Source organism: Pseudonaja textilis, chromosome 8, assembly GCF_049901715.1.
Source record: "Pseudonaja textilis isolate UNSWEBS1 chromosome 8, rPseTex1.2, whole genome shotgun sequence".
In the NCBI taxonomy this organism is placed as follows: Eukaryota; Metazoa; Chordata; class Lepidosauria; order Squamata; family Elapidae; genus Pseudonaja; species Pseudonaja textilis.
This window is the reverse complement of record NC_141997.1, coordinates 39,635,647-39,707,735: the sequence shown is the minus strand read 5'-3', so window position 1 is coordinate 39,707,735 and position 72,089 is coordinate 39,635,647. Positions and strand designations below refer to the sequence as shown.

Sequence of the window (72,089 nt, the reverse complement as noted above, 5' to 3'; positions counted from 1 at the left end):
TCCATTGGTTAACTGATCTCACCATGGGGAAATTTCTCCTTAGTTCTAGGTTGCTTCTCTCCTTGATTAGATTTCAACCATTGTTTCTTGTCTTGACTTTTGGTGCTTTGGAAAATAGTGTCCCGTCCCGTCCCCCCCATCCCCTGTCTTTGTGGGAGTCCCTACAAAGATGAGGGGGTCAAGCTATTTTCCAATAGTTTGTAAATCTCCCACGGAGCAGTTAGTGAAGGGGGATTTGGTGATAGTGGAGAAACCATTGCTTATAAAATTTCTTTCTTTGTTGGCACAGATCTGTCAGGTACAAAGGTAAGCCATTTGCAAAGCTGACCCCTGAAATAGTTTCAATAAAGTTGTGTTAATACTCTTTTGTGTTGTATTTGTCTCTTTCCTGGGAAGAATGCAAAACGATTTGTAATCAGATTCTTCACATCTGCTCAAACTTACCTACCCCCCCCCAAAAAAAAAAATTGGAAGGGGGAGTGAGGACCTCACAATCTGTCAGAAACAGCATAAGTGTATGAAATAATTGCACTCTGAAACTTTTGCAAAACTTTTACTGAAGTACATTTTCCTGGTTTCTGTATTTGGCTGCATGCTTAAGAAACTGGATGGCAGAATATTTTAATTTGTATGGTTGGATGTTCTTAAGAGCTATTCCTGGAAATGCTTTTAGATCTTGAAAGTAGCTTTGTTTGTTCACTGATGAAAAATCCAAGGACCCAAACATGTGTTTCTACCAGTCCAAATAAAATGTTATCAAAGCTGCAAGGAAGATTTTCAGTTCTTTAGATTTTTTTTTTAGAGGGGCAAAATAAATGGCAGAGGATTTATTATTTGGCATGTTAGCTACAGTAAACCATATTATAAAGATTGCATTTTGTTACTTGCTGCAGATGGGAGAAAAAAAGCAGATCTATGATGGTTATTTTGATGTACTTCAAACTGCATACTTTCCCATAACTTACAAGGACTTCGATATTTTGTAATGATTGTTGTTGCTGTGTTGTAATCAATGGATGAGACAAATAAATATTGATTGGCTGAATTCTGGTTCACGTGTTATTCTTCCCAGCAATAGGAGATGACAGATGGAAGTACATAAAGCAACACCTAATGTGTTTGGTTTTTAAAAAAAATCCCTTTCAAATTTATGACTCTGTATGCCAGATCACTTAGAAAAAAAAGATAGGTCAAAAAGAAAGAATATATATGTATATATGTATATATGCATATATGTATATATGCATATATGTATATATATATATATATATATATATATATATATATATATATATATATATATATATATATATATATATATATATATATATATATATATTTGGTTATTTGGGTTTTCTCCCGCGTGAAGATTGGAAGTATCTAGGCAACGTTTCAATGAAGTCTCATTCATCATCTTCAGGCTTGTGTCTTCAGCTCTGTGCTTCTCAGAGTGATGTGAGCTTGCAGCTGCTTCTTCCTTTTAACAGTTAAATGTATATGTATATATATATATATATATATGTATGTATGTATGTATGTATATATATATATATATATATATATATATACACACACACACACACACACATATATATATATATATATTATCATTCTTAAGTTTTGCAGGTATTTATATGCATGGTATTCAGCTTTGTTCGGATATTTTCCCATGTCATTATAGTTGTGCTTTTAAAGTTGTAGCAACGTTTTGGCAGAATCTCATCTGCCATCATCAGGCTTCTGTATAGTGTTCATCTGTGAGTCAGACTTTCACAGCCGTTTCTGTTTTAAATTTGGTGCTAGCCTATTGCTGTGCCAGAATGGTTTTTTCTTCATCCTGATTGGTTGGGAGTCTTAGTCTGTGTTTATTGGTCTTGGAGTTTGCTGTGATCTGCTTGATTGGTGTTTCTAATATCTTCTGTCTGTTCTGTAGCTTTTTTTTTTAACTTGATTGGCTGGCAACATTGTGTTTCCTGTATTGGAGGCTTTTAGTGCAGCCTGGCTCCGAGTAAACGCATGGCTATTGTTTAACTATCATCTAGCCAATGCCACCCACAAACGCAAACTATGGCTAAGATATATCGATGACACATTTGTGATTTGGCCCCATGGAAAAGAAAACCTAAACAATTTCCTAACACACCTAAACAGCAAACACCCCAAAATCAAATTCACAAATGGAAATGGAAACAAACAACCATTCCTAGATGTACTAATCTACAAAAAAACAGATGGCACACTAAGACACACCATATACCAGAAGAAAACAGACACAAACTGCTACCTGAACGCCCAATCCCACCACCACCCAGCACAGATAAACTCCGTGGCCAAAACACTATTTGCCAGAACCAAACGCCTGGCAGACAAAACACACATAAAGACTGAACTATGCACCCTGACTAAAGTACTGACAGCCAACAGCTTCCACAAAAGCAAAATCAGTGACCTAATCCCCAAAAACACACTGAGACATAATGGAGACCTAGAAAATGAACAGACCTATGGAACAGCTGTCCTGCCCTACATAAGAGGTACTACAGACAAAATCAGTAAGATACTACACAGGCATCACATCAAGACTGCCTTCAAAACAAACAGAAAAATAGCAGCCATCCTAAGAAACTCCAAAGATAAAATTGACCTGGAAAACCAAGGCATATATGAAGTCCCCTGTGCATCATGCCCTGCCACATACATTGGACAGACCAATAGAAGAATAAGTACCCGCCTGGATGAACACAAAAATGCGGTAAAAAAGCTGGAACACACTTCCTCACGAGTCCAACACATGAAAGCAAGAGGTCATAGCATCAACTTCAGTGGCATCAAAACCCTAGCCACTCTAGAAAACCCCAGCTACAGAATTATCAGAGAAGCCATAGAGATTGAAAAAAGACCTGAAAGCATGAATAGAAGAGATGACTCCACCAGACTGTCAATTATCTGGAAGCCTGCACTCACAAACAAAAGAAATACCCACACCACAAGCAAGGCAAACACCTGGGCACAAACAGACCCTCCCGATACCTCCAGCTCAAACACTCCCCAACCAGGCACCCAGATCAAACCTAGCTTCCTAATAAATGATAGCCATCCATTTATTCGGAGCCAAGCTGCACTAAAAGCCTCCAATACAGGAAACACAATGTTGCCAGCCAATCAAGACAAAAAAAAAGCTACAAAACAGACAGGAGATATTATAAACACCAATCAAGCAGAACACAGCAAACTCCAAGACCAATAAACACAGACTAAGACTCCCAACCAATCAGGATGAAGAAAAAACCATTCTGGCACAGCAGTAGGCTAGCAACAAATTTAAAACAGAAATGGCTGTAAAAGTCTGACTCACAGACGAACACTATACAGAAGCCTGATGATGGCAGATGAGATTCTGCCGAAACGTTGCTACAACTTTAAAAGCACAACTATAATGACGTGGGAAAATACCCGAACAAAGCTGAATACCATACATGTAAGTACCTGCGAAAACTTAAGAATATATATAGGTATATGTATAGGTATAGGTATATATGTTTTATTTATAATTTTCCTTTAACAACCCTACATATTTTGTGGACAGTGTATTGACTGGGTCAGTATACTTTTTACACAATGCTAACAATAATAATACAATTAAATATTCATAATCCTTGTCTTCCAAGGATTTGTCACTCAGGAAAAAAAATAGGTCAAAAAAGGAGAATCTATCTCAATACTCTTGTTGATGCAGTCTTACAATTTTTAAGTTCTATACCACCTGGAAACATGGCTCTGGATTGTTTTGTTGAAGGGTAAAATTTTGGTTTGACAATGCAATTCTAAAGTTTACTCAAAATTAATTCTCACGAGAAGCCCTATATGAATCCTCTGTGCAAAACTATTCCAAATTCAGTTCTGGTATTTTAAGTATCATTGAAAACAAAAAAACCTAAACAAACAAACAAACAAAAACAACCAGCTGGAGAAGAGATTGGAAAAATGCTATTTGTTGATAATAAAATAATTTAAATTATTGGTTTAATTCCATGTAAGATGGGCTCCTATGCTGCTATTGAGGAAAATACTGAGGTTGTATTATGGGCTCTATGGTGTTCAGATTTGTTTGACTGTTTTAATCAGTGACTTGGATGAGGGAAGAAATTTTATCTTAGGTGATCTGGTGATAATGATTTCAAAAAATTCAGAGAAACCAGCCATTGGAGCAAGACTGTCTCAGTCCAAAACTTCACCATGACTCATGAATTACGATGACTTTATTATCACATTGTAATGAACAAGGACATACATTCAGTTTTGCAGCTACTAAGATTGTCGGCTGAGCAGGTACAAAGATATCCAGGGAAATGATTGAAGTCTGGGAAATGGGCCCCTTGTCAGTCAACAGGAGGGCTGATTTACCACCAACTGAGCAGGTACTTAGGAGCTGAGGGCTTGGCAGCACGAGGAAATAACAGCCAATTGCTGGCCATCAACACACCAATATCAACCAATAGGAAGGCGCCACATAAATACCATGCATAGAATAATCCAAAGCACGTATTTGGGTTAGAGCTGCAGTGGTGCAGTGGTTAGTACTGCAGGCTACTTCTGCTGACTGCCAGCCGCCTGTAATTTGGCAGTTCGAATCCCACCAGGCTCAAGGTTGACTCAGACTTCCATCCTTCCAAGGTGGGTAAAATGACGATCCAGATTGTTGGGGGCATATATGCTGACTCTGTAAACCGCTTGGAGAGGCCTATAAAAGCACTGTGAAGTGGTATATAAGCCTAAGTGCTATTGCTAACGCTATATTCCAGAAGAGAGAAGTTCTCTGCGGATGGACTCCAGTGCAAGTCCAAAAGCTCAGAAACTCTCTTAACCAACCCAAGTTGAATCTTGCAACATATATTTGCCTTCGTTCATTGTTGTATGTTGGCTACAGTGTCCTATATGCAATAATTCTTGTACCACCTGTACGCTGGTGCTACAAAGAAAGAAAACAGTTTAAAATAAATAAATAAAAGAAATCTGAACCATTTCTGCCACAGCCACTAAATCTTTGTGCAAGGATCGGCTAAATATCAAGCACGTTTGAGATTGTAAATTCATAATTATTTAATTTTCTTTCTTCTTGGCCAGAGGGCTACATTTCATGCTTTAGTCATGTGCTGGAACTGCCATTCGAAAAAGGCATAAGAGTCAGAGGCAAGAATGATGGACCTGGGACAAAACCTACGTTTGATTTAGGAAATGTGAACCCCTGAGAACCCTGTTCTGCTCTAGAGTCTAGACAATGGTCAAAGTGCAATATTGCAGGCAAACTCTGCCCACAGATTGGAGTTTGATCCTCCCAGGCTCAAGGTCTTATTTTTTATATGAGAATCATTTCAACAGTTGCCTGCGTTTTGGTCTCCTTCTACGTATCAGTGACAAAGGAGACTCCAACGGAGAATGCGTGATGATAGGCCAAGGCTTAGTTTCGTCTTGGGTAACACTGGGTAAGTCTGATTTTGTTTCCTGATTCCAGATGGAGATCAAAAGAGTCCAGGAAAGTAATGTTGTGACTGTATTTTATTGTTAAAAGTGGAGAAAAGAAAGAATACATTTTCCGTCTTGGTTTTATAGATCAATCTAATCAGATAGACTGCAGAATACACATTACAGAATAATGAAAGTTGGAAGAGACTTTTGGAGGCCTTCTAATCCAAACCCCCATTCAAGCAGGAGACTAGTCTATACCATTGCACAGAAATGGCTGTCCACTTTTTTCTTAAAAGTGATGAAGCACCCAGAACTTCTGAAAGCAAGTTGTTCCCACTGATTAATTGTTCTCACTGTCTGGAAATTCCTCCTTAGTTCCAGGTTGTTCCTCTCCTTGATTAGTTTCCATCCATTGCTTCACGTTTTGCCTTCTGGTTAATATTATTATTACCTTTATTGTCAGAGTACAACATGTGTACAAAGAGATTGGCTGAGCGTTCCTTCAGGCACCCACCCACACATACACACACGCACACAACTCACAGCGAGGACAGAAGTCCCTAACCCAAAACCCAATCTTATTACCCTATGTGACCTTGTTGCACAACGCGCAGGCCCCACAAGTCTGCCATCCTATGTTGACATGAAGTTATTTTCCATTCAGAAGTCTGACAGCCCACAGGTAGAAACTGTTCTTCAGCCTGTTGGTGTGGCCAGCTCTGCTTCTATATCTCCAACCGATGGTAGGAGAGTGAAGAAGTGCTGACCAGGGTGTGAGTCATCCCTGAGAATTTTCCTCACTCTTCTAAGGCAGTGAGTCCTAGTGAGGTCATAGCCCACGATGTTTTGTGCTGTGCTCACCACCCTCTATAATGTCTTTCTATACGCGGCTGTCAAGCCAGCATACCACACCATAATGCAATATATGAGGATGCTTTCTATTGTGGACTGGTAAGAGGATGTCGTCAGTCATTGTTCTACTTTATTCTTTCGCAAATCCCTAAGGAAATGCAGTCTCTGTTGGGCCTTTCTGGTCACCTGTTGATTTTCCAGGTGAGATCTTCGCTGAGGTAGACTCCCAGGAATTTAAAAGAGGAAACTCTCTCCACACAGCCCCCCTTGATGTAAAGTGGGGCAGGTTCCTCTCCTTCCAGAAGTCTAATATCATCTCCTTTGTCTTGCTGATGTTTAAGTGCAGGTTGTTTTCTAGGCACCATGAGGATAATTTTTGAACTTCTCTGTATGCTGTTTCATCTCCACCTGTAATGAGAGTCAATATGGCAATATCATCTGCAAACTTGGTGTTTTGGGGAATAGGTTGACTCCCTCTCTTCTTTGGGGCAGCCCCTAAATATTGAAACACTGCTATCCTGTCACCCCTAGTCCTCCTTTTCACTAGACATAACCCAATTTCTCCAACCATTCTTCATATGTTTTAGTCTCCAGGCCCTAAACCTTCTTAGTTGCTCTTCTCTACCCTCTTTCCAAAGTCTCAACACCTTGTTTGTCACGTCATCTTGAGTCTATCCCTCTGTTAATGCAACCCAGGACGGTGTTGGCTTTTTTGGCTGCCACCGCTGGCTCATATTTAACTCAGTGTCTCCTATGACACCAAGATCTGTCATGCCCCTGGTGGAGACTTACTCTGAAAGAGAAGAGAAACAGCCGACAGGGAGTGGAAGTGTGGCTCTGGAGGTTGTGGAGGAGGCTGGGGAAGGGCAGAGGCTAGCTGAGCAGTCAGAGGAGGACCCAGGCCCATCTCCTATCCATCCTAGGGAACACAGGGAGAAGAGGATCAGGGAGAAATGTAGTCTACTCAGGAGGAGAGGGCCTTGATCCTCTTCATGGGCTGCAGCTGTGACAACTGAATAAGAGTATGGACCTGCGTGTGGGCGAACACTGGGAACAAAGCATGGAAATAGCTCTAGTTTATAGTTCCTCTCTGAGGTTGCCATCCTTCCCAGTGTGTGTTATCTGTGGACACCCTCCAGCCCTTATCTTGCCTGGTTTGTGTTGCTTTTTTCCTTCTTCGTGTAACTGTTTGTGTGGGAGTTTTTTGTCTTCCGTCAAAGATATTCGGAAGCAAAGCGGAGGAATAAAAGGAGCTTCACCTGTTTTCTGTGACTGTATTTGTTTTGTATCCCACCCCGCGTCATCACAAAGATCCCTCTCACACACAGCTACTGCGTTTGAGCTAGGCTTTACCTAATTTGTCCTTGTATATTTGGCTTTATCATAAATCAGCTGCATTTATTAATACCTTATAATCAGTACTTGTACATTTGGTTTTATATAAACTATGGCTTAATAGACGCCAGTTGTTTTGGAGTGCAGCTTTAATCATCCTAAAACATAAGCCGTACTGGTTAAGACTTCTGGAGTTGTGATCAAAACATTTGGGGGGCACCCCTAGGTTGTCTTTCCCTTGCCCTACCCTGTTAGGATGATTAAGTGCAATCACTCCCAGTAGGCAGGTAGAATTGCCTGCAGTTTGAGTTGGCTAGATTCAAAGTACGGCAATGCAGATTTTCGGATTCCCCGAAGTAGAAAAGCAGACACATTTCTATCATGTAGCCAAGGCAGCCTTGCTTTTGTAGTCTTTCGATACACATTGAGTTTTGTGTGTGCAACCCTCCTGCTATTAAATATTTAAACAATGAGCCACGGAGATGAACCTGAGGCGTGTGATGTGCCCTTGAGTTGCTCATGAAAGAGGAAGAGCTGCATCCAAAGAAGATATGTTAATACCGCAACTTCTGTTTATCTAACCTTTTGCCAACCCGGGTGACAAGGTCGTGTTTATCCAGAGAGATGTATTTACTACCAAGCTGCTGTTTGAAAACAAAGCACAGCATACAATACAGCTTTGCATGCAATACCATGCAAAGCTGGGAAAATCTCTACCTGAATTGCTGGTAACTGGTAGTCAGGTAGTGGATATGCCAGTGGTGGCAACTCTTTTTGGCCTCCTGTGCCGAAAATTGCGCATGCGCTCACCCATGCACCAGCACCCAGAAGGCAATGTGTGTCCCCCCCCACCCGCTCATGCATGCCCCTCCCCACCCCCTTACCTGCACTGTGCATGCATGTGGCTCCTAGCTGATTTTCAGGCCTTTTTCGGCCTCCCAGACACTCGAGGGAAGCCCCTGCAGGCTTTGGAGGCTGAAAAATGAGCCCATTTCATCACTTCTGGTATTTCCGGAAATACAGGAAGTGATGAAACGGGCCTGTTTTTTGGCCTCCAAAGGCTGCAGTAGCTTCCCTTGAGCCTCTGGGAGGCCAAAAAAGGCCCCCAAATGAGCTGGGAGGCATGCACATGCACAGTAAGGTAAGTTTGCCTGGGGCTTGTGTGCCCACACAAATGGCTCTGCGTGTCACCTGTGGCACGCGTGCCATAGGTTCCCCATCATGGAGCTATGCTGTACAATAAGGTAAGATAACTTTATTGTCATACTGGCTCATGTTAAAAATGAAATTGTGTTCTCTGCTCTCAAGTGTACATATACCCAAACACACACATAGCACATGTTACATGCATACACAAATATATACCTGCACACATACAGATACATATGTATATTAGAGGTGGTATTCAGCAGATTCCGACCAGTTCTGGAGAATCAGTAGCAGAAATTTTGAGTTCGGAGAACCGGTAGTGGAAATTTTGAGTAGTTCGGAGAACTGGCAAATACCTCCTCTGACTGGCCCTGCCCCCATCTATTCTCTGCCTCCCAAGTCCAAGCTGATTGGCTGGGACTTTGTTGCCCTGTACAGGAGAACGGAGTTGGAAAGCAGGTTAGTGGGGTGGGGAGACAATGGGGATTTTACAATAGGCTTCCCCTGCCACACCCACCAAGCCATGCCCACAGAACCGGTAGTAAAAGAATTTAAATCCCACCACTGCTTCCAGCTCTGTTATTCTGTTAATATAAAACTCAAATCATTTTTTTGTATAAACTTCCATTCCTGTCAAGTTACTGCCCTGTAAACATGTGCAGAATGGGGCTTACATTTCCTGTTCGAAATGCCCCAGGAAAGTGAATTTTTCAACGCATTCTATCTAGCACAGGGGTGTCAAACTGGATTTCTTCGAGGGCCGGATCAGCATTGTAGTTCTCCTCCATGGGTTGGCAGGGGGGAGGGGGAAAGACAGGATGGACGCCTCCTGCAGCACCCCTGCTGGCCAAAATGGAGCACGTGTTGCAGCCCCCCCACTCCATTTTGGCTGCCAGAAGCTGGCTATTTTCAGGTCCAGATTTAAGCACCCCGCATGCTGGATCCGGGCTGCGGGCCTTGAGTTGACACCCCTGATCTAGCAGTACTCTTAATACTACTTATTGAAGCTTAAAGGTGCACTGCATTTCCTCCATGGCACAATATATTAACAGACCTTTTTTGTTTACTTCAATGAGACAAATAAACTGACAACATATGGCCGGTTTTGGTATTTCAATGGTAGAATCTGGGCACGTCTCACCATACATGATTTTAGGGTTTCTCAGCAACTGGCAGGTGCCACTTCAGATCTAAGCCATCATGTTGTTTGCTTGGTTTGGCTCAATGTGCTCAGCCAGACCAGCTGCTGTGATTTGAAAAAACATGGTTTATTGTACCTCATGCGAACAATTGGCTTCTGTAAATGCCACTACTGTCAGACTAGGTAAAACTGGGCTAGCGGTTGAAAAAAGGTTCTACGTTTTATTTGTTCCAGCACAAAATTTTCTGCTCAGAGTAGCAACGGTTCACCTCACCTGAAGTCAGAAAAAATATTTTCTGTTTTGGCACTTAAATAGGTCTGTTTTGAATTAGCCATAACAACGCATGCTTGCACGTAACTAAATAAGGCATTCCTCCAAACATATTGAATAAAATGCAAACTTTCAGTTTTAAACCTGAGCTATAGGTGAAGCCCTACCTATGATGCATTATATTTGTTCTTGTGTCATTCCACTTTGCCTCAATTTCCTATACCAGTGGTCACCAACCGGTGGTCCACGAGAAAATTTTGGTGGTCCGCAATGTCCCCCCCCCCCAAGCAATTAAACCAGGCTGTGTGGGAACACAAGACTGCCCCACCCACATGGCCTGCCCACCTGTTGGCCCCCACCCTTCGGCCGAGCACAAACCTTACCTTGAGCAGAGCAAGTGAGCTGGAACTGGAAGGTAAGACCAACGGTGGGGGAAGGAAATCCGCCCCAGGGTGGCTTGCTGACGTTGGTGGGAAAGTCGGTCCCATATTCCAGAGCTGCAGGAGTCACAGGACTGGCTCTTTGGCAATCTCAGAGCCGCTCCTCCAGTCCATGGCAGGCTGGTGCACCCAGGTGGAGGAGCAGCTGCTCTGGGATGACCAAAGGGCCAGTCCTGTGAGTACTGCAGCTCTGGAATATGGGACCGACTTTCCCACCAATGTCAGCAAGCCACCGTCAGTCAAAATTCATATTAATGGTTTCGCGGGATTTAAAATTATGAGTTTGGTAGTCCCTGAGGTCCAAAGGTTTGGTGGCCCCTGTCCTACACGATATTTAAGAATAAAACTGTCCCATTTTGGTAAACAAAGCCAAGATAGAAACTAAATCGGATTTAATGGAATTGACTTCGTAATCAATGGATTTAAATAGGATTACCTTCATTTACCATCACCTGGCAGAATTGGGCTGATCTTGAAAAAGCTAAATAGGGTGTCAGGTCTGCCATCTTCAGCTTCTTCGCTTTGCTGGCACCTTCCCATAAAACACAGGAGAGGGGAGAAGGAATTTAGGATAGTAAAGTTCAGGCATGGGAATGGGAAGACAAACGGTGGGAGGGGAGACACGTTGACAAGAACCAGGGGGGCCAAACTGGAATAAGCCAGCCACCAAGGACACCTGGCTTGGGAACAGAATGCAAAATTACATCCGAGAGATGCCAAGCATCAAAGAGGTTCCTAAAACACCAATTGGACCCAGAAGGACTGGTCATGGGAAGAGGGCCAGCGAAAGGGGAAGAAGTATAACCTTTCTGTAGGAACACTCAGATCTAGCTTCACTTTTGCTGCAACCACTTAACTTTAGTAAAAGAACCTATCACTTCAATCAAATGAAGTTGAGAGTCTTTCCTAGAGATCTAGGTTGGGGCAGCTCTGACACAGGGTGAGTCCTTGGATTCAATTAGATTGGCAGAAAGACCATCATTAAAGGCATCAACAAACCTCTTTTAAAAAAAAAAAGATTTCTACAAATGAACAAACATCAAGTAATCATCAGAAGCAGAACGAAATTAAAGGGCTAGCTCATCTATTTTTTTAGTCAATCAAACTAAAAATTACAATTTTGTATCAAGTTTCAGGAGGTGCTTGAATCACATGCAATCCTTACAGCGTTAATTGTGTAAGATTTTGGGATATAAAGACGATCCAAAAACGTGAAATTTAACTGCTGTTCATTATTGTAGCACAAATAATATATGTAATCACGGAGTGTTCATATGCAGATTGAATACCTGTGGATTTTGCTGTGCAAGTCAGTTGACTTTCTACATGGGCAAGGCCTCATAATTAATATTATGCAGTGAAAATGACCAAAGATTCAGTTGGAATGCCAGAATTGCTAGTAAGGCACATTATCTTCTTGGAAGATAAATGCCATATAAATAAAACTGAAGGCTAATTGGTAACCCAAATGATTGCTTATTCAAGGGCAATTCGTTCCGATCTTATTCTCCAGTATACAATATAAGCATTAACTGATTTGATGCTGAACTCGTAAAAGCTTCAATTACTCCACTTCAAGTGGAACTTTCCTTTTAATAACTAGGAAGCATACATTAAACTCCTAACATTGTGACACTTCCTTCAACATCCTAAAGTAAACAGCATCGATATATTATGCTTCTTTGCAAACCTGATGATCAAATCAAAATTCAGAGGTATCCATGACTTCTCTGATAACTTCCTTAACTGATAAAAGTTGCACTCCTAATAAGGAATTTTATAGCCCCTTTATTAAGCCATAAACAAAGATTTTGATCTGTGTTAATAGTATACTAAGCCTGTTAATCTTGAAACCGTCACATTATCTGATTATTATTGGAATCAAAAGCTTAAGAAATTGAGACTTTTTTCATTAGTCATGGTTACCTCTGAATTTTGATTTGGTCATCAGATTTGCAAAGAAACAACGTATTGATACTTTTTTTTTTTACTTTTGGATGGGTCAAACCTCATCTTTTAAGTAGAAAACTATCAATTTTTCATATAAAAATGGCTTTTTATTGAAACACCTTACAATTGAATAAACAAAGGTTTATCGTAAAGATCCTTGCTTCTTTTCTGGTTAGTTTCTAGAAAGTCTGTTCCCTTCCATTTTTTCAGCCACTTAATATTATAGATAGTGATTAGAAAGGTTATGCCAGTTAGGTGTCTCAATTTAGCTAGTATGCCATTATTTCTTATGCGCAAGAATATGAGAAGGGAAAACTAGTATATGACCTATTTCACAGAGATAATGGATTTGACAAGTAACTGCATTAGCCTATTGCAACAAGTATAGCAGTTTGCAATTATAGGGAGGATGGAATAAGATCATCCTACATTTAGGATTTGGAGTTTTCTTTAAAATCCATTCTGATAATCCACTTTCCCTTAAATCCTATAGTTGTTGAATGCAATTTTTCCTTTGGCTGCTTCCATTCTCAAGTTGGGAAGGTCTTTCTGATGACGTTAACAACACTGCAAAATTATGTGCTTTGCTCCACCAGGTATAGAAAGGAAGTCCCTTATTCGGTCACAAACAAAGCCCTGATTTACACTGATGGGAGTGTGGGAAAGGCAACACAGGATAAAGAAGTGAAAAGAACCCTGTATGTTATTAAAAAAAAAAAAAACAGCTGCTAGCTTGGAAGATATTCTGTTTTCTCTAAAGTGACTTCCTCAAAAACCCAGCCTCGGTGTTTAACCACCTTCAATTGAAGTTTCCTTCACTTCAGTGCATCATGGTGCACTGTTTACATATCTGGCTTCTTTGTTCTTTCATAAAGATCCTTTCTATCCTTTCTGGAATCTCCTTTTCAATCTCAGCTTTTGACCAAATTGAATACTTTAAACCTTAAGGTTATACCAACATCTACCAACATAATTGCATCATGGCTGCCGGGATGTTCAGGCAGACTATCTGGGTGCTCTGCTTTTTTGTTTACGTCCCCGTTGAGTTTAAGAGATGCTTTGGCACTTCTGAACATCTCCAGCTAGGCATGTCCTTCTGGTGTCAGCACGTAAGATCGTATTTATTCTGTGAGGATGCATTCTATATAATAACTCTGTTCATTCTCGGTTGCCATATAAATAAAACGGAAGGCCAGTTGGTAACCCACTTTTGCTATTCCATGTACATTGTTGCTATTCCATGTGTATTTGCTATGGGTCTAATTAAGTCTATGCACCCTTAATCTGATACGGTTAATACTCTTTTCCAGGTTTGCCAATAAAAGACCCATAACTTTATGGCACCCCATGATGTCATTTCCAATGTTTCATTTTCCTATCCGACAAAGAATTTGCCGATTTACACAAAGAAATCAATTTCCACTAAAAACAACGTAGTTTTGATTTTAGGGCACTAATGTATGTTCACTTTCAGTAAAAGCATTACCCTTCTTCCCAAACATCTCATCTCTTGTCAAAAGGTCTCTCAACTTCTCGTAGATCCAGCACTGAGAAGAATTTGCTACACTTGTAAATCTTGAGCTGCAGACATGTAAAATATCCAAGGTTTTGTACAGCGTAGCTCAAGAATTCCCACACCTATTTGGATGAAGTCTTACTTTGCCTGTTAATTTTGTTCTAGTTTATTGAAATTTTTTTTAAAAGGTGTCAGGGTAATGATTCTAAGAGCTGACCATCTGCTATGATGATGTCATGCTGGGAATGAATCAGCAAGGTTTTGGGGCTAATATCCAAGGGTGGGATTCAGATTTTTTAACAACCAGCCTGTGGACGTGACTAAGTGTGCATGACCATGCGACTGGGTGGGCGTGGCTTCTTCTTTTTTTGCAGCCCTCCCCCCATTTTTGGACCTCCTGGGCTTCAGGAAAGGCAAGGGAGTGTTGCAAACAGCTAATTGTCAGGAGTGGGGAAAAAGAAATACGAAAAAGAAATAAGGGGTGACTGGACAGGGGAAGAATCTAGTCAGCGATGTCAGGCATGCGCGATGTCAGGCATGCACAGTATGGACTGATTGGGAGGGGAGGGGCAGGCAGAGAGGGGAGGGGCCAGCCAGGGGCACAATTTGCCAGTTCTCTGAACTGCGCAGAATCCTAACAACCGGTTCTATAGAACTGGTCCGAACTGGTGGAATCCCATCCCTGCTAATATCACTTTAAGAGCCTGTAATAAGAAGAGGCCTTGTTGGGGCATATCTCTCTCGGTTTGTGCTTCAGTGCTGTAATTGCTGCTTGCTGCTTGTTTTGAAGTCTGAACTAAACTACGTGTATGTATATATTCTTTGTAGAAAACCACTATTTAAATGCAAACTTCTGTTTACTGTATTTGCTCCTGGGTCGTCTCACATAGCCACACTGTGCACATACTGTGACAAAAAATATAGAGCCATTTGTGTTTATATAATGCCTGATGGTGGAATTTCCTGATAAAATGATCCAAATCTGGACTGGTCCCATGCAGATTCTGATCCATTTATTGTTTGAAATTATAGATAATACCGGCATATAGTTACATATATCCAGAATGTCAGTTAATACGCAGCTGTATCAACTACACTCGTATTATCCTACTTTGACAAAAAGGTCTGCACGCTCCTATCAGGAAACAAACTAATGAAAATTCAGAAAGGATTTCTAATTATACAAGTCCACAATCCTTTCTGCATTAATTGAATACTCGAAGCCACTTCAAATGGTTACGGTGCTCGTGACTTTTTTTTTTTATTCACTCCACATAGAAAAATCATGCAGTATTAATGTAAAACAGTACAGTATTCATGTAAAATGCACATTCGGTAAACAAGCCATTAGCATACCAACCTATTTTTTTTTTTGATGAACTACACAGACACAAACCACATATTCTTGTACAACAATGGACCACTGAGGGTGGGAGGGGTGAGGGGAGTGATCGGGTGGAGTAGGGAGAGGAGAGAATTAAAAGCAGTGTTTAACCGAATTTTCTTTTTAAAAAAACAAAAAACCTCTGGATTTTCCAAATGAAGCAAACTGACATTTCCCCAAACTAAAGACTTGTCAAATGAAAAAAAATGTTAACAGCTACACATTAAAAGCTATAATTCAGCACAGAGATAGACTGACTCATGCAGCTAAGGAAGAGGCAAACATTTTTTTTAAATTCTCAGAGCTGGGTTTTATACGAAGCCAGGCTAGGTAATTGTTGCCATCAATGTTGTCTAAGGAAAGCAGCTACACAGCTGTCCCGGAGGTGCCTTACCTAGAGAAAAGACTGGTTTCAATGCTGAACCATTTTGAAGATCTGTCACACTCAGTAACTGGACATATAAAGAGCAGTGGACTTCATATAACCTAAATTTAAAAAAATAACCCAAGATATCAAAACTTGAAGAACATCAAGGGATGCACGTTCTGAAGAACTCTCAATGGATAGCTCTACATTTGGGACACAGAGAGAATAGTCAAGCTCCATCACTCAGCATTTCAACTATTGGACAGACTGAGATCAAAGGAGGCCCGGTGAAGACTCTCCTGTAGAGATAAGGTGGAGAGTGAGAATGTGAACATTTTCCACGTTGGGCACTATATATATATATATTTATATATTTGCTTAAAAAAACAAAATAGAAGACATAACAAATCAGTTCTTGGTGGTTTTTGATGGACTTGCACTAGACAGGCTGCTCTGAATTTTCCTTTTGGCCGATGAATGGATGCTTTTCGCTTTTCTGTCGGGTATGAACGATGATGACCAAGGAGACTGGAGTTGATTATGGAGGTTTTGGAGCTCAGGAGCCACCTTAAATAGAGAGGAGCCGAGTTTATTCTCGTCAAAAGGTCCTTGAGAGCCGCTAAAGAGAAAACTTGGAGAAAGCTCCCTCTGGAACAAGAAGCTCTGAGGTTTTACTTCGCTCGTTTCAGAAGTCCGGACTGCAAAGAGCGGGAAAGGCTCCGTGGTGTCTAGCGACGATGGAGAAAGGATGGAAAAAGTTGCATATTTCCACTCACTGCTCTCTTCCGAATGCTCCCTGCTGAGAGGACTCTTTAGCGAACGTGGCTCTTTCCTTTCCTTTTCGTTCTTACCATTTTCATTTGAGTGGTCAGGACCCTGGGTCGCCTTGCAAGAATTATCCAAGTCGGAAGAGGATCTGGAGGTGTAATAGGGGCTCTTGCTGTTGTCCGACTCGGACATCATGGAATCCAGTTCGGAGATCTTATCAAGGTAAGCCGCGTCCATGGACGCCTCGCTAGACGTCCTGGTGCGATTCATTTCTGATGAGCGAATGGAGTGCAGTTTTTTCAGCACACCCGGATTGTGGCTCTTTTCGCTCAATTTCGGCAAAGACTCAGCTGAGTCGCTGGTGGCCGTGTTAGGCTCTGAGCCTTCGAAGTCCAAGTTCTCGCCATAACGCGGCTGGCACGTGTTCCAAAAGTCTGGTTTGTCCGAAGAGAAACAACCTTCCTTAGGTTCGCTGCTCTCGCAACTGCTTACACTGTGCTCCGGGGAATCTTTGTTGCAGTCGTCAGAGGCCTCTCCAAAATCCTCAAATTCCAATTTCCTTAGGAAGGTGGATGGCTCACTCTGGCTTTCCTCTTTCGCAGCCGAGTCTTCCTTATTGTTGGGAGTGTTTAACTGCAAGCAACTGAGAGACAACGGAGTGCACGGATCCGGAAGATCGTAGAGTTCTTCTTTATAGGGTGCACAGTCCTCAATTTTATCCCAGGCTGGCTCTGAACAAGTGTCCATGTCAGAGCTGCCAACGTCCAAAAGACCCTCTTGAGAGCTTCGAAAAACATCTCTTCCAGCAGGCTCTGGAGTGACTGGATCATCTGAACAAGCCTGGCTAGCTGAATTTAAGCAGACATCATTGCTGCTCCCTAAAAGTCCTGCGGGCTCCTCGAGATCGGCTGGGGTATGACTAGTGCATAAACAGGTCGGATCGATGGGTTCTGGGGTGCTCTGGGCAGCCTTGCTGGGGGGACTTTCACAGTCTTTATCCTCCATGGAGACAGCAGTTACATTTTCCAGGCTTGTGGGTTTCCTCTGGTCCCATTCCCGCTTCATCTGTGCAATCTGGGACTCCAAGTCTTCTACGTAGGCGTCACTTCTCTCCAATGCCTTCTTAAGACGGTTTGTTTCCTGCTCACATTGCTCCAGCCTGGTCTGTAGGGCTGCCACGGTAAACCTCCCTAACCTGTAAACAAGCAAGCAAACAAACAAATAAATAAGCGGCAACAATCCGACAAAAATTACAGGAAGGATGCAACATGGACAAGACGTACTATTGTCAATACAATTTCCTAGAGGTAGCATCAAAAGAACGGGGTAGATCAGGGCCCCCCAACTCCTGGTCCATGAACCGCTATGGTTCATGGCATGCTGAAAGCTGGGCCACACTCAAATGAAGGAAAAATAAATACATGAGAAAAGGCAAGAACACTCTTCCTACAGTACACAAAGCTCGGGAACATTTTCTCAGGGTGTGTTTTACGCTTCTGATTTGCAGATGTGACAGGAGACCTGATAATAGGCAGCCCTCAGTCACTGAAGCTCACTCTGTGACTTTGGGCCAATTTTTTTCTTTCCACCCAACTTCATCCAAATCACAGGGTTAGACCGGGGATCCCCGACCCCCTGGTTTGGGGACTGGTACCCCCTGTGGCATGCCAGGAACCGGGCCATGCAAACAAGCAAAGCCCCCATCCACAGGATGCAGGCAGCACACAAAGCCATGCCCCTTCCAGTCTGCGGAAAAACCTCTCTTCACAAAACCCTGGTGCCTGAAAGGTTGGGTACTGCTGGGGTAGATAATCTAGAGAACACACTATAGATCAAACTCAATTTCAATGAGGGCCACAGGATTGTGTTTGACCTCGGGGGGATGGGTGCACCTGGCCAGCTTGACGTCACTTGTGTTGGGGGCCCTCCTGAGTTGTTTTTGCTGGTAGAAGCACCATGGACTGGTCCTTCATTGTTTCCAAGGTGGCGGGTCAGGTCTAAACACTGCGCAGGCCGCCTCCAGCCTGCAGGCCTTGGCATGCCTGCTATAAATGTTCCTCGACTTACAACAGTTCATTCAGTCACCGTCTGAAGCTACAACGGCACTGACAAAAGTAACTTTGGACCATTTTTCAGTTATGACTTTGGCAGTATCGCTATGGTCACATGATTTACATTCAGAGGCTTAACAACTGACTCATATTTACGATGGCTGCAGTGCCCCAGGGTCCCGTGATCCCCTTTTGCAAACTTCTGACCAGCAAAATCAATGGGGAAACTAGATTTCACTTATCAACCAGGTTACTAATTGAACCACTGCAGTGATTCACTTAACTAAAGTGGCAAAAAAGGTGTAAAATGGGCCAAAACTCAACCAACACGAAAGTTGAGGACCACCTGTATTTATTTCTGAACCCAGCATAAATCACAGAGTTCCACTGACTTGGAAATAAAGAAACAAGAAGGCGAGTAACAGATAGGTAGCCAATCATTTTCCTCTGCAAATTAGAGGCACATAGCTGTATCAAAATCTTTCCAAAATTTGATACAGAGACTTTGAACATAGAACTTAACTCCACAGAGTTAAGACACAGAATTTTACATGGTGGACTGTCATTAAATCATAGGACGTCATCCATTCTAGCACCAGTTCTTGCACAGCACAAGCACGGACAACTCTCCCATCTCTTCCAGTCATAAAACATTGAGGTATTTCCAACAGCCTCAGCTAAATTTCTTTTTTTGAATGAATCAGTACAGCTGCACATTTGTCACTGGTATAGTTCAGCAAGTACTATCTGATTCTTCTTACTGGGGATATTTAATAGACAACTTTCTAAAAAAAGTCAAATATATAATATGGCACATTCTTACTGCAGCCAGAATAACCTTTGCACAGTGTTGGAAACAAGCAGATATTCCAACAGAGGAAACGGTCATTCAGAAAATAACAGCCTGTGCCGAGATGGATAAATTAACCTTAGCACTTAAGGAAAAAGAAACATCAGAATATTATAAAAGCTGTGAATGCTGATATGATTGGATAGAACAAATATAGAAAATATATTAGTAAACACCGTAAAATGTAAAAGAGGTAGCAATTATATACTTGCAATAAGATGTATTTGTAAATATGTCACCAATATTGATAACAAACAAGGAACCATAGATTGTTGATAATAGAATTGCTAGTTTTTTAATCGTTTTTTTTTTCTGTTTTCTTTTTCTTTCTGTGTGTTGTGTATGTGTTTGTTTGACATTTTAGTTGTATAATTAATAAAGTTTGTTTAAAAAAAAGAGCAGAGCAGCTGATACAAGGCATAGGATCATGGATGAAGTAGCTACAATCAACCCCTGGGACCAGTTATCAATTGTCTGTCTGTCTGTCTATTATCTATCAGTAATCTCAGCTGAAGTGGTACCCATATATTTACTTTTGGTTGCCTGCTTTCCAACTCCTAGACTGGCAGCAGCTGGAGCAACTGATGGGAGCTCACTCCATCACTTGGGTCTCGAATGCAGACTTGTTTGATTGAGAAGCCACATCCTAAACATGTGAGCCACTGTACTGTTCAGATATCTGGCTATCTCACTCTCCATCTCTCCCCCTTCTCTCTCTCTCTCTCTCTCCCTTCTCTGTCTTCATCCACCACCTACCTACCTAATCATCTATCATCTCAGCTGAAGTGGTACCCATCTACCTACTTTTGGTTGCCCGCTTTCGAACTACTGGGTTAGCAGGAACTGGAGCAAATGACGGGAGCTCACCCCATCACTTGGGTCTCAAATGTGGGCTAGATTGATTGACAAGCCAGCATCTTAACCATGTGAGCCTATCCAGCTATCTGCCTATCTCTTTCTTTATCTATCTATCTATCTATCTATCTATCTATCTATCTATCTATCTATCTATCTATCTATCTATCTATCATCTCAACTTTGTATCATAAAATGGAGCAGAGAATACTTTTCTTTAAAAAAAAATGTCTGGAGAAGAAAATGAAACCATTAGCAGTACAAAGGCAATAACCAAGCAGATTACTCTTCTAGGGATTGGCCCTATCCTTTCAACTCAAATATGCATGAAGAATTATCCCCTAAAACAATGGCAGAGATTTATGATAACATTTGAACAGCGGTCCACATCTTGAAATATTTACATTCAATCATTCTTACAGCCCAGCCGCATTTTACAATATACATTTCATCCGCAATGTCACCTTGTCAAATATAAAAATGCCAATATGAAATTCAGTAATTGTCGCCATCCTTTAGAAGGGCTTGGGTTTTTCTTTTTCTTTCTTTCTTTTTAAAAAGGAGGATTCATTTGGAGCAATTATATGTTGCTCTGATGAATAGCTCTTGTTCAGTCACTACAGGGATGAAATTGTTAAATGACAAGTCCTTGTATACCTTCTGCTTTCATCTGCCTGCCTGCCTTATCTATCTATCTATCTATCTATCTATCTGTCTGTCTGTCTGTCTGTCTGTCCATCCATCTACCTACCTACCTACCTACCTACCAACTATCCTATCTAGCTATCATCTGTCTGTCTGCCTACCTCTCTCTCTCCCCTATCTATCAGGCTATCCTGTCTGTCTACCTTATTTATCTATCTGTCTGTCTGTCTACCTTATCTGTCTACTCTCTCTCTCTCTCTCTCTCCCTCCCTATCATCTATCACCTATCTCTATCTATCTCTACCTCCCTTCCTCCCTCCTTCCATCTATCTACCTACCTACACAGAGAGAGAGACTTGGAGTCCTTGAGTTACAATAGTTCATTTAGTGTCCGTTCAAAGTTACCTCACTGAAACATGACTATTTTTCACATTTACAGCCGCTGCAGCATCCCCACAGTCATGTGATTGAAATTCAGGTTCTTGGCAGCTAACTCATATTTATGACGGTTGCAGCGCCCCAGAGTTATGTGATCACCTTTTGGGGCCTTCAGGCATGCAAAATCAACGGGGAAGCCAGGTTCACTTAACGAACAGGTTACTAACTTAACAACTGCAATGATTCCCTTAACAACTGTGGCAAGGAAAGGTCGTAAAATGGGGAAAAAAGCTCACACTGAATGTCTCACTTAGCAATAGAAATTTGGGGGTCAATTGAGGTCGTAAGGCGAAGACTACCTGTATATATGTGTGTTTGTGTGTGTGTGTGTATGAAGCAGCGAAGGACCAACCTCCCTCTGATCCACACACTGTCACGCTCCTGTCAGAATCTGATTCTGAGGGGGAGGTCGAGCAGCTGACAGGGAGTGGGAGTGTGGCTTCGGTGGCTGTGGAAGAAACGGGGGGAAGGGCCCAGTCCGGCTGGGCATTCAGAGGAAGACCCAGGTCCACCCCCTCTTCATCCTAGGGCACGCAGGGAGGAACGGAGACAGGAGCAACGTGAGTTACGTGGGTTACGGGGGAGAAAACGGCCCTGATTCCCTTCATTAGCTTGCAGCTGGGAAAACGGGATTTAAAAAGGGTGTTTGCTCACAGCACCTTGCTGGAAGCAAAGTGTGAATTTATCTTTGCTTGTTAAGTCTTATCTGGATTCTGGCATCCTCCCAACTCTGTGTGTTTCATTGTCTTTTGAAGTCTGCAATTCCTTATCCTGCCCTGTCAAATTAATTGCTGCAGGTGTGGTTTTTATTTATAATCTATATTTACTTTGGGTTTGGACTTAATTTCTTCCCTTTAAAAACTGTTTTTGGGAGAGTTTTTTCTCCAGCCGATGATAACTGGACATTGGAGGCCAAGTTGGAGGAATTAAAGGGACTTTGCCTACTTTTGTGACTTTGTTGCTTTTGTGCCACACCCCAGGTCATCACACACACTTTGCCCTCCCGCACACATCATGAGCAACCTTTCCAAGGACAGCAAGAACAACAGCAGCAGCCTGGTAAGCGCAGCCAGGCACCCCCTTGGGGAATCAGGGCTGGGCAGTGCTGTGGGGTCCCGATACCTGGGAGCTCGAGGGCAGGGCTGGGCACTTACCCTCCACTGCCTAGGGCTCTGGACAGCCTACGCCACTGTCTGGAGGTCCTCCGGAGATGGCCTGAGAGGGACAGCAAGGCTCCACTGGAAGACAAGGGTTTGGTGCTCTCCCTGGTCTCGCCTTCCTCCGCTGCAGACAATGGATCCCTCCCAGCCCTGCCCGGGCCACCACAGATGCCCCCGACATGAGTGATGTTGAGCTGGCCATGCCCACTCTGGCCACGCCCACCTAGACGTCCAAGGTCAAACACAACCCAGATGTGTCCCTCAATGAGATCGAATTTGACACTGGTGCCCTAGCTGCACTCTGATTAAGTATCCTTTACTGAGTGCACAAATGGTGTTCTCCACGGTCCGATCCCATGTTATGAACTGAGGTCAAGGCTAATCTTCTCTAAAAAGCCCAATTGAGGGAAGAACTAGGAAGATGTTCTAGTTCTAATATTCTAGAACCAGAACCACGGTGGAGCAGCAGTTAGAGTGCAGTGCTGCAGGCTACTTCTGCTGACTGCTAGCTGCCTGCAATTTGGCAGTTCAAATCTCACCAGGCTCAAGGTTGACTTGGTGGGTAAAATGAGGACCCAAATTGTTGGGGGCAACACGCTGACTCTGTGAACCGCTTAGAGAGGGCTATAAAAGCACTGTGAAGCGGTATATAAGAGTCTAAGTGCTATTGCTATTCTCTCTCAAGCAAGACTTGCCCCACTCTGATCCTGAATTGTTCACTTAATTTATGTTTGTTGAGTTATGCCGTTCCCTTTCTTGATCTTATCTATTTCCCTCAGTTTGTTTTCTATATGCTTATGATCAGAGTTGGTGGATGAGTTAAATTGCAAGCGGCATATCTACTATGAAAGGACAAACAACCAAAACATCCAGCCGTGGAGTTTATTATTAATTTGTCATTCCTAAAGATCTCATTTAACTCTAAAAAAAAAAAAAGTTATGTCTTTCCAAAGTTGCAGAATTTGGCAGAGTCCATGAGTCCAGAGTCCAATTTGACTGTGTATGTGCGTGTGAGAGAGAAACAGAGAGAGAGATAGAGAGTGAGTCTGTGATTTTATATATTATACACACACACACACACACACACACACACACACCATACATACACACACAGAGATATACACATACATACAAACAGATTGGGCAATAGTTTTTCAACAAAAGCAAGGTGCAATATGCTTATTTAAAATGAGCCTCTTCTGTATTAAAGGTACAGAAGTGCACAGAGGTATTGGGAAGGAGAAGTTAGTCATGTTCCATATTTTTTTTTTAAAAAAATATATGCATTTGAAACCAATTTGGGCCGATCCTGTAAGCAGCCTACAAAATGCCAAAAGGAGAAACTGCCTAGAATCCATGTTGGCTCCCTCACCTCATTGCACCTTCCCCTTTGGCCCACCAAGAGTTAAGCCCAGGCCCATGAAAAATGCATGGAAAAGGTTTTAAATATTTACATACCTCTGGGGCGACCTGCTTCCAACCTCAGCCTTCAGCTGCAAGTTCTCCCTTGCAAGGCTACCATTTTCAAGCCTCAGTTTCTTATTCACCTACGTGGAAGTAAAATTATTAACGTCAACAAAACTCACGTCTATTCAAACCAGGGCCGATTTTAAGAAGGAGAGGATGAAATGTAACAACAAGCGATGGCCGAGACCTATTCTCTAGTCCTAGAGATCCCCCTTCAACAGAGACAACACTTAAAAATTACCCTGGGAGAGGGGAAGGCGGAAACTGACAAGAGACCAGACATTTTTAATTCATAATTCCAAAATACGCCGCGAGGCTGCTATCCAGGGAAATAAGCAGAGCTGTGTTAGTTCAACCTGACGGTCATTAAAGGAGATACACTAATGGCAATTCAATGTTTCCTGTCTCCACTCCGCGACTAAATTCTTTAAATGGATTGACATCACGGTGTGCAGGTATCAGCAAAATGAATGTTGGACAACTTCTACCCTATGTTCTTCCAAGCAGACAAAGATTACTCAGTGGCATAGACTTTCTTTTTAAAGATATATACATATGTATATGTGTGTATATATAATATATGTATGTATGTATATGTATATATATATATATATATGTATGCATATTTGTATATATTCATCTGTGTATATGTATATATACACACACACATACATTATACACACATATATATATACATACAGATACACACATATACACACACATACACACACACACACACACACACACACATATACATACACTACACACACACACACACAGGAGTGCACTACCTAACTTTGTTGTTACAACCTCAAACCCCCCACTCCTTTAACCTCAAACTATCCACTATTGACCTCCCCCCATTCCTAAGAGGTCTGTAAGGGGCGTGCATAAGTGCACCGTTGTGCCTCCCGTCCCTGTCCTATTGTCCCCATTTATTCGTACCTATTTCCTGTATTCTTACTCATGTTTATACTTATACCTATTATCTTGTAAGCGATTGACAAATCAAATAAATAAAAATAAGATAAATATATATACATACATATTATACACATACATACATACGCACACAAACACACATACCTACAACACACACACCCCTCCCTCTCCCCACACACAGAGAACAAAATTCATGACAATCATTTGTTAGCCATTTTACACGTCTGGAAGGACGCCTTGTGGCAAGCCAAGTCGCTCACAAATCCTGTGACTCAGTGAATAAAACTTTTTTTAAAAAAACAAAAAAACAATAAAGTCCAAATAAGTCCAACTTGGCAATGGCGCACACATATTGTATCAAGAAATTTAGAACATCCTGAAAGCTGCTTTCCATTGCGCTTTCCATCTACTGTGCCAAATAAAACATATGAAGAACGGTTGCAGGAACTGGGTATGGCTAGTCTAGAGAAAAGAAAGGACCAGGGGTGACATGGAGAGCAGTATTCTGGTATTTGAAGCACAGTCATTAAAAAGAGGAGGGGTCAATCTGTTTTTACAAAGGTCCAGAAAGCAAGACAAGGAACAAGGGATGGGAACTCGTCAAGGAGAGAAGCAACCTGGAATTGAGGAGAAATTTCTTAACTGTGAGGACAAGTAACCAGTGGAACAGCTTGACTCCAGAAGTTGTGGGTGCTTCATCACTGGAGGTTTTTAAGATTGGACAGCCACCTGTCTGAAATGGTATAGGGCCATGATGGCAAACTTAGGGCACGTCTGCCACAAGTGGCACGCAGAGCCATTTGTGCCGGCATGCAAGCTACAGGCAAACTTACCTCACTGCACATGTGGGTGCCTCTCAGCTGATTTTTCTGCTGGTTTCAGGGTTTTTTTGACCTCCCAGAGGCTTGGGAAAAGCCTCTGCAAGGCTTTTCAGGAAAAAATAGGCCCATTTTGTCACTTCCTGTAATGCCGGAAGTGAGGAAAAGGGCATATTATTCTATTAGCCTCTGGGAGGCCGAAAAATAAATCAGCTGTGAGGCGCAGTGCAGGGAAGGGGGTGGTGGAGGATTGCATGCACATGCACAAGGAGCATGGGGGAGCATGCAATGCATTCTGGGTGCTGGCACGCGAGTGCGCATGTGCTAATGCGCACACCATTTTTGGCACAGGAGCCCAAAAAGGTTAGCCACCACTGGTATAGGGTCTCCTGCTTGAGCAGGGGATTGGACTAGAAGACTTCCAAGTTCCCGCCCAGCTCCATTCTGATTGACAAGTACCCCAGGGATGAGCACTGCATGGATTTTATATTGTTTGTTGTAAAGGTATTTTGGAAATACAGGACTATCTGTACAAGCTGGTTGCCAAGCACTCAAATTTTAATCACACGTTCTAAGTCACTTTTTTCAGTTCCATTGTAATTTCTTTTTTTTTTATCAGTTTATTTATACATTTTCAATTTACATACACAAGTGGCTTGGTGAACCACTGTCTGGGTCAATTTGCTGTTCTACTTCTTCTTCTTCTAAATATATAAGGGTGAAATACCATTCATACATCATCACAAAATCTCCACAACCGTAAAGCCTACAAACTTGAAATTTGGTACATATGTTCTTCTTGGCTTCTAGGTGCTCGCTAACAAAGGATTTTTCAAAATGACCATCAGAGCATTAGTATTTCATGTATTATTATTAACACGCTCTAAGGAGTTCTACTCCCCCTCCCCACCTGAAAAGAAATCTCTTCCAAATGTTAAACACAAGCAGAGGAGAGGAGTTTCAATTTCAGTTTTAGTTTCACAGCATGAAGCAGCTTTAGTACAGAACAGCTGAGCTAAGCCACACCCAGGCTCCTTGCTGTCTCCCTCTTGCTCATACAGCAAATACTCTTTCAGTTTCCAAACAGCCCGCTCAAACACTGACAGGATGCTAGCCAGTTGAATACTGATGGATGCTGGTAGGCAGAGGCAGAATTATTTTCCTCCCCCAAAACTAAGCCCAACCACAAAGTTTCATAGTGAAGCACGGATATTGAGCTAGTATAATACTTTTCTAACTCCTAATGTGTACCTCTGTCATCCAAACATTTGTAAAACAAATCCCATGTTCGGAAATACTCTGTATCTTCCCTTTCTTTTATCTTCCCTTTCTTCTTTTATCTTTAATGTCAATCTGTCCATTTCTGCACAATCTACAATTGTTTTAATTACAACTTCTTCTATAGGTATATTCTCATTTTTCCAGTACTGTGCAAATACGATTCTTGCTGCTGTCAAAACATGTAGTATTAAATATATGTTCCCTTTATTATACTTGTCTGATACGATACCTAACCAAAATATTTCTGGCTTATAGTCTATATGCTGCTTCAACATTTTGAACCTTGTATGTATTTTTGTCCAGTAATACTTTGCTTTTTCAAATGTCCGCCACATATGATAGTACATGCCTCGAATCTGATGACATTTCCAACATCTGGCGGACATGTTTTTAAACATCGTTGCTAATCTCGCCGGTGGCAAGTGCCACCTGTAAAACATTTTATATAAGTTTTCCTTATAAGCAGTTGCCATTGTCAACTTAGTTTCTTTCCCTAAATTTTTGCCCTTTGTCTAATTCTACAATATATCCAAACATTTTTGCCATTGTAATTTCAAACGGCCACTGAATGAATGGTGATAATTCAAGGACTGCATGTACTCAATCCCGGCACAGCTATTTAGATCAACATTATTTTCCCAACTAATTTAAGCAGAGAGACGATCTAAATTAGTTATCTTTTAGTTACCAAGTGTTGTCTTGTAGCTTTTTCAATGACAAACAAGTTTTCTCCTTGTTGAAAAAGGAAGGGAAGTAATGCTTTACACACAGAGACATAAAGTTCTTTTTGCTAACCTAAATGAATTTGATTCTGTCTAGCTGGTTTTCATCGGTCTTGTCATGAAATATTATTACAATCAGAAAGTGTTCCTGAACATGGAAGTTTATGCCTTCCTTCTTGATAATTTTACCAATTGTCAAATTTTGATGTTCTTGGGTTTTGGCACGATTGGTTTGGTTCATGGTGGCATGCTGTTACCCTTAATTTCCTTCCTTCCTCCTCCCCCCTCTCCCTTTCCTCCCTCCCTCGCTTCCCTCCCTTTCCTCCCTCCCTCGCTTCCCTCCCTTCCTTTCCTCTCTCGCTTCCCTCCCCCTTCCTCCTTTCCTTTCCTTTCCTTTCCTTTCCTTTCCTTTCCTTTCCTTTTCCTTTCCTTTCCTCCTCTCCTCTCCTTTCCTCCTTTCCTTTCCTTTCCTTTCCTTTCCTTTCCTTTCCTTTCCTTTCCTTTCCTTCTTTCCTTTCCTTTCCTTCCCTTTCCTTCTTCCAACAAAATGATTAGGGCAAGTTCTTTTAAACCCTAAAATGTCCCTTTTAAATCACTAGGACCCAAGGGCCCTGTTTCAGTTATTGGTTAGCCCTAGAAAGGCTGGGAGGGCCTGTGTCTCTGAGCCAGTGCAAAACAGAAGGTTGTCAGCCTTCTCTTAGCCACACGATAGATTATTGGAATCCTTGAAATGAAATCAGGTCATCGATATTGAAAAAAAGGAAAGCAGCCTAATGCAATTAGCAGCTCCTGGACTGGCAAGAAAAGGATCCATGGACAAAATAGGCAAGTGATTCTGACAGTCAATGTGTTTCCTTTAGGCTGTTATTGAGGAAATAAACCTTCAGGCATTTGTGAAATGTATACAGAATATAACAAAACAACGGAGTGGGAAGAGAGCTTGCAGGCCTTCTAATCCAACCCACTCCTCAGTCAGGAGACCCTATACCAGTGATGGCGATCCTATGGCACGCATGCCACAAGTGGCACACAGAGCCAATTGTGCTGGCATGCGAGCCGAAGGCAAACTTACCTCACTGCACATGCGCACGCCTCACAGTTGATTTTTTCTTGTTGGTTTGAGGCCTTTTTTGGCCTCAGAAAAAGCTTCTGCAAGGCTTTTCAGGACAATAGGCCCATTTTGTCACTTCCTGTAATACCGGAAGTGACAAACGGGCCTATAATTCATCCTGAAAAGCCTTGTAGAGGCTTTTCCCAAGCCGCTGGGAGGCCAAAAAAGACCTCAAATCAGTCAAAAAATCAGCTGTGAGGTGCAGTGCAGATAAGGGGGTGGGGTGGGGAGATTGCGTGCGCATGCACAGGGGACATGGCTGGTACGCATTGCATTCTGCGTGCTGGCACGCGAGTGTGTGCGCGTTGGTGTGCACACAATTTCTGGCACAGGAGTCCAAAAAAGTTTGCCACCGCTGCCCGATACCATTTCAGACAAAAATTAATATTTTTATTACTTGTATACATTAATTGTTGTTCTTCCTCTTAATTATACTATGGTTAATATAGTATATAAATGACAGGCTAACAATTTGTAAACAGATTTGGTAATTTAAAATTCTTCTTTTGGCCTGCTCCCCAAGGGATAGGAAACTAACATCGTTGTACTGTATCAATCAGCATTCAACTAAGGAGGACGTTATGTGTCTGTGAGTTAATCTTTTTGTAAAGACACTTTTTCTTTTGAATGTCTTGTTTTTTGTATTTTTTATTTATTTTTCTTTTAAAAATATATGTTTTTAACATTTTGGTGTATATTTTAATTTTCTTTGAATAAACTAAATCTGATACAGGGGAACAGATAAATTTCTCACCTGCAGTTCATCTTTGCAATGTATGAAATTCCCCTGTGATGCCAACAGGAGGAATCTGTGTAGCATCGTCCAATGTTCTCAAGAATTTTCATGTTTAATGGGCAACGACATTTTTAAATTATTGCTGGAGCTTGATATCTTGTGAAACTTCTCTGCCATTATTAATGAAGACTGCCAGACGTTAGAGGCATGGAAATGCACACACTTTGAGATATCATGGAGTAAAATGGTCGTGCAATCTCCTAGCATGGGTCTTTGAGAACTAATACCCGATAGGAGATGAAGCTCAAATTAGCTGGAGGGCATCAGTTAGCTTGATCCTGAGGGAGGCCACATAATTCCGTGGATAGAGAAAACTGTACAGCAATGAGGTGCCTGGTCCTATTTATGGGCCATTAGCAGCATTTCCGCTTGATCTTACAATAAAGCTATAAAAAAAGTACATCACTCTGCAAAAATGTTCTTCATTTAATAGGATATTAGACTGTGATCAAAGAACATGAGGTCAACTGACCATTCCTGAATCTTTATTTTGCTTGCTTTCTGTACTGTAGTATAGCCCTTCAAGATGATGCAGACAAGAAGCATGACTACCAATGCTACCTTTGTAACAGCAGAATCTTGCAAGTCTGCTATTCTGCTATTAATAGAGCAAAAGTCTATGAAGATTCTCAATCATCCAGGTCATGGTTGTCCCAAAGGTGCTTTTTTCAAGAGGCAACTGGGCTTTCTTTTTTTTTCTTTGAAGACATTTCACTTCTCATCCAAGAAGTTTCTTCAGCTCTGACTGGATGGTGAGGAATGGAAGGATTTATATTCTGGTCATTTGCAATTCTTTATAGAGAATCGCTGAGGCCACTTGGAGGTTTGTCTGTGTCCTGCAAATGACCAGCTGTCTGCAAGGAGTATAAATCCTTCCCTTCCCCTCCAACCAGTCAGAGCAGAAGAAGCTTCTTGGATGAGAAGCCAAAAACATCTTCAAAGAAAAACAAGAAAAGTCCACTTGCCTCTTGAAAAAAGAACCTTTGGGACTACCAATAGAGCATTACACTTAGAGAACTTAAGGCCCCAATCGCCTTTGGCCCCTAACCCTGTCAACTGTCAATGCATAGACGGCCGCTGAGTTGCATTAACACACATTACCTCCAATAATTTTTCCATGTCCTCCTTCACTTTCTCATACATATCATTTGCAGCCTGAAGCTTCTGGGTCCACGCTGCCAAAGTCTCAGCATCCACTTTGTGCTCATTGTCGGAAGGCTGTGGACTCTCTTGCGTTCTCTGCAAGGTCTCTGGGTGCAGGACAGATTTAAGCTGGGACTCCAGGCTGAGGTTTTCTCCTTTCAGAGTTTCCAGCTCTTTCTGTAGCGATTCTATCTCGTCCTAAGGGATGAAAGGTCCAGAGTGAAGTAGAGTCCGCAGATAAAACCATACCAGTTGAAAGCACAATGTTTTAATTCTCGGGGAGAGCTTTGAAGGGTGACCGTAGTGCAGGATCCGATAAAACATTATTCTAGATTTCAGGGTTTCACCAAATGGACACGTGTGTGTGGATTCCATTAAGAGATACACAATTCTGCTGGGTCATACCATTTCCCTCAAAATAAGACCCAACCGGAAAATAAGCCCTGGCATGATTTTTCAGGATGCTTGCAATATAAGCCCTATTCCCAAAATAAGCCCCAGTTAAGATCATCAGCCACATTTAATACTGTATGTCCCTGAAAGTAAGACCTAGCAGGAAAATAAGCCCTGATGCATTTTGAGGGAACAAAAATTAATATAAGACCCTGTCTTATTTTCAGAAAAACATGGTACCAAAGGATCATCTGCGTCACAATCTTATTTCTGATAGCAGAGCAAGGCAGATCTGATTTAGTTGCTCTGATTTAAAGCGCTTAGATCTGAGGCAACATAAAAGTTAATTGTTGAATATCTAATATATATGTTTGCTGGATGTGCCAAGGAAAAGAGGAGATCTAGTATTTCAGGTACACAACATCACGTGCAATAATTTGTTAAATATTTAGAAGGAAAGCACGAAACAATGGAAGCATTTTGGGGGACAAGTGAGGGCAGGATGGAAGAAAGATGAAATTGCTGGATTTGGTAATAAGGAAACGCATGGTGGTAGCATTTCAGCCTATAGACCAATTTTGTTCAAATGTTTCAGGGTGTTATTGTTTCTTTGGCATTTTTCTAAACTATACTAATTATATGCAGAGTACCTTCAGGGAATCTCTACATGGGCCACTGGTAATTGAGGTGACCCTTTTGTTCCAACCAATAATTGCTATTTTTTCAAAAGATAGTTTATACTGAAATAGCATTTTTCAATAAGCTTCCAGCACATGCTTAGTAATCTTCTATTGTGCCCTATGACTATCATTAAGTGTTGTACCTTATGATTCTTGACGAACGTATCTTTTCTTTTATGTACACTTGGAGCATTTGCATCGAGACAAATTCCTTGTGTGTCCAACAACACTTGGCCAATAAATAATTCTATTCTATTCTATTCTATTCTATTCTATTCTATTCTATTCTATTCTATTCTATTCTATTCCTAATTCTAATTCTAATTCAATTCTATCACCTCAGAATGCACTGGTGGTCCTCAACTTACAACCATTTGTTTAGTGATTATTTGTAGCTACAATAGCACTGAAAAAGCTGACTTAATTTACTACCTCTGACACTTTCCCATGGTCATGTGATCCAAATTCAGACACTTGGCAACTGTCATGTATTTATGAGGTCATATGACTTTTCTGGCAAACAACGTCAAATGGGGAAGCCAGATTCCCTTAGCAACTGTGTTACTAACTTAACAGCTACAGTGATTCACTTAGCAACTGCGGCCAGGTCATAAACTGGGACAAAACTCACTTAGCAACTGTCTTGCTTAGCGACAAAATGGGACTCGAGTTGTGGTTGTAAGTTGAGGCACCCCCGTCCCTAGAAATACACACATCAAAGCACACGCTTGAATCTGTGTGCGATTTCCACCCCCCTTCCTGATTGATTACACCAGAGAGCTGCACCTACCCCTCGCAAAGCTGTGGGTAGATCCTCAAACGCATCCACATCCATGCAAAAAAGCACTTTTTTTAAAAAAAAAAATACATTTGCTCTTTACATACATAAGTACTTTGTGAACAGTGTGTTGTCTGGGTTAATCTGCTTACACAATATTATTTTTCCAGTTCCTAGTTTCTACCTCTGTGGTCTAACCGTTTGTAAAAAAATTCCCAAGTTCAAAAATAGTGCCTTCTTTTTCTTCTATCTTCAACGTCAGTCTTTCCATTTCTTCACAGTCTAATATTTTTTTGATTATTGCTTCTTCTTGATTGCTTATTGTACCCTATGACTATTATTAAGTGTTGTACCTGATGATTCTTGACGAAGGTATCTTTTATTTTATGTACACTTGGAGCATTTGCACCAAGACAAATTCCTTGTGTGTCCAATCACATTTGGCCAATAAAGAATTCAATTCAATTCAATTCCTATTTCAATTCCTATTTCAATTTCAATTCCTATTTCAATTCCTATTCCTAAATCTATTTCTAATCTTAATCCTAATCCTATTCTAATTTCTATTTCTAATTCTTATTATATTCTACTCTTACTGTAGGTGTTTCGTCATTTTTCCAGTGCTGTACAAATACAATTCTTCCTGCTGTCAAGACATGTAATATTAAATATAAATTTCCTTTCTCATATTTTTCTGGCTTTATGCCTAACAAAAATAATTCTGGTTTATAATCTATATGTTGTTTTAACACTTTTTCTAATGATGTGTGCATTTTTATCCAAATTTTTCTTTTGCTTTTGAACATGTCCACCACGTGTGGTAATATGTGCCCGGTCCTTGATTACATTTCCAAAATTTGGCGGATCTGTTTTTAAACATCTTTGCTGCAAAAAAGCCCTTTTAGACATAGAGATATGCATGCCATCTCCCGTTAGTCATGCTAATTCAATAAAATAATTCTGAAATTCCCTTTTTTGCTATAGTTTTACCTCGTATTCTTTGTGCAGTATCTCGAGTCTGGTTTTGCGAAGCTGTTTTCGGATGGCAGGGCTAAACACAGGATTGCTTTCGCTTGTTCCTCCTGCAGGGAAAAAAAAAAACACCCCCAAATGATCTCATTTCAATATTTTTCAGACTTCCAGGAAAATCAGATCAGCCTTACATTGTCCTCATCTTGAACACGGCTCCGTGAAGCCAACTCATCAAAAATTATTTCCCTGTTTCAGCTAGCATTAAAAAAAAAAAAGTAGCGACTACTTCACAGAGGAAAGTCGCAACATGTCAGCCAACAACGAACAGATTTTTACGATCATCATCATCATCATCTAGGTTTAATTGGATATGTGCTTGGAAAACTAAAAGTTAACCAGTTGCTGGACAAAGCTCCATGCGTGGGTTCCACTAAGAGCCGTGATGGCGCAGTGGTTAGAAAGTAGTACTGCAGGCTAATTCACTGCTGACTGCCAGCAGTTCAATTCTCACCAGCTCAAGGTTGACTCAGCCTTCCGAGATCGGTAAAATGAGGACCCCAGATCGTTGGGAGCAATTTGCTGATTCTGTAAACTGCTTAAAGAGGGGTTTAAAACACTGTGAAATGGTGTGTATGTGTGTATGTCTAAGTGCTATCTGTAAACCACTTAGGGAGGGTTATAAAGTACTGTGAACCGGTATATCTACATCCACATCTATATTTATATTTATCTATAAATATATGTGTGTGTGAGTGTGTGTCTAAGTGCTATTGCTATTAATTTTATAATATAAAAATAATACTAATAAGACTATAAGCCAACAAGATCTACTATCTTATCAAGTGTTTTTATTCCAAAATCATTTGTGTATCAGACATCCTTTGAGCCAGTACCTTCTCTGTTGAATCAAAGCATCAGATATACTCAGGTTTTCAATATTTTGTTATAAGAGCCACTGGTCAGAATACAGTATTGCAGGCTAATTCTGCCCACTGCCAGCAGTTCAAATCTCAACCTGCTCAAGGTTGAATCAGCCTTCCATTCTTCCAAAGTTGGTAAAATGAGGCCCCCAGATTGTTGGGAGCAAGAGGCTGGCTCTATAAATCGCTTAGGGAGGGTTTTAAAAGCACCATGAAGCAGTATATGAGTCTAACTGCTATATTGCTAATTCTGGGCTCAAGAAATGTTCAGCCTTGCAATAAACTGGAGCCTCATCAGGAACAGCCAACAATCTTCCTTCAAATCAACCTCTGTGGCTTAAGTATTTCAAATCTTTGGACCATTTCTGGATTGGAAACAGTGTTATGCAGTATGCAGAACCTAAATGCGCATTGTTGCCTAATGCCTCTATCATTGGAAAAAACCAATTTGGATTCAATAGCCAACCATCCATCCAAGAGCCACAGTGACGCAGTGGATAGAATGCAGTACTGCAAGCTACTTCTGCTGCCTGCTGGCTGCCTACAATTTGGCAGTTTGAATCCTACTGGCTCAAGGTTGACTCAGCCTTCCATCCTTCTGAGGTGGGTAAAATGAGGACCCAGATTGTTGGGGGGCAATAGGTTGACTCTATAAACCGCTTAGAGAGGGCTGTAAAGCACTGTGAAGCGATATATAAGTCTAAGGGCTATTGCTATTGCTACTTAAGGTGAGAATGGGCAATCTGATTTACAGGATCCAATCTGTATCATTCAACCTCTGGATCCTGGTGAATGACCCAGTTTGGATCCTCCAACATAATTCTGGGGACACACATCTTTGCCGCCATTCGTAATCTCATTTTCAGTTCAGTTTTCAAAAACGATTGCAACTCATCATCTGAAACTCAACACTTTTTTCTTTCCTCAACAATTTCCTGAAGCAAAGAGGAAGAGAGAGAGAGGAGTGAAAGACAGTTAGACTAACTATCTGTGATGACCCGGGGCCCGACAACAAAGGCAATACAGTCAAATAATAAGTAGGAGTCCCTTTATTAACGCCAACTTTGCCTCCAATGTCCTGGTTAAAAACACTCCCAGAAGCAGCCTTTGGCTTCAGAGATTGAAATGTGGTCAATATAAACTTTAACTATATGTCCAATCAAGGCAAGATGAGGAAATTAGTCTGGCAGTGCAGGAGAAGGAATTCCAGACATGAAGGAACAACAGTAAATCAACCCGATTCAGAGGATTCCAGGAACGCAGATAACCATCATCAACACAAGACAAACTCACATTTGTTCCCAGCAAGTGTCACACTCAGTTTGCATCTTTTTAAAACTCTCTTCCCAGGTGTGCCCAATGAAGGGAATCAGGGCCCTTTCCTCCCCCGTAAGCCATGCAACCCACGTGGCTCTCTTCTCCGTTCCTCCCTGTGTGACCTAGGGTGAAGAGGGGGTGGGCCTGGGTCTTCCTCTGAATTTCCTCTCTCTTGTTCTATCTCTTCCCTACTCTGCCCAGCTGGACTTTGCCCTTCCCCAGTTTCCTCCACAGTCAACAAAGCCACACTCCCACTCCCTGTCAGCTGTTCTTCTTCCTCAGATTCAGAATCCGACAGGGGCATGACATTATCTAGCACCTCAATAAATAAAAGAGGGACTGACTAATTTTTTTCCTTCTGATCTCAAGCAAAAGGGCGTCTCCCCATCAAGGGACAAAGGATTAGCTTTATCTCTCAGTACAGGTAGTCCTCAACTTACAACAGTTTGCTTACTGACCGTTCAAAGTTACAACTGCATTGAAAAAAATGACTTAGGACCGGTTTTCACACTTATGACCGTTGCCACATCCCCGTGGTCACGTGATTTACATTTGGCCGCTTGACAACTATTTCACATTTATGATGATCTCAGTGTCTCAGGGTCACATGATCCCCTTTTGCGACCTTCTGACAAGCAACGTCCACGGGGGGAAGCAGATTCACTTAACAACCATCTTGCTAATTTAACGAACAGCAGTGATTGGCTTAACGAACATGGCAAGACAAATCGTACAATGGGGCAAAACTCACTTGACAAATTTCTCACCAAGTGTTGTGGCCCGCTGGCAGCTGACGGAGCTGGCAGCAGAGTCAGACAGTAGTGAGGAGGTTGGGAAGGAACCTGGGCCAGCTCTGGAGGCTGAGGAAGGCCCGGAGGAGGGCTCTGCACCAGAGGCAGAGATGGGGCCAGGGCAGGCTGGCAATCGGCAGCTGCCTTCGGGTTCAGACACCAGTGATGCTGGGGAGCTAGCAGAAGACAAGAACAATTGATAAAGCAGGATCAACTCAGGAGTAAGGCCACACCTCGGAGAGGATTGGCCCCTCCTATAGAACATAAAAGAGCAAACGGGATGTCAGCTTTTGCAGGAAGCAATTATTCATCTGGTCAGTTCAAACTTTGAATAGTTCCGTTTGACTCTGTCAAGTGTGGCCTTGCCCTACATCTGGCAATTAGTTCTCTGGCCTCATTCCAAGTGCGATAAGGTGGGTGTTTATAAACATTCCTCTGAAAGACTGTTTGTGAAGCCTGGCAGGCTGCGAATGAACGTAATTCACAGCCATGGAAATAAAAGAGATTTTGCCGGGATTAAAATTGGTGTTTTATGCTTTCTAAGGAAGCCTAGGTCAGAACACCAGAGCAACACAAAGGCTGAAGTCAACTGTGGTCATAAGTTGAGAACTTCATGCATCGGGGTATAAAAGGACAACGTACAGTATTTAAGGGGAAAGAGAGCGGCTTTACCTAGGACCTCTTTGCAAGGATTGTCAGGGTTGATGGGAATCCTACAAGCAGGACACTGGCTGTTGTTCTTTAGCCACACTTCAATGCAAATGGAGCAGAAGACGTGGTTGTTGGCACAGATGACAGGATGACGGACCTTAAAAGAAAGAAAGAGTTTAACAATTAAAACTTTTGCTTGGAGGGAATAAAAGGAACGGTGTACATTTGGCATCCAACGATCCTACGAGCCAAAAACAAGCTTTTCCCCTGGCCAGGCTTACAATGTTAGTATACGCTCCGCAACTTGCCTATCTTACTTACCACCAGGGACACTCTTATCGTTTCAAATGGTGCCTATCTTCTCAAACGAGCCGAAGCCGATTATATAGTGAAGCAAAAAAGAAACCCAAAAATGCACAGAGAATATACAGAATGATAGAGTTGGAAGGGACCTTGTAGGTCATCTAGTCCAACCCCCTACACCATTTCTGACAGATGGCAGTCCAGTCTCTTCTTTAAAACCTCCAGTGATGAAGCTCCCATAACTCCCAAAAGCAACTTCTGTTCTGTTGGTTGACTGTTCTGTCAGAAAAGTTCTCCTTATTTCCAGGTTGAATCTCTCCTTGTTCAGTTTCCATCCATTATTCCTTGTCTGGCCTTCAGGTGCCTTGGAGAATAGCTTGACCCCTTCCTCCTCTCTGTGGCAGCCCCTTAAATATTGGAAGACTGCTATCATGTCTCCCCTGGTCCTTCTCTTCACTAGACTAGCCAGGCCCAGTTCCAGTAACCGTTCTTCATATGTTTTCGTCCTCAGTCCCCTAATTGTCTTGGTTGCTGTTCTCTGCACAAACACCATTGATCAGGCTGCAACAATAAATGTCACAATTGTGGATTAAACAATCAGCCTATTTGGTAAGAATGGAAGGGTATGCAGTCTTTATTTTCTGAAGGCTCCTTATGGCCAGTAAAGAAATTCATTAAAAAAAAATTGGCAACCTTCACAATTTGCCAAGGATGATAGTAACCTAAAATAGCTACCCATGAGAGACAAACAGGATTTCTACATTTCAAGGTATTGTATTGTATTGTATTGTATTGTATTGTATTGTATTCTAATTCTAATTCTAATCAAGGAGAGAAGCAATCTAGAAATAGGAAAAAAAAATTCTGACAGTAGAACGATTAACCGGTGGAATGGCTTTTCCTTCAGAGGTTATGGAGGCTTCATCACTGAAGGTTTAAAAAAAAAAAGAGGCTGGACAACCATTTGCCTGAAGTGGTAAAACTGCCAAGCTAAGACCTGTGAACTTCAACTCCCAGAATTCTGCAGTCAGCATGACTAGCCGAGGGATTCTGGGAGTTGAACTCCACATATCTTAAGTTACTAAGGCCCTTGTTGTTACGTGAATCTGGTTTCCCCCTTGACTTTGCTTGTCAGAAGGTCGTTGTAACTATGAGTCAGTTGCCAAACATCTGAATTTTGATTGTATGGCTCACAGGGATGCTTCAATGGTAGTTAAGTGTGAAAAATGGTCATAAGTCACTTTTTTCAGTGCCTTTGTAACTCTGAACGGTCACTAAACAAACGATTGTAAATCAAGGACTACCTGTATTGTCCTATCAAGCAAGTCACTAATAATTAGCTCCAGATTTAGCAAACACAAATTTCATCTGTCCTGCATCTTTTCATGTTTAAAGATAGCTAGATAATCGAAGTATACAGTCCCGTGATGGCGAACCTATGGCATGCGTGCCACAAATGTGCTGGCACATGAGCGGCAGGCAATGCGCACGCCTCACAGATGATTTGGGGCGGGAGGAGGGGCGGTTTGAAGCCTTTTTTGGCCACCCAGAGGCTTGGAAAAAGCCTCTGCAAGGCTTCTCAGGACAAATTATAGGCCCGTTTCATCACTTCCTGTAATACTGGAAGTGACAAAATGGGCCTATAATTTGTCCTGAAAAGCCTTGCAGAGGCTTTGTCCAAGCCTCTGGGAGGCCAAAAAAGGCCTCAAACCAGCTGAAAAATCAGTTGTGAGGTGCAGTGCAGGTAAGGGGGTGGCGTGGGGAGGGTGGAAATTGTGTGCACATGCGCATGGGGCGTGGGGGGGCGCATTGCATTCTGGGTGCTGGCACACAAGTGTGGGCGCGCTGGCACCCTCACGATTTTTAACACAGGAGCCCAAAAAGGTTAGCCACCACTGATATAGCACATCGCTCCAATACCTTCTAAAGTGTTACCATAAAATTTTATTACCTGCCTCTTCAAATAAAGTAAGCAGGCACATTAAGTTTCCTCAGGTTATATGGGATATTTCTTTTGCAAAACGTCTAAGGCAAAGGATCCAGAATGAAGATAAAAAAAATCAATAAACTCCCAATTTTTAGCCATACTGAAGAATTCACTCAGCCAGTTTTCCTTCCCCCTCTAAGCAAAAACAAAAGCAAAAAAAAAATCAGAGCTTTCTCTAAAGGGCAAAAGTTTTACTAATCCTGCTGAAATGTTCCCATTGCAAGGAACATAACTATCTTTATGCAGCGTGCAATTCTGTGTAAGATAAAAATTTATTGGACCACAGAGAATTACCACAGGTTTTAAACGCTTGTAACTTAACAAGATGCTTATGTATTTTCCTCAAAGAGCAAAGAGTTTTAGAGAAATAAATTTCTGAAGGACATTACTAATAAGATTTCTCTTTAATTGAAAATCCTGCACAAGCTTTTGGGATTCAGCATTTCAGGGGGGGGAAAAACCTCTGCATTGCTTAATGACTCTATAAAAAGCCTTCCTTGTGGTCTTTAAAGTTACTTTTAATCCCCAAAGTCTTTGCCGTTTGTGCTGCTAAATTGTCCTTCCCAGCAGATTGAAGATGTAATATGAAATTAAACACAACTCTAATTTCTCAAGTGTCGTGGTTTGCTGTTCTCAAAGTCAAATCACCTTTAGAGTTTGACTCAAGGGTCTTACTTCTCTGTGCTTTTTCCATTGCTGTCTTTGTCAGAGTATATTCATGAACTGGAGTGGAGCTTAGTAACAAGGTCAGCCAATGAGAGCTGAATTGAGGGCTGAAACTTAAAGAGAGAATCTGAGCCTGGTTTATTATCTCTGTTCTGTGCTCAGCTCTAAAGTGAAAGAGAAACTAACTTGCTTGCTTGTTGTCTGCTGATCCCTCTGAACCCGTAACATGTCTGCTTCTGTTCGAGTTTGCTCCATGTTAGAGAAATCTACAAATGGTATTGTAAAATGTACTTAATATGTTTATAAAGACGTTAAATGAAGCATCAGCCATCTGTATTTACTTTTCTGGTGCTGAATTTATGCTGCAAAACTCTGAACAGTCTTCTGAGAACTTCTCATCTAGTCCCCCATCCAATAATAACCAGGATTGAACTTGGTTCATTAGCTTTTATATAGCCACTTACAATGTCCTATGTTTGTGATGTCAAACTTATGCCATGCGGGCTGGAAGTGGCACGCAGAGCCAACTCTCTGGGCACGCCAGCCGTTGCCCGTTGCTCTTCCAGTTCCAGCACACGCATGCACGCCAGCCAGCTGGTCTTTGCATGCACGAGAGCATCGGAAACCAGAAAAGCAGCTCCCCAGAGCACATGTGCGTGCAGGCCAGCTGGTCTTCGCATGCACGGGAGCGACGGAAACCGGAAAAGCAGCTCCCCGGAGTGCATGCGTGCGGCAGCCAGGTCTTCGTGCACGCATGCATGTTAGAAACAGGAAGACCAGGTGGCCAGCGTGCATGTGCGCATCAGGAAGCTAAGCTTCTGGTTCCCGGCACTCCCACATGTGTGCATTGGGGAGCTGCTCATCTAGTGCAGCCACCAGTGCCCTAGGTCAAAGGTCTCCAAACTTGGCAATTCCAAGACTTGTGGACTTCAACTCCCAGAATTCCTCAGCCAGCCACGCTGTTGAAGTTCACAAGTTTTAAAAGTTGTCAAATTTGGACACTCCTCCCCTAAAGTCTGTGTACAGGTAAGTCCTCAACATATGACCACAACTGAGCCAAAAATTTTCTGTTGCTAAGAAATTTAAGTAGTTGTTAATTTTGCCCCGTCTTACGACCTTGCCTGCCTCCGTTGTTAAGCGACTCATTGCCATTGTTCAGTCAGTAACATGTCTGTTACACAAATCTGGCTTCCCCCCATTGACTTTGCTTGTCACATTACTTCCGGAACAGTGCAACCATCATAAATAACAACCAGTCACCAAACATCTGAATTTTGATCACATGGTAGGGAATGCTACAACAGTCATAAGTGTGAAAAATGGTAGTTAAGTCACTTTTTTCACTGCTGTTTTCACTTCGAACAGTCACTAAACAAACTATAGTTAAGTCAAGGACTACCTGTATAGTGATCTATCTCGATGGCAAAAGGTAATCCGTTCTTTAGCTACGCATTAAAGCAGGGGTGTCAAACTCAAGGCCTGCTTACATCCGGCCTGTGGGCCCCCCCTGGAAACAGTAAAGGACTGGCCTGTTCTGACCAAGACTTCCTGAAACCATAATTAAGCACGTGCTTATTTAAAACAACTCTTGTTTTATTTCAATGCTCAGAATTATGTTCATTCCCAACCAGTAACGAGTCCCAACAGTCCCTTTGAGATAAGCACCCACCTTTCTTTCCTTTGAATTGCTGCCAACAACTAGAGTGCCAAAAAAATTATAAAAAACCAACCGAACTACAAAGTCCACAGAGAGCTTCAAGGATTAATCCGAACAGAACAAATGACTTTGCTTCCTGCAAAGGTTCCGTCATCTTTGCCTGTCTTCTATACTTTATGGGAGGGGCAATCACCTCCCAGCCTTACTCCCGAGTCGCCCCTTTTGTCTCAGCTGCTCTTGCCTTCTAGCAGCTCTGTGCACACGCGCACTGGGAACAGGCTCCCCTGGTTTCTCTGCCTTGCTGCTGCCAGACTCCAAAGGCTCGAGTCAGCACCCCACTCCCAGATGGTCCTGGCCCCATCTCTGCATCGGACACAGGACCCTTGTCTGAGTCCTCGCCAGACTCCCGGACTGGTCCCCATTCTTCCCCACTGTCCGATTCTGCTGCCGTCTGCATAGGCTGCCAGCAAACCACAAGGCCAACGGTACCTCTGCCAGCAAAACTGGAGCTTGGGAGGGCGGTGCGTGGCCTTACCGGGCTCCATTTTCTGCCGCGATGGGCTCCTGCAGCCCTCTGCCAGCAAAAACGGAGCTTGGAGAGGCTGTGCACAACCTACCCAGGCTCAGTTTTTGCTGCGACAGCCAAAAACGGAGCTTCGACGAGTGATGTTGAGCTGGCCACGCCCAACCTGGCCAGCCCCCCCCTCCCGAGGTCAAACACAACCCTCAATGAAATCGAGTTTGACATCCTGCATTAAAAGGGTTGAAGGAGACAAGAGGATTGCCGCTAAAGCCAATTTACACAGCAGCAGCCAAGGAATCTGTTTTGAAAATTTCACAACCCTTTGTGACATGAATTCTGTTTATCATACCTAAATAGGAAAAAAAATGCAGAAAGCTGAAAGTGATTTCTCCCCAATTGACTGGATGACATAGGAGAGGGGGGAAAAGTGATAATTCTATTTCCATTCAAAGTTGACACACGAAACTAAGACACAAGAAATTGATGCGGTAATTCACTAGCAGAGAAGAGGCACTGACATCATCAAGACTGATTTTTCTGCATAAATCATTTATGAAATCCCCCGTCTCCAGGTGGAGACTTTCACCTAAAGCAAAATGTAAGACCATGACTTAAAGGTAAGGTAAAAGTAAAGGTTCCCCTCGCATATACATGCTAGCCCAGTGATGGTGAACCTAGGGCACGCATGCCGGAAGTGGCACACAGAGCCATTACTGACCGGCACGCAAGCCCTCGCCCAGAACAGATCTACTGCGCATGCGCGCGTACTGCCTCCCTGCCCGCTGATTATCTGGTATCTGGTGTGCGCAGGGTGTGCGTGTGTGGAGATGAGTGGCCTGCACAATGGGGGGGTCGCATGCGTATGTGCAGAGATGCGTGGGGATTATATATGTGTGTGTGTACACACACACAAAGCTGAATACCATACATGTAAGTACCAGCGAAAACTTTTATTTATTTATATATATATATATATATATATATATATATATATATATACACACACACACACACACACATATATATACATATACATACATACATACATATATATATATATATATATATATACATATACATATACATATACATACATACATACATACATACATACATACATATATATATATATATATATATATATATATATATATATATATATTGTTTTCTGAGGTTCTCGCGGTATTTGTATGTGGATCTTTGGTTGTTCGGGTTTTCAAGTATCTAGGCAACGCGATGAAGTCTCATTCATTATCTTCAGGCTTCTGTCTTCAGCTCTGTGCTTCTCAGACTGATGTGAGATTGCAGCTGCTTCTTCCTTTAACTGCCAGTGGGGTGTGTGACTTGATTGGGTAGGTTTGCTGTGCCTGATTGGTTGGGTGTCGTATCCTTATTGCCGGAGCTTTGAGCGAGCTGAGCGTGAGCTTGGTTCGGTATCCAGCGACTTAGCGGTTGTCGGCATGCACGCCGAGGTGGCTTGAAGTGGCAGGCGTAGTGCGCTTGGCATCCGGGTCAGACCATCTTTCATGAGTGGCATGCCAGTGACCTGGGTCAGTTCTTCAGTATTCTGTTCATGAGGGTACCGCCAGCTGTTGTTCATGGCGGTCAGGCAGTCATCTGCTTTGTTCGTGGGCGCTTTTTATGTTTAGGGCTTCTGATTATTCATGCTGTTGAAGTGTTCAGTCCATACCAGAACCATCGCCAAAACTGAACACTTCAACAGCAGAATAATCAGAGAAGCCATAGAGATAGAAAAACACCCACACAGCATGAACAAACGAGATGACACCTCCCGCCTTCCAGCCATTTGGAAACCCGCCTCATGAACAGACGAGTACCCAATATGAAGAATGATACCAGACCCACACCCATGAGAGCCACACAAGATGCCACCACCACACTTCCATGTAGAAAACAGACTCACACCCACTCAGAAGATGAGACACGACCACGGACCAGAAGCCGCACTACAGCTGCATCACTACCCACTCTCAAACCCCTCCGAGCCATACATGAAGCAAACCGACACCCACTATGAAGATGCAGCACGACCACGAACTCGAAGCCAAACAGCAAGATCACAGCTCACCAACTCAAATCCCCCAGCAACTAAGACTAACCTGAGCACAACCAAGCCCCCACCTGAACAGAACACGCTCCAGCCAATCAGAACACGACCAACCCCCAACCAATCAGAACACAGCCAAAACCCCTACCAATGAGAACACACCCCCACCCAATCAGAACACAGCCAAGCCCCCACCCAATCAAGTCACACCCCACTAGCAGTTAAAAGGAAGAAGCAGCTGCAATCTCACATCACTCAGAGAAGCACAGAGCTGAAGACAGAAGCCTGAAGATGATGAATGAGACTTCATCGAAACGCTTGCCTAGATACTCGAATCTTACGTGGGAGAAAACCCGAACAACCAAAGATCCACATACAAATACCATGAACCTCAGAAAACACATATATATATCTCATCTGCCATCATCAGGCTTCTGTATTGTGTTCATCTGTGAGTCAGACTTTCACAGCCGTTTCTGTTTTAAATTTGGGGCTGGCCTACTGCTGTGCCAGAATGGTTTTTTCTTCAGCCTGATTGGTTGGGAGTCTTGGTCTGTGTTTATTGTTCTTGGAGTTTGCTGTGTTCTGCTTGATTGGTGTTTCTAATATCTTCTGTCTGTTTTGTGGCTTTTTTTTTGTCTTGATTGGCTGGCAACATTGTGTTACTGTATTGGAGGCTTTTAGTGCAGCTTGGCTACGAGTAAATGGACGGCTATCATTTATTAGGAAGCTAGGTTTCATCTGGGTGCCTGGTTGGGGTGTGTTTGAGCTGGAGGTATCAGTGGGGATCTGTTTGTGCCCAGGTGTTTGCCTGGCTTGTGGTGTGGAGATTTTTTTGTTTGTGAGTGCAGGCTTCCAAATAATTGACAGTCTGGTGGAATCATCTCTTCTATTCATGCTTTCAGGTCTTTTTTCAATCTCTATGGCTTCTCTGATAATTCTGTGGCTGGGTTTTTTTATAGTGGCTAGGGTTTTTGGTGCCATTGAAGTCGATGCTATGACCTGTTGCTTTCATGTGTTGGACTAGTGAGGAAGTGTGTTCCAGCATTTTTACTGCATTTTTGTGTTCATCCAGGTGGGTACTTATTCTTCTATTGGTCTGTCCAATGTATGTGGCAGGGCATGATGCACAGGGGACTTCATATATGCCTTGGTTTTTTGTCTGGACAAACACTATACAGAAGCCTGATGATGGCAGATGAGATTCTGCCAAAACGTTACTACAACTTTAAAAGCACAACTATAATGACGTGGGAAAATACCCGAACAAAGCTGAATACCATACATGTAAGTACCCGCAAAATATTAAGAATATATATATTCTGAGGTTCTCGCGGGTATTTGTATGTGGATCTTTGGTTATTCGGGTTTTCTCCCACGTAAGATTCGAAGTATCTAGGCAACGTTTCGATGAAGTCTCATTCATCATCTTCAGGCTTCTTTCTTCAGCTCTGTGCTTCTCACTCTGCCTCTCTCTCTATATAAAAGTAGATTTTCCTGGGTACAGGTATGCAGGTCTTGGCGTGTTTGGGTCTTTTCCCGTGTAAGATTGAGAGCATCTTGGCAACGTTTCGACGAGGTCCTACTCGCCATCTTCATGCTGGTGCTTTCGGCTTCATGCTTGTGCAAGCAAAGCGTGATCGGAGCTGCCGTCTCCCTATACATACTGGTGGGGAGGTTGGCTGTGTTGTCATTTCTTGATTGGTTGATGGAGTTGATGTTTGCAGATTGGTGGACACACAGCCAATACCTCAGCCACACATGTTCTTATGAAAAAGCAAAATACCACTCATGCATCATCACAAAATCTTCAGAACCGGAAAGACTACAACCTTGATATTTGACACATATATTCCTCTTGGCTTCTAGGCTCTCACTAAGAAAGGATTTATCAAAATGACCATCACAGCATTAATATTTCCTGTATTATTATTAAGACACTCTGATGCTAAGGAGTTCTACTCCACCTCCCCACCTGAAAAGAAATAACTTCCAACTGCAGTTCAGCTAAGCCATGCTGTCTCCTTCTTGCTCACACAGGAAATACTGTTCCAGTTTCCAAACAGCCCTCAACTCTCTCACACACTGACAGGCCACTTGTCAGATGAATACCTATGGATGCTGGTAGGCAGAGGCACATTTTTTTCCCCTTATTTTCCTCCTGAAAAACTTGCCCGATAACATAGTTTCATAGCAAAGCATGGGTACCCTGCTAGTACAGAATATAAACTGGAAATCACTTAAAGATTCCTGTCCTGACATTTGCACATTTTTGAGCTAAACCAATATATCTGTCCTTAAATTACACTCCAAACAAGTCTGGAAAAAGAAACATAATGTTATGCAATATCCCAACTTCACATATAATTGCCAATATTAAATTAACACCATCCATACTTCAATCTAATTTACTATATAGAATATAAAGCAAATAAACTGCTACTCTGAGCACTCAGGTGCAAAGTTAGGGGTTTGTTAATCTTATTCTCGCTGTGGGAGAGAACCATAATGAAAATGCTTATGCTGGCCTATGACTGTAATAAAGATTTGATTAGTCTTTTCAACTTCTTTCTTGAAAACGAAACATTCATAGCACAGGACCAATGTTTTAATAAAGTAAGGCTTGAATTTTTACACCGGGATGAAAAAAAAAAAACATATTAAAATCCATTTGATCATGAAATTAACTTAATTTAGGGCCAGTGTTCCCTCTCTCCACTCAATCTAATTTACTGGACTGGGGATAAAATTAAGAGCATCCTATCCCCACACATACATGCTAGTCATTTCTGGCTCTAGGGAGCAGTGCTCATCTCTGTTACAAAGCCAAAGAGCCAGTGCTGTCCAAAGACGTCTCCATGGTCACGAGGCCGGCATGACTAAACACCACAGGCACACGGAACACTGTTACCTTCCCACCAAAGTGGTCCCTATTTTTCTACTTGCGTTTTTTCATGCTTTCGCACTGCTAGGTTGGCAGAAGCTGGGACAAGTAACGGGAGCTCACTCCGTTACACAGCGCTAGGGACTCAAACCGCCGAACTGTCCCGCCTTTCTGATCGACAAACTCAGCATCTTAGCCACCGAGCCACTGCTCTTATAGAATATATAATAGGATGCTCCTATTATATATAAGAATATCCTAGGTGGATGGATGGATGGATGGATGGATGGATAGATAGATAGATATAGATAGACAGACAGACAGACAGATATTGCCCTAAGCTCCAAGAAGGCAGGGGGAGAATACATTTAATGATGATAATTATGTGTTTATCTCAGATTACGGTACCCTGTGTGATAAATATTCATCAAAAAGTATTCAAAATATGCAAGTATGTTGGCCTGGACTGGAATCTGGTGTACATTTAAGAGATGGCACGCAGCTGAGAATAAATGACAGAGCCTTCCTGTTAGTTCTGCCTTTTGGCTTTTAAAATTTCAGGATCACTGAATCCACTTCCTCTTGTATGAGCCAGCTTATTGTCTATAGTTAGAATGCTGGCTGGGGTATTCTGGGAGTTGAAGTCCACATATTTTCAGGTTGCCAAAGCTGAGAAAGTGCGTCTCCAGTCTTCATTAGAGGCCAGCTCCTTCCTAAGGAGCAACAGACTTCGTCACTGCAAAATTAGGCAACAGTAAAAACTCCACAGCTAGTCCTCAACCTACAAGCACAATGGAGACCAACATTCCTGCTTACGACATTTTTTTTTTTGCTGCAGTTAAATGAATGACTGCAATTGTTAAGTTAGTCGTTACAATTGTTAAGTTAGTTGGTTATTAAGCAAATCCATCTTCCCCATTGACTTTGCTTGTCAGAAGGTCACAAACAGGGATCTCATCAGCCCAGGATACTGCAACTGTCATAAAGGCAAGTCAGCGGTCAAAGAGTCTGAATTCTGATCGCGTGACCCTAGGGAATAGGGCAACAGTTCGAAGTGTGAAAAATGGCCATAAGTCACTTTTTTAGGGCCGTTGTAATTTTGAATGAAAGGGATGCAATGTGATGACCCGGTGCATACATAAAGGCAACACAGTCAGATAATCAGTAGGAGTCCCTTTATTTAGCTCCAACTTTGCCCTCAATGTCCAGGTTACCTTCTGGGCTGGAGAAAAACTCTCCCAGGAACAGCCTTTGACTGCAGGGAATCAAGTCCAAAACAAGATCAACAAAAACTGTAACTTTAAGTCCAATCAAGGCAAACTGAGGTAAATTAGTTTTAACAGGGCAGGAGCAAGAATTTCAGATGTAAAGGCATGGTAATAACACAACATGGTTGGAAAGATACCAGGAACACAGATAAATATGATAAACTCATTTTTGTTCCCAGTAGACGCCACACTCAGCATGCATCTCTTTTAAACTCTCTTCCCACCTGTGGCTAATGAAGGGAATCAGGGCCCTTTCCTCCCCTATAAGCCATGCAACCCACGTTGCTCTCTCCTCCTTTCCTCCCTGTGTGCCCTAGGATGAAGAGGGGGTGGGCCTGGGTTTTTCTCTGAACTCCCTCAACCTTGTTCTATCTCTCCCCTGCTCTGCCCAACCAGACGTTGCCCTTCCCCAGCCTCCTCCACAGCCAGCGGAGCCACACTCCCACTCCCTGTCAATTGTTCATCTTCCTCCTCGGATTCAGACTCCGATAGGGGGATGACAGTACCCTATTCTGGGGAAAGAAGGAGGAAAGTCTTTTTTCCAAGGGCCATGACAGTCACAGTATCATCTTAGGAGAAAAACTGGACACCTCATGAATCTAACAAATCCAGAAGGATAAGGACAGCAGGAAGCCACAACAGGGCAGAGAAAATGCAGATATAATAATACAGATCCTAAATCACTGTAGCTCAGAATGAGCTGCCGCAACCAGTTTACCATTTCTGACCTTCAGATCTTTTCAAGCTTTTTGAACTTAGAAGATAAGTGTGGGGGAAACCCAATGAGCTTCAACACAGCATGTAGAGGAAGAAGACTCTTTCAGTAATCCCTACAGGTAATCGTCGACTATACATCAGCTCATTGAGTGGCCGTTCAAATTACAACAGCACTGAAAAAAAGGGGGCACTGAAAAAAAGGGGGCTTTTTTTCAGAGTTACAACTTTTGTAGCATCGCCATGGGTCATGTGATCAAGATTCAACACGCTTGGCAACCGGTTCATAGTTATGATGGGCGCTGTGTCCCAGAGTCCTCTGTTCCCCCCTCTTTTTTTACAACTTTCTTTTTCTTTTTTTTTTAATAAAGTTTTATTTGGGTTTTCACACACAAAATACAAGTAAAACATCTTTTTTGAAAATAGCATGGTCCCCGGTTGAACTTCTTTATGCAGACACAAAACTCAATTTCATGCTCCTTTTTGTGTTCTATTCCATATCTTATACTATTCTACATTTTCTATATAGTTTTTCCCCTCTTTTAATTTTCTCAATTTTATTTTGATGATCTCAATTCAAATCATTATATTTATACTTTTGTCTGTTCTGTTTCAATTTCATATTATCTTTTCTCATTAAACAAATTTTCTCCTGTAGTTACTAATTGGAGTATGACACCTTTATATCTTTTAATTACATCCATCCAACTCTTATTTAAACTTCAATATATACCTTACGTTTATGACCTTCAATATAATACATAATACATAACTTCCAATCGAATTCTGCTTGGCACATTCTTATAATACACACTATATTCTTTTTTTTAAAAAAAAAAGATTGAAAATATATGTAATTATAAACCCTCATTCTATTCCAGTTCAGTTCTATCATTAATAATCATTAAAACCATAACATCTTTAACACTTCTTTTCAATTAAATATCATACTTCCTTAAAAACACATATAATCTCCATAATTAATTTTTCCCTTATTTCTCTTCACATGTTTTATAAATCATTAAATATACCTTTTATTATTTATTTATTGACAAGCATTCCACTGAATTACGATAGCTATTTTATCAGACATTTTAATCATACATTGTTTCATATTTTCTAAAATTATTTCTGCTTCTAATATAACCATACTATCTTATGTACCTCTGCAGAATCCCCTTTTCCATTAAGCTTTCACCCATTATCTCTAAATAGACCGTTTCTCTATATTTTGCTTCTGTCCTTTATAACTTCTTTTCCTTTCTTTCTTCCCTCCCCTTTCTACCCCCTTGTCTCTCTACTTCTAATTCTCTCTTCTGCATTTCCCTCTTCTGTTGCTTTCTGATTTTATACTTATTTTTCACTCTTTTTTGGGGAGGGGGAGTTGTTTTTCCCAATCTTAAACTTTCCATTCTCTTTCCTCCCTTTCCTTTTTTCCCCCAATCTAAGATTACTTGTTCATTAAAGATGGCTTCTTCTTTGTCGCAATCTTCTTGTTCTGCAGGCATTTCTTGTTGTTTCTCATAATTCCAAATCTCCATTTCTAAAAACTGAAATACGAAGCCAAAAGAACCTCTCCCTTCTTGTGCATCTTCTTTGTACTTTTTAAGTTCCATTTTCAGTTCTTCTAAAAGTGGAGCCATTTTAAAAAGTTTTAAACAAGCACCCGATTGATTTTAGTCATTCAAAACAATAACCAAGAATCCAGAAGTCATCAAGTAATCCAGATAGTCCTGAGTTATATCTTCTAATTTCTTTTTCGACTTTCTCTTCCTAGGGTTTTTGTTGTGATATTTCAGTTAGAATGTATCTTTTGGAAGTCTTATTGAGATTTTGCTGTAAGTTCTTTTTTAATTCCAGGCAGTCTCCTCCCTTCCAGATCCTGCCCTTTTATTCTTTTTCTCTCCTTTCCTGTTTTCAAAAGCTTTTAATTATCCAGAAATCTTTATTATCCCTTTGACTTTTTATTTTCAGCATTAAATGCCTATTGATGTCAAAGTGGATTTTTTTCCAATTTCTTGCTTAAGTCTCTTACCTGTCAGTATAGGAAAAGGAGAAAACCAAACCTTTTCCCCTTTCTCTCTCCTTCGCAGCTTAAAAATCTTCTTAGGGAACAATGTTATTGTTTTTTAACAGTTTCAATTCCAGGGTACCTTATTTGTTGCTTTTGCTGTTTGACCCGGTCAACCAAAACTTTCTCTTCTTATCTTCCTCCTGCACATTCTTTTCCGGTTGAGTTCTTCTTTGTGGTGGCCATTTCTGACCACTGCTGCAACCGCCTTCGGGAAAGGGAGTAATGGCCAGCTGAGGAGGAGAGATGCGGCTCTCCTCAACCCTGATGGCAATCTCCCCCCATCTTCACCACCTCTACGGGGTGGCTTAGCCCTGAAACCAGCCGGCTCGGGGCACTCCAGCGGCGAGCCCGGATCAAAGCCTCGCAGAGACGAGGTTTCGGTCTGTCGCTGAAGAAGCTCAAACCGGAAGTCCTTTTTTTACAACTTTCTGACAAGCGAAATCCACGTTTGTTCAGGTTTGTCACTGAACAACCGGCTTACTAAATTTCACAACTGCAGCGCTTCACTTAACCACGGTGGCAAAAAAAAAAAAGGTCGAAAAATGGGGCGAAACTGAACACACCTCACTTAGCAACAGACATGTTGGGCTCAATTGTGGTCATAAGCAGAGGACTACCCGTATGGGCTAGCGACAAATGGTGTCTGTGTTATTAGGCCGACCAGCCTCAATTAAGAACCATCCAAACCCCCAAATGGGTTACTCACAAACACGGACAAAATGGCAACCTAATTAAAGGCCTCCGTACAAATCTTTGCCACCCAAGAAGGAAACATACAAGGAGAGAGAGGGAGGGAGAGAAAATCGTGTCCAGTTCTATCTTTTCCTTTCAAGAGATTTCCTGAAGCTTTGCTATATTTACATGGCACCCTAACCCTACCGAGTCCTTTACCTACCCTTACTAGGTAGGACAGGCAAATCTGGATGTTTGACGATGTTACAGATCTTCTCCCAGGACGGAAGCTATTCCAAGTCAAGCTGCCTTCTGCAATTGACTTTTGGCAGATTTGTCAATGCCAGCGGCATTCAAATGATGCTCCAGTTGTTATTCATTAAACATGAAACTCAGTCAACTGAACATTTAAAAATGTATCAAATTATTATTGACTGGCATTGATGGTTGATACAGGTTGCTGCCAGCACCCTAGGTATCGACCAAGTATATTGTTATCATTATTACTATTATTATATTAAATTTTATTCATTTAACCATGAAACTCAAGTCAACTGAACATTTAAAAACGTATCACAATTATTACTGACTGGCACTGATGATTGATACGGCTTGGTGCCAGCACCCTAGGTATGATGAAGTATATTATTATTGTTGTTATTATTGTTTAATCTTTAGTCAGGTTCACAGCCTTGGGGGCTGGTTGGTAGCTCAACAGCTCAAGTCCTAACCCAGGACCTAGGAACTGTTAAGTTAGCATTGGAGAATATAAACTGTTCCAAGTAGATATTTATTATTATTATTATTATTATTATTATTATTATTATTATTAACTTTTATTCATTAAACATGAAACTCAGTCAACTGAACCTTTAAAAATGTATCACAATATCACTGAATTATTAACTTTTATTCATTAAACATGAAATTCAGTCAACTGATTTAAAAATGTATCACAAACATCACTGACCGGTGCTAATGGTTGATAAGGATCGCTGCCAGAGTCCTAGGTATCAACTAAGCACCTTCAAATGTATGTTCTTCCGATTATTATTAAACATGGAACTGAATGGAAATGGAAATTTAAATGTCAACTGAACATTTAAAAATGTATCACAAACACCACTGACTGGTGCTAATGGTTGATACGGGTTGCGGCCAACATGCTAGGTATAGTATTATTACTTATATAATATTAATATTATCACTTCGGAAGCCGACCATCGAAAGTACGTTTGGGAAAGCGGAAATACAAGCGTTCCCCGAAAGCAACATTCCCCGGCTTTGCTCCAACGCCGTTCTCAACCAAATCTAAGGCCTTCCTCCTCCTGTCTCAGCCTCTAAGCTTTTCGGCCAGCCGTTGCAAAGCCAGTACAAAGCTAGGATTCCGAAATAATCATCCATGCAAGCCACGCGATGGGTATTTTTTTTTTTTTTTTAAAGAGAAAAGGGAGGAATGAGAGAAAGAGAAGAAAGAACGCATGGAATTAAAAACCAAAAAGCGCTTGCCCCAACCGGGGGCTTTGCTGCGTCCCACGCGCATTTCCAAGGGAGTGGCGTGGGCGCCGGACACGTTTCCCACTCCGCGCGGTCCCTTTGTAATCTCCCACCCACCCAAAAGGCGAAGCTGGCGTTTACCTTTCCCAAGCAAATGTGGCAAGTGATGGGCAGCGTGAGAGACAATGTAACACTCTGAACGTTCTGAGCCATTGTGACGTTTCGAATCCCGCGAGCGTGAAAGTTCCAACCCACCAGCTGCAAGCGCCGCAGCAGGGAACGGAGAAAGGGAACCCTCGCTCTTCCAACTCTCACGCTGCTTAAAGGCTTCGCGTACGGCAAGCCGCCCAGGCCAATTTTCCTTCCCTCCCTGGAGGGGGAAAGAGAACGCTTTTTTTTTTTTTTTTTTGGCGGAACTCTCCACCTCGGAGGAGGAGGGAGGAGAAGGAGAAGGAGGAAGGGGCGGAGCTGAGAAACAGGAGCTCCTCGGGCGCGAGGATTTTTTTTTTTTAAAAAGGACGTTGTCCTTCTCTCTCAGCGTTTTAAAAATGAATAAAATATAATAAAATAGTAAAATATTAAAAATGAAATAAAATAGTAAAATAATAAAAAATAGTAATAAAATAAAATAGTAATAAAATAAATAAAATAAAATAAAATAATAAAAATAAAGAAGTAAAATAATAAAAATAAAGAAGTAAAATAATAAAAGTAAAATAAAATAGTAAGAATGTAAAATAAAGTCGTAAAATAAAATAAAATAAGTAAAAAAATAAAAATAAAATAGTAATAAAATAAACAGTAAAATAATGTAATAAGAAATAAAGAAGTAAAATAATAATAATAAAAAAGAAGTAAAATAATAAAATGAAATAGTAATAAAATAAAACAGTAAAATAATGAAACAAAAAATAAAGGCCAGTAATTTCTTCTAAGTTCGGTTCTCCAAACTGCTTAGAATGTTAACAACTGGTTCTAGCAAATAGGTGCGAACTGGTAGAATCCCACCCCTGGTTAGAAGCACCAAGTTTCTGGTAGTCCCAAAGGTGGTTTTTCAAAAAGCAGCTGGACTTTCTGGTTTTTCTTTGAAGATGTTTTGCTTCTCATCTGGAACTGTGGAGCTTCAACTCTAGAGCATAAAGAAGCTTCTCAGATGATGTTGTGGTTAGCCGGCAGCAGGTGTGGACAGCTGAGGAGACAGAGGATTCAGATGAGGAGCCAGGACCATTAGGGAGTGGACTGCTGCCTTCAGTGATTGTGGGGGCTGGCAGCAGTGATGAGGAGGTTCCCAAGGAGCCTGTGCCAAGTGCACATGCACGAAGGATTGCTCAGAGGAAAGAACAGTTACAGCAGCATGGGCAACTTGGGAGTAAGGCTGCAAGGTAATGGTCCCTCCCTCAAGAGGATAAAAGCCAGGTTTGAAGAAGCGTTCTTTGCAGAAAGCAAAGATGCTCTGAAACTTAGGCTCGTGGACTTTATAGCTAGTATTTGAAAACTCTTGTAACTATTTTTTTATCTGTGGGCTTTTGGCAGCTTTGAACAACAACTTGGCAAGGCTCTTTCTTGATGGAGCTAATGAGTTGGAAGCAGCCTTTTATCTGTGAAGAAACAGAATTTGTAGATTAAACTTTAACAGGTGGGGGCTGCTGCCTTTGTCTTGTGTTTGCTTTCTTGGAACCAGGTTGGGTCAGAACAGTTGAGAAGCAAAAAATAAATAAAACAAAACACACAGCGAGAGAGAAAGTCCAGTTGTCTCTGGAAAAAAAACACCTTTGGGACAACCATCAGTTGAATGACTGAGAGTCTCCATAGACACTCCATAGCTGAGTGTGCAGCTAATGGGTAGGCTAGTTTGGTCACTCAAAAGTGCACAGCAGCGGCTGCATTTACTGCGTTGTATGAAAAAAGTACATCCCACTATCCTTACCACTTTCCATAGAGGGACAACTGAGAGTATCCTGTCATATTGCATTACTGTGTGGCTTGGAAACGTTACTGCTTCAGACAGGAAGGCAATGCAGAGAGTGGTGAGGACAGCGAACAAGATTATTGGCAGTGCAGTTCCTTCTATCCAGGACATGACATATGAGCCATGCTTGAGCAGGGTCTGCTGGATTATCTGGGGATGCTACACGCCCTCTTCATGACCTGGTTTGCCTTGCGACTTTCTAGGAAGGGGGCTTTGTGGTATCCGGAGCAGAACATCCAGATTCAGCCACGGTTTTGTTTCATATGGCATCAAGCTTGCAAACTCTCAAGTTTCCTCTTTCCTCTTTGTATTCAAAATGGACAGTGATTAATGTGTGTGTGTGTGTGTGTGTATTAATCACTTCTCAAATCTTGCCAAGAAAATTGTAAGGACTTGCCCAGGCAGCTTCCAAGAACCATGACTAACACAAAAGTATGTACTTTTGTGGATATACCAGCCAACTATAATTCGGCAATACTATTAATAGGCTTTAAAAGTCTATTTACCTTCCAGTACCCATGCTAACATGTATATTGTAGAACCTCGCTGCTATGGTAATAATATATATTTTTGACTTCTATTGTCAGATCCATGCCAAAAGATGACACTGTGTGATCCAATCAAATCCAGTTATTTATTTGCGTACATCCAATAGATAAAATCTCCCCAGTCCAACACTATAACCTTCTAACCTAAACACGTAGATATACCCTGGGAGATTCTGGAGTTTGGCTACCCTGGAATGTCTTCTTCTTTCCCCCATCCAGTTCAGGATTGTGCAGTTTCTTGTCTTGGGACCCTGCCTGGAATGTGCTCCTTCATCTCTGGGAAGCTATGGTGCTATTGTCAACATTGTCTTATACTGCTTTTTTAAAAAGGAACCAGACTGTTTTTCCTTGAGGAAGGAGGAGGAGGAGGAGGAGGAGGAGGAGGAGGAGGAGGAGGAGGAGGAGGAGGAGGAGGAGGAGGAGGAAGAGAGGGGGAGGAGGAGAAGAAAAATGAAGAGGAGGAAGAGGAAGTAATGTAGCTTCTCATCCAAGAAGCTTCATCAGTTGTGACTGGATGGTAAGGGGATGGAAAGATAGTACCATAGGTATCACAGACACTTGAAAAAGCACCTTGGAGACAACTTTGGCTGGATGATTGAGAATCCCCCTAGACATATTGCTAACATTCTTTTCATTCCTTCTCCAGCTGTAGATTCCATCACTATATGGAAATATATCCTGCTTTTCTGAAGGATTCCCTTTGAATAAGCATGTATGGTATAAGGGTGAATCTTTCTGAATTTATCAGTAAAATAAAAGGCACACTGCCTTCTGAAGCATGTCTTCCAGCTGGCTAATATAGAGATTCCTTACCTCCTCCTTTCTTTCATCCTCTCCTTCCTCTCTCCCTCCTCCCTCCATTCTTTCTTTCTTCCTTCCTCCCTTCCTTTTTTCCTATACATGCATTATCAACTATGGAGGTTTCTCACTGGTTTCCACTGAGACATAAAACTGAAGTTAAACCCATACATTTTAGAATCAAAACTAGGACAATCCTTTAAAACCTGTTTTAACAAGGTGTGTGTTTGAAGCAGGGGCCTTCAAACTTGGCAAGTTTAAGACTTGTGGACTTCAACTCCCAGAATTCCTGAGCTAACATGACTGGAGGAGGAAGTCTGGGAGTTGAAGTCCACAAGTCTTAGAGCTGTCAAGTTTGAAGACCCCTGGTTTAAAGCTTTCAAAAAGTCAGGTATAGTAACTCTTTACTATAACTTTTAATTCTTCTGATCCTTTCAATTCAACACCAGGAGGTGAGGCTGAATGAGGTGGGATACGGAGCATCTTAGTTACAACTAAATTGCCATGAGCGAGTGGGCACAACAAACAACCCTCCTGATTGGCAAATAAGCAATCAAATAAATATTTTAAAAGATATTTTGTTGGAATCCAAAAGAAAAACTTACCAGATTTGAGACTGCAGGATTAGGATCTAGGAAAATAAGGTACTGTTTAAGAAAGGAAAAAAGAATAAACCTGAAATCAATATTTATAAATGCATAATAAGCTGGCAGATGACACAATGATTACTAAGTTAGGTCTAAAAACATCTATTCGAATTATTAGGTGTGATTTCTAATATATACACGAAGTCAGAATGGGTCAATGAAAAAGCGAATTCCATTAATTTTTAATAGCATGTAAGATTTTATGTTTTAAAACCTTCCTTTGAATAATTAATCAGCAAAATGAGTCTAATTTAAACAAGGTGGTGGAAAGCGTTCTGCATGTTTTTGATTATAATCTTAATCAGGAGATTCGGTTCAAATGTAGTTATTGTTATAAGTCTGTATGGATTAGTTTTTTGATTGGCTGAAAAGATTTGTGGCAAATGACATGTGTGAACCCGTTACTTGTTGATTTAACTACAAGATCTTGATTTTCTTTTCTGGCAAGAAAAGTATGAACATTCTTGCCCTAAAGGTGATTTATCAAGAGGCACCTGGAATTTCTGGTTTTTCTTTGAAGGCGTTTCGCTTCTCATCCAAGAAGCTTCTTCAGCTCTGACTGGATGGTGGGGAATGGAAGGAGAGACTCAAAGAAACTTGTTGGATGAGAAGCGAAACGTCTTCAAAGAAAAAACAGAAAGTCCAGTTGCCTCTTGAAATAGCACCTTTGGGACAACCATGACCTGAATGGCCGAGGCACTCCATAGGCATATTCTTGTTTTTAAAGTATACCACCCCCCCCAAACAAAAAAAATGTTATGAAACTTCCTAGCTTGTAATTTTCAAGAATGAAATTTCAAGTTTGCATGATTCTTGTAAAATTCATATTTTCTCAGTTTTATTCCTTTAATACCTTGTGTATCCATGTGAGCTAGTTCATTCATTGTTCCATTTATTTATTTCATGGTTACAATTCTCCTCCCTGAGAATTTTTGAGCTAGGATTTATGAAGTTTTGTTACTTTTTTTTTTAAAGCTTCTTCCCTGTCCGTTTGCATGGTGCTGATATTGCCTGCTAATACAATCTTAATTTTCTTAATACCGAGCAGCACAGTTTGGTTTTTGCCCTATTGTGTTACACCTTCCTTAAGTCTTCTTTGCTTTCACCTCTCAAAGTGTTTCATCAACATAACCAAAGCCCCAAAGTAGCTGGTCCTTGACAGAAAGCCCTATGGATGGGAAGGACTCTCCTTCTAACCCACGTCAAACCTACACATTTAAACCAACTGGTGTGGCATACAAAGAGCATTAAATTTCATCCTTTCAATTACATTCTTGTCAACCACAAATACCATCACTCTTTAATTTTGCTCTCGTGAACCTTGTATCCGTGGAATTTTTAGGTTAGTGCCCATTCAACGATACGTAACAAAGGCAATTTAAGGTATGATATATCAGCTATAGACATTCTTAGATAAAAGAGAGTATTTGGATTTATTTCAGTGTAGATTTATTACACATATTGAAATGGATACTGCTGTTTTATTTAATATTTATTAGAAAGTAGGGAATGGCAAAAAGGGATGCAGTGGCTCAGGGCTAAGATGCTCAGCTTGTCAATTAGAAAGGTCAGCAGTTCGGTGGTTCAAATCCCCAGCATCGCGTAATGGAGTGAGCTCCCATTACTAGTCCCAGCTTCTACCAACCTAGCGGTTCGAAAGCATGTAAAAATGCAAGTAGAAAAATAGGGACCACTTTGGTGGGAAGGTAACAGTGTTCCATGTGCCTTCGTGCATTTAGTCATGCTGGCCACATGGCCATGGAGATGTCTTCAAACAGCACTGGCTCTTCAGCTTTATAACAGAGATGAGCACCACCTACTAGAGCTGGAAACGACTAGCACGTATGTGAGAAGCAAACCTTTACTTTTAGGGAATGGCATCTGAACTCAATAATACTAACTGCTGTAATCTTCTAATGGGGCACGATGGCTCTGTGGTTAAAGCTGACACTGAGCTTGTCAGCTGGAAAGCTGACAGACCAGGTTTGAGACCCAAGCACCACGCAATGTGGTGAACTCACTTTCCTTGCTCCAGATCCTATCCACCTTGCAGTTTGAAAGCATGTAAATGTGAATAAATTAATAGGTACCACTTTGATGGGAAAGTAATAGTGTTCTGTCTGCCTTTGGTGAATAGTCCTGCTGGCCACATGGCCGTGGAAAAGGTCTTAGGACAGCACTGGCTACCTACAGGGATGAATATTGTGCTCTAGAATCAGACACAAGTAGACAGGGAAACCTTCAACTTTAGTATTCCAAACTTATTGGCTTGATTAAGAGACTCACCTTCAGGTTGTTTCAGTGATGTCCTTTGAAGACAATACTTCAAAGTAAAGAATGGTTGCTGGAGCTGGGTATGTCTAGTCTGATGAAAAGAAGGACTAGGGGTGACATAATAGCAGGGTTCCAATATCTCAGGGGCTGCCACAAAGAAGAGGGAGTCAAGCTTTTCTCCAAAGCACCTGAGGACAGGACAGGAAGCAATGAATGGAAACTAATCAAGAAGAGAGGCAATCTAGAACGAAGGAGAAATTTTCCAACAGTTAGAACAATTAATGGAACAAGTTGCCTCCAGAAGTTGTGAATGCTCCAACACTCGAAGTTTTTAAGAAGAGATTGGATAACCATTTCTCAGAAATGGTATAGGATTGCCTGCCTAAGCAAGGGGTTGGACTAGAAGACCTCCAAGGTCCCTTCCAAGTCTGTTATTCTATTCTATTCTATATTAGATTATTGCTTTTTCTCATCCAAATTTCTTTTCAGGACCTAAGTCATTGACGTACCATAGTGAGTCCTTCAAGCGTGGTCTTCGTTCACCAGCTATGCCTATTTCAGAACTTGAAAGCTTCAATTCTCCCATTATCACTTGACTAATTAATCCACCTAATTCCTGGAATGTATTGCTCATGGAAATGGCTAAATTGAAAAAAAAAATCCAACTGAACTGAAATTGTGCCATTGTGCATCTCATTTCCTATCAAAGTTGTCCAGCATCCTATAATGCGTCCAATTTCATTGCATGCCATTTCCAACTGCTTGGGATTTGTCAGCGCTTGATCTATTATTCTTAAAATTGCTTCATTGTACAATAATGTTGTTTGCTAATGAATGTTGCTCTTTGATTGGTTTTTTTTTAACCCTTGGTGAGAAAGGGGCCTCTTGATTGATTATGTGCCATCGAGTTGTTTCCTAGTGACATCTTAGATAGATTTTTCTCCAAGGTCTATCCCTGATCTGTTCTTTCTTGACTCTCAACAGTACAGTCATTTCTTTCTTGCGACGGTCGTCTGAGGAATCTTCTCTGATGCAAACATGCAAAGGCATCAATACGCTTCCCATCCTACTTCTTTAAAGTCCAAATTTAGTTTCCATGAAGGAGACAGGAAGTGGCACAGCTTGCACAATTGTGACCTTTGTAGGTATAGAACACACCATGGCATTTGAATATCTTTTCCAGGGTTTTCATGACTGCTTTACCATCTTTTCTTTAAAACTTCTAGTGCTGAAATACCCACAAATTATGGCATCAACTTTTCCACTGATTAATTGTTCTCACTGTCAGGAAATTTCTCCTTAGTTCTAGGTTGCTTCTCTCCTTGATGAGTTTCCACCCATTGCTTCAGGTGCTTTGGAGAATAGCTTGACTCCCTCTTCTTTGGGGCAGCCCCTGAGATACTGGAACACTGCTATCATGTCACCCCTAATCCTTCTTTTCATTAAACTACACCTACCCAATTCCTGCAAACTTTCTTTATATGTTTTAGCCAGTGGTGGGAATCAAATTTTTTACTACCGGTTCTATGGGTGTGACTTGGTGGGCATGGCAGGGGAAGGATACTGTAAAATCTCCATTCCCACCTCACTCCTGGGGGAAGGTTCTGCAAAGTTCCATTCCCTCCCCATCCCACTAACCTGCTTTCCAGCTCCATTTTCCTGTGCAGGGCAAAAGAAGACCCAGCTGCTTAGCTGGGATTTGGGAGGCAGAGAATAGATGGGGTCAGGGCCAGTCAGAGGTGGTATTTGCTGGTTCTCTGAACTACTCAAAATTTCCACTACTAGGTCTCCAGAACTGGTCAGAACCTGCTGAATAATGACCTCTGGTTTTAGCCTTCGGTCCTCTAATCATCTTGGTTGCTTTTTTCTGCACTCTGTCCAAAATTCCAACATCTTTCTACCTGCTGTCATTAATTTGGCTTACTTTATATTTATTTTTAGTACATTTTTCCTAGCATTTTAGTACATTTTTTTTAGTATTGAGTTTTGCAGTTCCTTTGAATTTTCTACTATAGGGATAGTGTTATCACCCTAGTGCAAATTATTGATGTTTCATTCTCCAATTTTAAAACTATGTTTTCTTTCTTTCTGAGTTCAGAGACCTTTTGAAAGAATTTTTATGTTTTTCAATGTTCGTTTCTATCTTCATTGTCTTTACAGACTCAGAGAACTGCTAGAAGATAAAAGAAGCAGTATATAATTGTAGTACTGCTTTTTGTTTCTTCTAACAGCTCTCTGGAACTCTTTGCAAAGGGTCATCAAGTCAAAAGAGTCAAAAGAGTCATCAAACTATATGTACCATTAACAACTCCCAAAACCAGAAGAAACAAATTACCCATAACAATAAGGAAGCTTCAGTCCAAAAAGAAATCACTTTGGTGGAAAAACAAATCTGGTCACGTTGCCAACTTCAAAAGCCGATACAAAAATTTATGCCACCAGATAAAAACTGAATGCACCAATTATCACATTAAACAAAAAGAAAACCTTCTACACACCAATTCCACCCGCGCTTTCTACAATTTTGTAAACAACAAAGTCCTATCAAATTCTGTACCTATCAACACTGGTGTCCCCCAAGGCAGTGTTCTAGGACCAACCCTTTTCATACTCTATATAAATGACCTTTGTGATCATATCAAGAGGAACTGCGTTCTCTTTGCTGATGATGTAAAGCTATTCAATACCACAGACAATACTGCTACCCTTCAAAAAGATCTTGACTATGTATCAGAATGGTCAAACAAATGGCAACTTCAAAATTCAACAAATAAATGCTCTGTCCTACATATTTGCAAAAAAATAATAATCAGAAAATAAAATACAGGCTGAATAGTCAAGACCTTGTTGATGATCCAAACTCTGTCAAGGATCTTGGAGTACTCATCTCTAATGACCTAAGTGCTAGAGCCCACTGTAACTACATAGCCAAAAAGGCGTTAAGAGTTGTTAACCTAATTTTACATAGCTTTTTCTCTGGTAATATTACACTACTAACTAGAGCATATAAAACATTTGCTAGACCAATACTCGAACACAGCTCATCAGTCTGGAATCACATTATGTATCTGATGTTAACACAGTTGAGAAAGTCCAGAAATATTTCACAAGAAGAGTTCTTCACTCCTCTACTTGTTGCAGAATACCTTATGCCACCAGACTTGAAATTCTAGACCTAGAAAACCTAGAACTACGCCGCCTTCGGTCCGATCTAAGTATAGTATATAAAATCATACATTGCAATGTCCTACCTGTCAATAAATACTTCAGCTTCAACCATAACAACACAAGAGCAAACAATAGATACAAACTCAAGATTAACCACACCAAACTTGATTGCAGGAAATATGACTTCAGCAACAGAGTAGTCAATGTCTGGAATACTCTACCTGACTCTGTGGTTTCTTCCCCAAACCCCAAAAACTTTAACCTTAGACTGTCTACTATTGACCTCACCCCCTTCCTAAGAGGTCCATAGGGGGTGTGCATAAGCGCACCAATGTGCCTATCGTCCCTGTCCTATTGTTTCTTTTATATTTTTTATTTTTCTTATGTGTATCGATGTATTCATAACTATGTTTTCACTTATACCTATTATTTTGTAAGCAATTGACAAAAATAAAAAAATAAAATAAAATAAGTTCCTATCAGAGATTTTTATCTTTCTTGGTTTTGGATTCTCTTCTTGTCTTGGCTATTTTCACAGTTGTTCTTTGTCCAGTTTGTTTTCTTCAGAATAACAGAGTTGGAAAGGATCTTAGAGGTCTTTTACCTCCTGCTCAAATAGGAGACTCTATAGTACTATTTTTGACAAATGTCTTTCTTAATTTTTGGCAGTGTCTTCTAAACAATTATCCTTAATGTCTTCTTTAAGTTCATTCCGTAATTCTTCTGGTTCTCTATCAAGGAGGCTTAGGACTTCAAAGTGATTCCTGACATTCTCCTTGAAAATGGTGGGTGTACAATATGTTTGTGGTTAAGACAGCCAGTGAGAAACCTGGAGACTGGGAGTTTTAATTCCATCCAGCTTGAGTGTCCCAAAGATGCTTTTTCAGGAGGCAACTGGACTTGTTTTTTTTTTCTTTTTGAAGGTGTTTTGCTGCTCATACAAGAAGCTTCTTCAGCTCTGACAGGATAGTGAGGAATGGAAGAGCTGATGAAGCCTCTTGGATGAGAAGTGAAATGTCTTCAAAAAAAAAAAAAAACAGAAAGCCCAGTTGCCTCCTGAAAAAGCACCTTTGGGACAACCATGACTGTCATGCCCTTGTTGGAGTTTGATTCTGAGGGGGAGATTGAAGAGCTGACAGGGAGTGGGAATGTGGCTCTGGTGGCTGTGGAAGAAATGGGGGAAAGGCACAGTCTGGCTGGGAATTCAGAGGAAGACCCAGGGCCACAACCCTCTTCATCCTAGGGCACGCAGGGAGGAAGGGAGAAAGGAGCAACGTGGCTTACGGGAGAGGAAAGGGCCCTGATCCCTTTTATTAGTTGCAGCTGGGAGAACAGGATATAAGAAGGGCATTTGCACACAGCACCTTGCTGGAAGCAAAGCGTGCATTATCTTTGTCAAGGCTTATCTGGGTTTCTCCGTCCTCCCAACTGTGGGTGCTTTGTTATCCCTTGAAAGTCTGCAATTTATCATCCTGGCCTGCCATGTTAATTACTTCAGTGTGATTTGTGTTGGGTTTTTTTAATTTCTAATTCTCTTTATTTTGGATTCGGACTGCATTTCTGCCCTTCGCAGACTGTTTTTTGAAGAGTTTGTTATAGTTTGAGTTTGAGGATAATTGGACATTGGGGCCAAGTTGAAGGCATTAAAGGGAATTTATTCTACTTTTGTGACTTTGTTATTTTGTGTCACGTCCTGGGTCATCACAATGACCTGGATGACTGAGAATCTCTACAGACATTCAGCTAAGTGATTTGGGGCCAGCATCTTTCAGCCCAACTGGCCTCACAGGATTGTTGTTGTTGTTGTTGCAGTGAAAATAAGAGGAAAGAGTGTTTGATATATTTGCCACTTGGAACAATTTATAAAAAATAACAAAGGTGGGATATAAACAAGCAAACAAACAAATACGCTTAGAAACATATAATGGAAATGGATGGGTGTTCCTCTTGTTATTTAGCTTAGCCTAGAACTGGTACAGGAGCGGTTTGTGATCTTTTCCATAGGAAAGACTTGGCCATGTCTTTGATGTTGTAAATGTGCTCTTCTACCTCGTTTTAGCAATAACACAGGTAGCCCTCAGCTTATGCCCAAAATTTCTGTTGCTGAAGGAGACATTGGTTAAGTAAATTTTGCCCCATTTTACAACTTTTTTTTTGCCACAGTTGTTAAGTGAAACACTATCCTTGTTAAGTAAGTAATAAAGTTGTTAAATTAGTCTGGCTTCCCCATTGTATAATGGCCTTGGTAAGGCAACACTTGGAATACTGCATCCAGTTTTGGTCACCACGGTGTAAAAAAGATGTTGAGACTCTAGAAAGAGTGCAGAGAAGAGCAACAAAGATGATTAGGAGACAGGAGGCTAAAATATATGAAGAACGGTCACAGGAACTGGATATGTCTAGTTTGATGAAATGAAGGACTAGAGGAGACATGACATCCGTGTTCCAATATCTCAGGGACTGCCACGAAGAATATATATTAACATTTGACCTAGATTAATAAAACACAATAAAATATACATGTTAAAAAGATCTACGTTCAAATACTAATGTCTAGGCCCGTCATGACGAGCCTATGGTGGCATGCAGAGCCATTTGTGCCGGCACATGAGCTGCAGGCAGACTTACCTCACTGCACATGTGCATGCCTCACAGTTTATTTTCAGCCAGTTTGAGGCCTTTTTCGGCCTCCCAAAGGGTTGAGGAAGGCTACTACTATAGGCTTTAGAGACCCCAAACTAGCCCTGTTTCATCATTTCCTGTTTTTCTGAAAATACTGGAAGTGATGAAACAGGGCTAGTTTTTGGCCTGCAAAGCCCACAGAAGCCTTCCTAAAGCCTCTGGGGACGCCAAAAAAGGCGTAGAACCAGCCAAAAATCAGCTTTGAGGTGCAGTGCAGGTAAGGGGTTGGTGGTGGTGGGTGGGTGGGTATTGCGCGTGCATGCATAGGGGGCATGGGGAGGGTGCACATTGCCTTCTGGGTATTGGCATGCGAGCGTGAGCATGCAAGCGAACACACAATTTTGGGCACAGGAGCCCATAAAGGTTAGCCACCACTGGTCTAGGCCATCTAACCATTGAAGCGCAGCATCCTTGAAGGCAGGACCAGAAGCAATGGATGGAAACTAATCAAGGTGAGAAGCAATCTAGAACTAAGGAGAAATTTCCCAACAGTTAGAACAATTAATCAGTGGACCGACTTGCCTCCAGAAGTTGTGAATGCTCCAACACTGGACGTTTTTAAGAAGAGATTGGATAACCATTTGAAATGATATAAGGTTTCCTACCTAAGCAGCAGGTTGGACTAGAAGACCTCCAAGGTCACTTCCAACTCTGTTATTCTATTCTATTCTATTCTATTCTATTCTATTCTATTCTATTCTACTCTACTCTACTCTACTCTACTCTACTCTACTCTATTCTATAGACTTTGCTTTGCAGAAGGTAACAAAAGGGGATCACATGAGCCCTGGACACTGCAACTGTCATAAATAGGAATCAGTTGCCAAGCATCTGAATTTTGATCACAAGATCATGGGGATGTTGCAATGGTCATAAGTGTGAAAAATGGGTCATAGGTCACTTTTTTCAATTGAATGGTCACCAAATGAACTGTCCTACATTGAAGACTACCTGTAGTACAAATCAAGATAATAAATACATAGGGTTGTTACAAGGCCACCAACTTTAATTATATGTCTTATCTAATATGTGTAATTGAATGCATACAGAAATTTAGGGTTATTTGTTGGTTTGTCCAAAGTGCAACATGAACTTACTCAGAAATGCTCTGCGTGTCATTACGAACAGAGTTAAAATGGTAGCACTCGTGGGCCATAATTTAGGAGAGTGGCTCTCCTAAGATTACAGATTAACAGAGTTGCAAGAGACCTTGTAGGTCATCTAATCCAACCTTCCATCCAAACAGGAGACCCTACTACACCATTTCTGACAAATGGCAGTCCAATCTCTTATTGAAAGCTTCCAGTGATGAAGCTCCCACAACTTATTTGATTGTTCTTACTGTCAGAAATTTCTCCTTATTTCTAGGTTGAATCTCTCCTTAATCCATTATTCCTTGTCTGGCCTCCACGTGCTTTGGAAAATAGCTTGAACCTCTTCCTCTCTGTGGTAGCCCCTCAAACATTGGAAGACTGCTATCGTGTCTCCCCTGGTCCTTCTCTTCACTAGACTAGCCAGGCCCAGTTCCTGCAACTGTTCATCATATGTTTTGGTCTCCAGTCCCCTAATCATCCTGGTTGCTCTTCTCTGCACTTTTTCTTGAGTCTCAATGTCTTTTTTATAGTGTGGTGACCAAAACTGGATGCAGTAGGTGTGATATTTTATCCTTCTGTTAATGCAATTTTGGATTGCATTAGCTTTTTGGGCTGCTGCTGCACACTTCTGGCTCATATTTAGCTGGTTGTCCACTAAGACTCCAAGATCCCTCTCACTGTTACTGCTATTGAGCCTGGTTTCACCCAGTCTATATGTGTACTTTTGGTTTTTCTTGCCTAAGTGTAAGAAGCCCAGGCAAAGATAGTGTATTCAAAGCTTTAGCAAATCACATTTGCTTTACAGCACACCGATTCTCTTGGAGGCTCCCAAGCTGCGCCGCAGAATTTCATAGCCGTAATAAACCGAAGAGCAAACAAACGTGCATGCTCATATGCTCAGGCTGGACCTGATTTTCTCTTTGTAGAGTCAAACGTTCTGAACATATTAATGGCGAGCAAAAGGCAGGATGTGGAATCAGATGTCATTCAATGAAATTACCGCTCTACGGAGGATAGTTGAGGGCAAAGAGCCCCAGATTCCACGCTGTGCCTTTCAAAGTTTCTGACAGTTCCTGTCATTAATAATCTGTAAATAAGGTCTGCAGGTGGGCATTGAAGGCAGCCGTCCTGAGCCAAGAAACAGGAGCTCGAGCGTCTGTCTCTAAGATGGGTGGCCAGGCTCATTTGCACAACTCTGCTTATGTTGCCACACAAAAGGGCAACCCTACTTAGCATAGCTTCGGGGAAGCTGCCATGGTACGGGGAATGCTAATTACTGTTACCAACTGGCAATGAGGCATCCAAAATTAAATGGCCTGCAACTGAACAGATGAACAATTTTTATAGCCCTAAGATTGGTGAACACGTATATATTTGTCCAATTAGCACAATGCTGGTAGTCTAAATGGGCCGGCGGAAAAAAAACAGCTCCTTGATTAAGCCACAGGATGGACATGTGTCTCAGTCAAACTGTATATAACAGAATAACAGAATTGGAAGGGACCTGGGAGGTCTTCTAGTCCAACCCTTGCTCAGGCAGGAAACATGATATACCATTTCAGATGAATGATTGTCCAATCTCTTCTTAAAAAAACTCCAGTGTTAGAGCACCCACAACTTAGAATAGAGTAGAGTAGAGTAGAGTAGAGTAGAGTGGAGTGGAGTGGAGTGGAGTGGAGTGGAATGGAATGGAATGGAATGGAATAGAATAGAATAGAATAGAATAGAATAGAATAGAATAGAATAGAATAGAATAGAATAGAACAGAACAGGAGTAGAGTAGAGTAGAGTAGAGTAGAGTAGAGTAGAGTAGAGTAGAGTAGAGTAGAGCAGGGTAGAGTAGAGTAGAGTAGAGTAGAAAATAGAGTAGAATAGAATAGAATAGAATAATAGAATAGAATAGAATAGAATAGAATAGAATAGAATAGAATAGAATTCAATTCAATTCAATTCAATTCAATTCTTTATTGGCCAAGTGTGATTTGACACACAAGGAATTTGTTTTGGTGCATATGCTCTTAAGATACATACATCAAGAATCATAGTTATAACACTTAGAAGTAATCATATATATAAATAAATATAAATCATATAAATCATGCCAGGAAACATATATATAGGAAACATAGAAAACATATAACTTCTGGAAGCAAGTCATTCCATGGATTAATTGTTCTGACCGTCAGGAAATTTCTCCTTAGTTCTAGGTTGGTTCTCTTCTTGATTAGTTTCCATCCATTGCTTCTTGCCCTCCCTTCAGGTGCTTTGGAAAAAAGAGATTCTCTATTCACTTCAGCACTTCTTTATATAGAGAATAGAGGGGCTCGCATTAAAATCTAAACTGTTTCTCTTCTTTCTTCATTTATATATAATTAAATGGATCTAGGCCTACTTCAACACTTTAGCCCTTCACCACATATCTCAGGTTCTCAATTTGAAGTTTTGAACAGGTAATTTAAAGGCTGTTCCATCAAATTTGGGTGAAGCCAAATTGAACACATTCTCTGCAAGGAGGTCAATTCTTTGTGGAATAGTTCCAGATCTCTCTCTTATTCTCCTAATAAATTTTCTATGAAATTGATATAGTTTGTATTGCCTTGTATTTGATTTCATATTTAATCAGTTTCCATTAACAGGTTAGTCAGTTAATCAGTTCCCATTAATAAATTAGTCAGCTTGATTAGAAACTAATATTTAGTCCAATAAAATGCATCTATGTATAGCTGATCATTCCCTTAGTTAGAAAGAGCCATACTGTATCTCTTTAAAATCCATAAAACCCTAATGAAAATAGAAGAACTAATCTTACTGCCACTAGACTGATTGTCCTTTGGGATTAAAAATATTCAGATGAAGTTACATAGCCCATAGTTCAAATAACTGATATAATTGAGACATTTTGTTTCCATTAACACAAGTATCCCAATCCACGCATAATTTTATGGATGTGTGCTCTACTGAAGTACATGGCTTAATGCACTAATTCATCTTCCCACAGGGTATCTATATTATATTAGGACTGTGCAAGTCTTCAGATTAAGTTTAGAAAAGGTGTTTCAGAATGCATGGGAGCACAAATGTTTCTGTTCTCTTTTCTACTCATTACTTTACTTTACTTTATTGTCATTGCACCTTGTACAATAAAATTAAATGCCATCTTCAGTGTACGTTATAACTATAAAAAATAAAACACAAACACACATCCTTCACATTCTATACAATTGAATTGAAAACCCCTGATATTGCAATAATATTGCACTATGCAGTAGAATTCAACATACAGTAGTTACTGCTCTAGTTTAGAAGCTGTTTTTCAGCCTGTTTGTCCTTGTTTTTATTGTCCTGTATCATCTGCAAGATGGTAATAGTTCCAAAAAAACGGTGCCCAGCATGAGATCGATCTTTAAGAATGTTTTGAGCTTTCTTAAGGCAGTGGGAGCCAAAAGGCTCTTCCAAAGAGGATGGAGGGAATCCAATGATCCTCTGGACAATGACCTTAACCCTCTGGAGTGCTTTCCTATCTCCCACTGTGCAATTGGCAAACCATACACAGGTGCAGTAAGTTAAAATACTCTCTATGGTGCAGCGGTAGAAGGTCACCGGCAGTTTTTCATTCAGTTATTGTTTTCTGAGAAGTCTCAGGTAGTATAATCTCTGCTGGGCTCTTTTGACCAGGGCTGCAATGTAAGCACCTCAGGTCAGGTCCTTTTTTATGATTACACTCAGAGTAACATTAAAGTTACGTTAAAGTAGTTATGTTGGTTTGCAGAGTCATGCAACTGCTTTGCAGCTGTGCAAAAGTATGTGATATATTGTTTCCAAATCACACTTGAACCACTACCAATTCCAGCATAATGAAGCATTGTATTGATTTAAAACCTTTAATAGTTTAGGATAGTTCTCCAGAATAACATATAAAAGTGTGACATCATTGTCATCCATTTTGCTCTTACACTAACTTCAATGTCATACAAATATGTATTTATTGTTGTAGATAGCCCCCAGTGCAAAAGTCTTTGTTAGTTGATGATCATCAGGTCTCCTGAATTTGATATAGGCTCCCCAGTTGTTGGACGTCCAGTTTCCATTAACTTTAAGAACATAGTCAATAACAACTTGTGAGACACCAATTATGAATGAAGGACCACAGATTTATCTTCTCTTCCAAAATCAACAATGTCTCATTTCCTCCAGTGAAAGAATTTGATAGCAACATCTGTTTGCTAATGTGTAGAAACATTTGATATACATTTTGGAGTTTCAGTAGCCACTAATAGCCAAAGACAAATGGGGGTTGAAAACTAGCAAAACTCCCTTTATTTGTGACTTTTGAATAATATTCCTACTTTGGGATCTGCATGCATGAACAAAATATTTGGTTTGATTTCAGAACGCATTGACTGAGTAGGTAATTATGGCATCCTGCTTTGCTTTAACTTTGCATTGATTCTTGGTTGTTAGATGTTTGATGTTCTTGTTGTTAGAATAAAACCTTGAGCTCACATATTGAACACAGCTAAGATTTATTTAAACCAACGTTAATAAGTAAATTAAAATAAGTTGGATTCACACTATATACAAGCTGAAACAAAATAGTTGTGGTATAGTATAATTTGTGAACCGAGCTTATTGATCTTTAGCATGTTTTTAACATTTATAATCACACGAAATAAGCTCTTTGTTAATTCATAGCGTATGTCTGATTTCCTTATAACTGTTGCTTATACTCTGGTGTTCATTTTTCAATCAAAACATTCTTTAATAAACCCAGTTATCAAAATGTGTAAATATTACATGAACCTGGTTTGATTATAGACACCCTGATTTTGGGGAGCTGTTCTTTGAGGAGAGTGCTGAAAATACTGTTGAAATGATTTCAGCCTCTTCTGTCAATCTATAGTTTCCAAGACTTACAAAGAGAAAAATGACTATTAATTTATTAATTAATGACTATTTGGACTGTATTGTAGATCTGCTCAAATATGACCAAGACATTCCATGGTGTTTTTTTTTCCAGATTGGTAGAACTGAAAAATTACATTTTAAAGGAGAATATTTGTAGCTAAGGATGGTAATGAGGAGTCCTTGATGCTTTCTGAGTATCGTTGTTTTCCTTCAGACATTTCATTATCCAAACTAGGTAACATCAAACTTGGTTTTTCAATAGGCTTGGGGA

General features: G+C 41.2%; 1 protein-coding gene across 1 annotated transcript; it reads right to left on the bottom strand.

Moving 5' to 3' along the window:
• Nucleotides 1-15,356: 15,356 nt before the first annotated feature.
• On the bottom strand, nucleotides 15,357-54,096 carry OBI1 (ORC ubiquitin ligase 1). The gene is made up of 6 exons (XM_026705291.2): nucleotides 53,875-54,096; nucleotides 37,442-37,577; nucleotides 33,760-33,851; nucleotides 30,877-31,116; nucleotides 24,097-24,185; nucleotides 15,357-17,834 (listed from the first exon to the last, which is right to left on the bottom strand). The coding sequence occupies exons 1-6, from the start codon at nucleotides 53,944-53,946 to the stop codon at nucleotides 16,280-16,282; spliced, it is 2,184 nt and encodes a 727-aa protein (XP_026561076.1). The 5' UTR covers nucleotides 53,947-54,096; the 3' UTR covers nucleotides 15,357-16,279.
• Nucleotides 54,097-72,089: the final 17,993 nt, after the last annotated feature.

Excerpts from the sequence above, each read along its gene's own strand:
- OBI1 (XM_026705291.2), bottom strand. The coding sequence starts at position 53,946 with ATGGCTCAGAACGTTCAGAGTGTTACATTGTCTCTCACGCTGCCCATC. Across the intron at positions 31,117-33,759 it reads TACTGCACAAAGAATACGAG|GACGAGATAGAATCGCTACA; the intron begins GTAAAACTATAG and ends TTCATCCCTTAG. Across the intron at positions 24,186-30,876 it reads ACATGGAAAAATTATTGGAG|GTGAATAAGAAACTGAGGCT; the intron begins GTAATGTGTGTT and ends ACTTCCACGTAG.